Here is a 72,089-nt window from a genome sequence, read left to right on the forward strand (position 1 = left end):
AAAAAGAGCGACAATTTTGAAAAAAACTCATTATTTTTTACTTTTTGCTATAATAAATATCCCCCAAAAATATATAAAAAAAATGTTTCCTCAGTTTAGGCTGATACATTATCTTCTACATATTTTTGGTAAAAAAAATCGCATTAAGCGATTATTGATTGGAAATTAATAGCATTTACAAAATAGGGGTACGTTTTATGGCATTTTTATTAATCTTTTTTTTTTACTAGTAATGGCGACGATCAGTGATTTTCATTGTGACTGGGACATTATGGCGGACACATCGGACATTTTTTACACATTTTTGGGACCATTGTCATTTGTACAGCAATCAATGCTATACAAATGCACTGATTCCTGTGTAAATGATACTGGCAGTGAAGGGGTTAACCAGGGGTGGCAGTGTAGGGGTTAAGTGTGTCCTAGGGGCGTGTTACTAACTATGGGGGGCATGGCTGTGTGTTAGTGAACACTGATCTCTGCTCCAATCACAGGAAGCAGACATCAGTGTCACTTGTTGCTAGGCAGAACGGGGAGATGCTGTTTACAACGGCACCTCCCCGTTCTTCTTCCCCGTGAGACGATCGCGGGTATCCCCGCGGCGATCGAGTCCGCGGGAACCGCGACCGGACTCAAGGGGGTCCCGACTAGCAAGCACGCAATGGCAGGGCGGCAAATTCAACTGAACGTACCTGTACGCCAGTTTGCCTGCCCGTGCCATTCTGCCAACGTACATCATCGCGCGCCGTTCGGGAACTGGTTAACTAAATTTATTGACAAAAACTAAGAAAAACTTATTTTTTTCAAAATTATTGTTTTTTTTTTGGTTTTTTTTGCAAAAAATAAAAAACCCATGGTGACTAAATGCCACTGAAAGAAATCTCCATTTGTGTGAAAAAAATGACAAAAATTTCATTTGGGTACAGTGTTGCATGACCGCACAATTGTCATTCAAAGTGTGAGAGCGCTGAAAGCTGAAAATTGACCTAGGCCGGAAGGGGTAAAAGTAGGCTAAAAGTAAAAGTGGATACGATTTGGGTCCAGTGGTCTACCAATACTTCTAAAAGTAAAAATGTCCCTCATAGGTCACCGTTGGTTTAGGATCCACAAATAAACTTTGGGTTGCATCACAGCACTGCAATGATATTAAGATCACAGAGAATCCTGAGATGGTGTTGAGTGGGAGCATTCTAAGCCCTTGTACACACGGTCGAAGATTCCGACAACCAAATCCGTCGGATTTTGTCCGACGGATCTTGTCCGAAACTGTTGCATACACACGGTCGGACAAAGTTGTCAGAAAATCCGATCTTTCAGAACGTGATGACGTAATTTTGTTACAATGGGACTACGTTCAGGCTAGTAGCCAATAGCATTGATGTAGGAATTTGATCTGAGCATGCGTGGCACTTTATCCGATTGGAATTCTCTACACATGATCGGAGTATGTCCGATCGGAGCAGTTTGTCGGAAAATATTTCCAACAAGTTGGAAAATTTGGTCCGACAGATATTCCGACGGAAACAGTCCGATGCATACCACACACAGTCGGAATATCCGACAAACCGCTCCGATCGGACACATTCCGATGGAATCTCTGACCGTGTGTACAAGGGCTTAGACACCATTGACAACTATTTTTTTCTGGTTCTAGTCCAGCTGTTTTATTTACCAAAAGTACACAGTAGTATAATTAAGGAAAATGTGACATGGGAATTTTCAACAAATGTCTGAAAATGAGAAGCACATGAATGTGCCACTGTATGTTTTATTAATCATAGACAGACATGATTCTGTTGATGGGGCGCATATTTTATGTATGTATGAATGGTACACCAATATGTGTATATTACAATTTTAGTCAGTAGCACATCCCTCCCTATAGCATCAAGCCCTATCTAAATAATGGTATTTATCCCAAATGATCACATCACTCTTTCTGTTAGCTTTTACTACGGTTTCCCAATGTTCCCATTTTTTTTTAGATAAGACCTAAGTGCATGAAATTTTAATCTTACTGAATCTTTTTGGTGTCATGCAATACAATATGAAACAGCAGAAGAAAAATGGTAACTGCCTTTCTAATGCATACACACCTCATTAGGCTTGTGAAACAGTTTTTCTTCTTTCTCTAGGGCAACCATAAGAATATTACTTGTTGTTGCTCTTTCTCGTTATAATTGTGAGCAGATAAGAGCCTTATAATCTTAATTGCAGCTTGGAAACGTACGAATGCAATCTCATTTTCTGTTTAAAGGTCTGGACGTATGAAAAATGTTTGTGCAGTGCATTATGGGAAGTCATGCGAAGTGCAGGGTACTTTATATTAGCTGGGCCTTCTTACATTTATTTCTTACTCAAGCGTAAAATTCCTGGGAACTGAAATATTTTCCTAATGAAGAGACGTGACAGGTTTATTTTACAATGTTTGGATGTGTGTTTCAGAGGGCTCTATATTATGATGTTTACTGTAGTTTACTAAATGCTCCCCGTTCTGCTCTCTGATTGAAAATGATCACAATATTTCTTGTGGTATCATCTCCAAAATTGATTATTTTCCTGTGTTTGACTGTATTATTAACTTCCCAAAGCCCCAAATCTCTGGGATTGGGTGTAATGTTTGTGGCAGTAAGGATGACTGTCATGCAAAGCTGCTACAGGAACTGTGAGTTATCCCCAGCGCAGGGAACAGCGCTCCTTATTTACTTGTTAGGCTAATGTGATCTACCGGTCACATACACGGCCAGTGTGATCCCGGTCAGGGCATTCGCATCTATTGGAGGTAGAGTCTCCTCAAAAATGACTCTGTATAGATTTGCTTCTACCATCCAGGATATGTACGTGTCTATATGTTGAACCTAGACTTTCATAAATGGTCCAACTGAAACATGGCAGATATCCTGATACATTCTATCTACTTTACCGAGTGCACCCAATGATTATAGCAGGTAGACCTGGTTAATATATTTTCATGTCAGTGAGACCCCACAAACTCAATCCCCTACTGTTGAGCTGGTACTACCGGTATCCTGAAATTATGTGGTATTGGAGTGTGTTTGTTTGGAGTGGTCGCATACCCGGGCACGTGTTTTATATATGACCATGTCAATTTTATTATCACTGTCTATTGCCTATTTACTATAATCAATTTCTTCATTCCTATATATTTTTCTATATGCTGATTAGTAATGTTTTTTCACATATTTGAACTCCTTATAGGTCTGACCTATGTTCTTTCTTTATTATATTGACATGTTCATCTGAAATAGGAAGGTGCCCCAACTTCTATACCAGGTGAGAGGTTACTCCTTACCATTAGGCATATTGTAAACTCATAAGTGTAGATCTTGATGTCCTGTTTTATCCAAATTACTAAGAAAGGATGAGACTTGTGCACAGTGCCACCAATAGGGTGTAGAGCTGTCCCTCCTGTATGAACGCAGACTCTGTTAGTACAGGAGGGGGGGCCTGTGAACAGTGAGGTGACTTTTTTTTATTTTCCATGGGGTGTAGGCATTATCATAGACAGTGATTCTCAGCACTTATAGTAAATATCTCTGGGCCCCATAAATTCAGCAGGGGGGCTCAGAAGAGAGAGAGAGACTTTTTTTTTTGGAAGCAGGTGCTGCTATATTAAATGATTCAGCTCCCGACAGTCACTCCAGACCCTTGCAGTCTGTTCATTACATACTCCTAACCCCTGCACTCTGTATTATTATTATTATCATAGAGGATTTATAAAGTGCCAACCATTTTTGCAGCGCTTTACAAAATGAAAACAGGCAATATGTTATATACTCCCAATACCTGCATTCTGTTTGAAGGCTCAAGTTTTAAGCTCCTCCCACTGCTAGCACAATTTTGCCACACCCACAATTTACAACTGAAACTGCCTCATTATGTTAAAGGAGCCTTGTCAGGTAGGCTGTATAGGGCCCCAGAATTTGTAATGGCAGCCCTGCTGTTGCAGCCCATCATTTTAGTGACATGATCTTATGATTTTACAATTGATTTAATAAAATTATTCAATTTGTTTCTGGAATTTATATAATAATATCTAATGTTATTTATAAAGTATACTATATGTATTATAACTGTCCTGTTTGCCCTCATGTAAGTGCTGTGCAAACTGTTGGCACTTTATAAATCCTGTATAATAATAACAATAATAATGTATGTTTCTTGTTCACACTGCTTTCCACTTTTGTTTTTTACTATAAGGTCCCTTTCACACCAGCGGACCAATCAAGTCCCCCTGCCCCTTTTTTCAGGTGGACCTGATCAGACCACCCATTGTTCTCTATGGGGGGCAGATGTCAGTGGACATATGTTAACTATCACCGATCCGGTCCACTAAAAACAGACCAATGGGGATCCATTCCCCATCCATGTGGCGGATCAGATGACAATCAGATGGAAACAGACATGCAGTATGTTTGCCATCCGACCGTCCGCCTCTGAGCAGGTGGATCCACTTGGATGGATTATACTCCATCTGAAAGCGGCCCAAGGTTTAATTACAGGGAGAGTATAGACAAAGACTTATCGGATCTCCAAAATTCAGGGAAAGTTCAAACATTTTACGACAGAGAGGTGTCCATTCAGTTCTCAGTTGTAGAGTAATCTTAAAAATCATCAGAGGTTAGAAAAGTAAGTGTAGTATATACATACATTCATTTCATAAAATATTAAATAAATTAAATGTTTTAAAAGTTGTATAAAACATAACAAAAGAAATAAAGAAAATATACACAAAAATATTATGCATATTCTTTGATATAACTGATCCCGTGAATTAAGCCTATAGAATACATGTGGACCTTATGCAGGAAACTATACAACCCTCTTCTATACCCACCTCTGGGGTACAGGGGTCTGTCTTTCTTAGACTGTCTGCTATATCCCACCATTAGCATTGCATGCATTCCCTTTCTAATGCCAGTCTTAACAAATGTAGTCACACACAATATTTTCCAGTCTCCTCAATAAAATTTCTAGATCCAGGCAGACCAAAAAACTCTACTTGGATTCTCCTGGGAGCAAAACGATCCAAACAGGGTTCTTTTTGTGTTTTTGGATGAATAAGGTTTTTTGAAAATGCTGAATCCCACCATCTGTGGTTGAAGAATATGGTTTGAGTGTAGAGTGGAGGTGAACTCTGCACTGACATTGCCCCCCCAGGGTTAGAGGTGACTGCTGGTTGTGGTTTGGAAGCTGTATTCTTGTGGTTTGCAGCTTTCTAATGTCAACCTTATTTATACATTTTAAAACTGTTTCTGTAATACTCATGTACTATGCAAACAGGCTATTCTTTTATTATGAAAAATTGCTGCAATCTTGACATTTTATTGTTTTTCATTACCTTCTATAATGTGTGTATATTTAATTGCTTTTTTTTCACTTTACAGATTGTTTGCTTTTCATGGTGGTTATTATTATGATTGGAGTTGATTTTCTGCAATATAAATATTTGCAGGGAAAATACATAAACAATGTTTTAATTACAAGTAATTGACTGCTTTCATTTAGTGGGATAAACAAATAAGTCCACATGACCCTGGGAAAAACATCACTGCAAATACCATGCATTTTTTTTTCTAGTGGACGATCTGTGGAATGTATTGATTTCATGTGCATGGCAGGATTTTATGAGTCATAGGTGTACTATAAATTGTTCACATTCACAATATCTTGCAAAGCATTGGCCATATAATTAATTGCTTATCTCTGAGTATCTCTATCCTTGTATAACCTGAGGATGACCTACTCATGAGACTGTAAAATTATTACAGACCTTTTTGTGAAATATATATATTAGAGAGAGAGAGAGAGAGAGCTACAGAATGCATCTACTTTTTTGTGTTAAAAAAATATAAAATCAGCTCAATAATAATAAATAAATAAATACAAAATATACCAGATACCAGTGGCAAAAAACTATAACATGTTAATAAAATTGTCAGTCGTTGTAAATGTAAGCATAGGGTTCTTAGCTCTAAAGACCAGGGCACTATATGGAAATTATATGCTCTTCCATGTTTGAATGGCTAGCTTATACTGACCCTTAGGTTTCAACCCTAAATCAATGACCCAAAGAAGTTTCACAAATAGGATTTATGACTTCAGAATTACATTCTTTTTTTTTTTTTATTTCTATTTTAAAGTAAATGTATAGTCAAAACTTTTTCTCGTTTTGGATAACGTAGGGAAAATTGTTGTTGGTTCTATTCTGATAAGCTGTGATGGGAATCTAGGATTAAACCTCAATCAAGTAGCTGTAAACGGATAACAACTTCAGCATCAGTCCCAAATTAACATAAGAAAATACCACAAGGGCAGGACTGTGGGAAATGGAGGGACTTTTTGATACCCAGGAAAACTGATAACAGTGGTGCCAATAAAATCAAGTATTTATTAAGATAATCCTTAACATGACTTCTGAACAAACATCATGGGAGAAAATAAGAGACATAAAGCATGATAGTATAAAAATATCATATATTATATAATGAAAGGTAGTGAGTTGTCAAACAGAAAAGCATTTATGATCTTGATAACATGTACCTAAAGGCTGACCTGTTTCGACTTATTGAGTCTTATTTAGTGGGATGGTGGTTTGCAGCATATCAGAAGGATCTATGATCATATATAATATACATATCTCACATTATTCTGGAGGCCCACATAGGAGGTGGGGGTATCAGGCATCACAGCACTGTGTCCCAGACACAAGGGACATATAGGAATCAGCCCAATAGGCTAAAAATAAGGCTGGGAACTGTCACCAATATGGCTGAGTCTAAGAGAATATGGCTAAAAACCTCCACGTGGGAAAGAATTATCCCTCTGTGACAACAAAATGGCACAACAGAGGTCACCCCAAAAATCAATCTAGATAGATCACAGGCGAGTATGTATGGCTTGGTGCAGCAGCAGTCTCTTGGCTGTGAGACTGCGGCTGCAACCCTGATTAGGCTTAGCAAATAGTAGCTTAGAATTCCCCATGTCACATTCCATAGGCTCATGTAATGGCATTTGTCATCTATATGTCCCATCCTTTGGCATTAATATATGCCATGTCTCTCTCAAGGAAGGGACTCATTTTGATCTAGGAGGTTGCTCATGTCTGGCACCCATGGGTGTCTTACCCCCTCATTAAGAGCATGTTTACCTCTTTGATAAAAAGAAGCCCTATGTGATTTTGAGATTTTCATGTTTCCAGGAGTTACCAGCTTGGAGGACAGATCCCATTAATAGTCCTTGATAGCAGTATATTGCTTCACAAGGGACACCAGCTCAACTATACTCTTGGGGTCTATGTGCCTAATGAGCTGCAGCACCTTAATAGGCAAGGCTCTCATGTGACAGTTGCAGACCACTCACTTCACAATCTCAGCAGGCTTGAATGTCTCCAATTTCAACCACTTGTTTTTAAGTTTCAACAAATCATACATCTGGGACCTTGCATACTTCCTAGGGCCCTATTCCCATGTGAACATAGGCTACACTCAGATGGCCATGGTAATCCCCAGCATAGCTAGGATTTCTTTTTTGAGTTTAGGATACCCCTTGCCATGTAAGTTTTAAGTCCACATTAAAAAAGGTGCTAGCATATCAGCCCACTGCTTCTTGGTTAGCCTCACATTCAATAGCTCCCTCAAAGATGCCAAGGTAGGCTTTAACATCATCCTCCAGGGACACTTTCCATAAAGCACTACGCATTAGCTGCTAAAGTATAGAGGACAACTCCCTCACCACCATCTACAGTACCTCTCTAAACAGGCCTGTATCTGCTGCTGTAAAGATAAGTTTACTTACTGGAGGCTTGGTGGTCTCCAGCCAGTTGTTGAGTGGTTAAGTGGTTCACCTTTTGCTGGTTAGCATTTGTCAGTATGAGCTGTTTTTTAAGCTCCTTTAGTTTGTTCAACAATAAGGAGGCTTGGTGGTCTCCAGCCAGCTGTTGAGTGGTTAAGTGGTTCACCTTTTGCTGGTTAGCATTTGCCAGTATGAGCTGTTTTTTAAGCTACTTAGTTAGTTTAACAATAGATATCTATATCGCTTTAAGCCACTACTTAAACCTAGTTGTAAAGGGGATAGGGTCAGCTGGTATTGATGGTAACAAACAATCTGTTAATCAGGTACAGCCAGGGACAGTCTAAGCAGGTTTGTCCTGCACTTTTATTGAAGAGGGCAAAAAACAAACACGCCTTCTGCCCTGTTTCATCATGGCCGTTTTTGGGCTTTGCCTGTTTATGGCGTGGTCTTGTGTGCTTTCCATTGTAGCCCAAGTGGGGCGCACTTCCTGCCTGTTCCACCATGGCCATTTTGGGCTTTTCTCAATCATCGCGTGGCATTTCATGTGACGGCCCGGTCTTGGTTCTTTCCCAGTGGGTATTTGGCTCTGAAGGGAGGGAGCCGTAGTGACATACGTCCCTCTGCTGTGTGTCTTTTGGATGGTGCATCTTCTGACAGCAACATTCGTGGTATGTAAGTGCCCAATTTGAGACATTGTGCAAGCATACGGTGACATCACACTCCATAGCATCGGTGTGAGTGGCACCGGGCAGGAGCCCTATGCGTGTGTGCAGATATAAATAGAGGTGCTGAGTCACACAGCCACTCTGCCTGCTACTGATGCAGCACCAGGGGCGGATCCAGGGGGGGCAACAGGGCAATTCCCCTCCCCTGAAAATATCACACTGACATGATTGTCACACCTCCCAGTCACAGTCATTTTCAGGCTGCAGCGCTACACTGCCTGAGTCTCTCTCTCACTCTCATCAGCCGATCAGCGGCACAGAGAGAGAGACTCTAGAGTTTAATTAGGCGGCGCCAGGACCAGGAGGAGCCTGGAGGTGGGTGGAGCTGGGGCACTGGCATGGCAACCCTGCACTCGTTGCTAGCACCGGGGCCGCCTGGCATCTAGCAACGAGTGATGTCATGGAGTCAGTCACAGAGCCGACCTGATAATGAGTGACACTCCAATAGAGGCATGTAGCGCTGGACCTATAACACCACACAGCGCAAAGCAGTAAGGAATTTCCGGGTCCCCTCCGCCCTCTCAGCAGTGTGTGAGGGGAGGGGCGGTGGCGCGAAGGGCTTGGGATGGAGTTTGCTCACCTGCACGCTGGAAGGAGTGCATGTCTGTGAAGGAAAGAGGAGAGTGTTTGTGCTGTCAGGGCTTGGTGGGGGAAAAATGGGGCTGTGACTGAACTCTGTCTCTGAGCTGCTATATAGAAGGGTGTAAGCACCATTCAAGTGAAAATATGAAATGTGTGCTGATTTGCACCACTGAGGCAGTTTTCAGGCATTTACTGCCTCCCCAGTGTGAAAGGTGGCCTGGCAAGTAACAATCCACAAAGTGTGGCAGGTGATGTGACAAGTGACAAACTGCAAGGTGTGGCAGGGGATGTGGCAAGTGACAATCCGCAAGGTATGGCAGGTGACGTGGCAAGTAACAATCTGCAAGGTGTGGCAGGTGATGTGGCAAGTGACAATCTGCAAGGTGTGGCAGGTGACGTGGCAAGTGACAATCTGCAAGGTGTGGCAAGTGACAATCCGCAAGGTGTGGCAGGCGACGATGCAAGTGACAATCTGCATCTGGTGACATGCGACGGTGGCAAGTGACACACTCAGGGCTCCCACTGATTCTGGATTATGGTGAGTTGAACCATTTAATTTTATATGACAATGTAAGAATAGATAAATGCACTTCAATCATCCTGACACCATATCAACCATGGCGCCTTGATGATTGAAGTGCCAACGCCAGCCATTTCCTGATAAATTGCCTGCAAAAAAAAAAAAAAAAATTCTGGCAGTGCCCCTCCCGAAACTAGACTCTGGATCCGCCCCTGTGCTGCACTCTTTTGAGGATCAACTGAATGGTATGTGTAAACGGAGGGGGTGTGTTTCAACCCCGGGATGCACGTATATCTCTACACTTTAAATTTACTGCACACCCCCTGCTTCTATTCTAGGGGTAGATTGTAGGGGATGCCTGTTTCCATTGGCCTAGGATCCCATTATAGGTGTATTCATGTGCATATTACCTTTAAGGTGAGAATTATGTTTTTGATTTGGTTTTACTTCTAATGACAGTGCTGATTCTTCATAATATTATAAAGGTTTTCTATTGTTATCATACTTATTCTTATTTTTAGATACCTTTAATGATATAAAGATTTTGAAGAAATCACTTGCACATCCCATCATACCTCTATGTACAACTTTGTGGTTCATCTATTTTTATAGGTCAAGCTTCCCGCATGACACAATAGCGTTTCTTTGTAAACCCTCCCATGCCTGTATTTGTTTAAAATAACAGCAAACTACTTATCCATTTTTTCACTGTGCTGTGGTCATGCTATTGAGGTTCCCTGAGTAGATCCATACACTGATTACTACGGTATGTCAGATATAAAACTATTATTAAATACTCTTGCTAGCCTAGTTTTACAGCATCATCATGACCTTTTTGATTTACCTTTTGATTAGATCTAAAAGCTGTGCTTTTTGCATATTGGGCCTCCAATGCCCACCAGGACAGACCTCCTCTATGGGTCACGCACATGATCATGTTATGGGTAAGGTGACCTGTGGGAGACATTACTACACAGGATATATATTTATGTTCTATATCACGTTATTACTTGAGGAATGTATGATGTTATGATTAATATGTTCTCTCTCTATTAATAGTTTGACATCACATGGTAATCGCTCTAAAAAATTGTGCATAGATTTGTATAATAAAGCTCCTGAAGAAGCTCTGTTCCCTTCCACGAAACATGTTGAGCAATTAATATACAGATGGCACATTTTTCAGTGTCACCACAACCATTTAGAGCCATTGCACTGTCTTTCTTTTTTAAATTCATGTATTTTAAATTGTGATTGTAATAAAAATTATTATTTATTCTTATTTCTTGTATCCCAAGCTTTTGTACGGTACCATAAAAGTCCACTTTAGCCTCCCTAAAATCCTTCCTTCAAAAAACAAAGTCATAACAGGACATAACTAAGCTTAGGTCAGTTGCTAACTAAGGCCGCGTACACACGGGCGGACTGTTCGCCCAACTTAGTCCGCTGAACAGTGTTTCAGCAGACAATCCGCTCGTGTGTGGGCTTCAGCGGACTGTTTCAGCGGACAGTCTGACGAACAAAGTCTTACGGAACTTGGTTTCAGCGGACAGTCCGTTCGTGTGTAGGCTAGTTCGACAGACTAAGTTTGGCGCATGCTCAGAAAGGATTTACACGGCGAAGGTTGCATTGCAGTGTATTGGACGTCAAATTTCTCGTCCCGTCGTACATGCCGTTCACGTCATCGCGCACGCTTTCAGCGGACTGTCTGCTCATCGTGTGTGGTCAAGTCCGTTCATGCAAATTTTGAATGGACTGTTTGTCGGATTGTTTGACGAACTTAGTTGGGCGAACAGTCCGCCCGTGTGTACGCGGCCTAACACTAAGCATTATTTAGTTTGCATAGCTAAATAGGCCTGTGGACAACTGAGACTAATAATGAGGTTTGGCTACCAGATAAAATATGGACCTAGGAATTGAGGCTTTATCCTTCCTATCCTTAAGCTTTTCAAACCTCTCAGCACCAGGACCCAAAACACAGCTATTATGTTTCTTGTCTTATGTTTTTTCAACATCAGCCATAAACCCCAGAGCCACTCACCATGAGCAGGTGTTAAAAGCCTAGGTGACATATACACAACATGCACAATCCTGCCAGCCAATGCACCGCAATATACAGTATATTTGAACAACATTCTTCCAACAGTGAAAAACCTTTCCTACTTACAATCACAGTGTTATAGCACCAGGTCTTGTTATAACTATATAGTGTATATCTGAGTGTGTTCAGGGGAACACAAATTATAGTAAATTCAAACCTCAAGCCATGCTTTTCAGTAAATGGTATTCAGCCTTTAAAGTAGAACTATAGGCAAAACTTTTTTTTTTCATTTTGGATGGAACAAGGGATGGTTATAATTAATCACTGTCAGATTTTTTTCCCCCATTTGTAACCCATTGCAGAGATTTACCTTCACTTCCTGTCCCATAGTCCAACAGGAAGTGAGAAGAAATCACTGCAAATTTAGGGAATTCTTTGGGGGTCCCCAGGTCACAGGAACTAATATTCCCTTTGGAAAAGTTCCCATCTATTACTTTTCTGGGGACAACCCAAAAAACAGGACAAATAGAGAGGGTGAATCTCCTTAATGGAGTACAGACAACATGTCTGCTGATGTCTGCCAGGACCCGCTGATCGTTCCCAACAGAGGCAGAAGGGCAGTCTGCCTATGTAAATCGCTGTTTTGTGACAAGGGAAGACAGAGATCCTGTGTTTCTGCTAAGCAGGAACACTGATCTCTGTCTTCACTCATTCAGAGCATCCCCCACACAGTTAGCAAGCACTCCTAGGGAACACATTTAACCCTTTGATCGCACCTGATGTTAACTCCTTGTTATTAGTACAATGATAGTGCATATTTTTTAGCACTGATCAATGTATTGGTGTTACTGGTCCCCAAAAAGTGTCACTTAGTGCCCAATTTGTCTGCCACAATGTCTCAGTCCCGCTATAAGTCGCTGATGAATAAATAAATTGAAATCCCATAAAAAAATATCCCATGGATGGCAGATGCTATAACTTTTTTGCAAGCAATCAATATACAGTACGCTAATTGTGTTTTTTTTTACCAAAAATATATAGTAGAATACATATTTGTCTAAATTAATGAAGAAATTCTATATTTTTATATTTTTTTATTGGGTGTGTTTTATAGCAGAAAGTAAAAAAAAGTTTTTTTTTTTTTTTAATCGTTAGTCTTTTTTTTGTTTATAGCGTCAGTTAAAGAAGCACATTACCGTATCACAAAAAATGGCCTGGTCATTAAGGGGTAAACCTTAAGTGCTTAAAGAAACGCACATAATTTTGATTGGCTAAAAGAGAAGGGAAAGTCTATCATAGGTCACCCTAAACTAAAAATACTGCAAACATTTGTTTTCAGATATTTTTAGGATGAGCTGAATGTACCTGCATTCAGTTCAAGGTGGGTGAACTTTACTGAAGTTCTGGTGCTGAATTCTAACCCAATCAAAGTCAATGGCAGAATAAAGTTAAAAACCATGTCACTGGATTTGATTGACAGCAGCAGGTGCCAATGGCTCCCACTGCTATCAATCTATCCAATGAGGACCCAAGACAGAGGCCGGAGCTGCTGGGTTTGTGCTCATCACTGGAATTACCAGGTTCAGGTAAGAAAACGGGGGGCAGTGCAGAATATTTTTTACCTTAATGCATAGAATACATTAAGGTGAAAAATCTTGAGGGTTTACAACTCCTTTAAGGCATGTTCACTGATATTAGTAAATTATTACGACGAGAAGAAAAAGAGATACCCTATTATTAAATACTATTTATAGTGTAACATATGGACACATACACTAAGTATGATTATAAACAGCAAACTTTTGTATTATTTATTGTCCCTCTTGACCTGTGGAAAGTTGAGGAGTATAGAAAAGGGAACAAACTTGATTGATTATGAAGAACATTTCCAATGCATTATTCTGACAATAACTTCTAATGCCTTGTACACAGGGTCGGAAATTCCGACAGAAAAGGTCAGATCGGATTATATTGTCAGAAAATCCGATCGTGTGTGGGCTCTATCAGCCCTTGTACACACTGTCGGACATTCTGACAACCAAATCCATTGGATTTTGTCCGACGGATTTTGTCCGAAACTGTTGCATACACACGGTCGGACAAAGTTGTCAGAAAATTCGATTGTACATAACGTGATGACGTTATTTCCTTATGACGGGACTACATTCAGGCTAGTAGCCAATAGCTTTGGTGTAGGAATTTGATCTGAGCATGCGTGGCACTTTGTCCGTCGGAGTAGGCTACACATGATCGGAGTATGTCCAATCGGAGCATTTTGTCGGAAAATTTTACGGACAAGTTGGAAAACTTGGTCCGTCGGATACTCCGAGGGAAACAGTCCGATGGAGACCACACACAGTCGGATTATCCGACAAAACGGTCCGATAGGACACATTCCGTCGGAATCTCCGACCGTGTGTACAAGGGCTTTTTCTGTTGGAAATTCCGCCGGAAAAAGATTTGAGAGCAGGATCTCAAATTTTCCAACAAAAAAATTAGATCTGACTGAGAGAATTCCGATCGGACAAAGTGCAACGCATGCTCAGATCAAATTACAAGACCAAAGCTATTGGCTACTAGCCTCAACATAGTCTCGTTGTAATGAATGAACGCCATGATGTTCCTAACGATTGGATTTTCTGACAACTTTGTCCAGCCGTGTGTATGCAACACCAGATTAAGACAAAATCCGTCGGAAAAAATCCAACAGATTTTGTTGTCGGACTGTCCGACCGTGTATACAGGGCATAACTGTTTCAAACTAAGTTTAAATCAGTTGTCTTTCTTGCTTTTATTTTGTCATTTACAGCTAACCCAGATGCTTGTTTAGCAATACAATGCAAGAAGCAAAGCTAATGCGCTAAACAAAATCACAACATTTAATCAGAATTCACTTTGTTGAGGCCAGAACAGAACAATATGCCTTCCAATTGGTTGGTATGGTTTATGGACTTAGCACATACACTTTGGTCCATTCGCTCTTTCATTAACTATGCTCTACTATATGTTGTTTTGCTGATAACTCATGGTATGTGCTTGTAATAATCTGTTAAAGCATATTTATTAAACACTAAACATTCTGCAACAGTTGAAATGCCTGAACAATTATTAATTCAAATCAATCGGAGAAAAGAACACATTGCATGACAGTCTTTTTTAATCAGGTAGCGGTAGGAACCAGATTATCTGTCTGTAGGTGATAGATTGCCGCAATAATAAATTTGCTTTAAGACACCAGATCAATTTTTAATTAAGACAAGAATTATTGTTGCAGAAAGATAAAATGACCCATGAGAAGATGCCTTAATTTTCCTCCAATCAAATTATAGCTTTTCTAAGTAAGATGTAATGAGATCTAAGGAATAACCAGGCTTCACATTCAACCTAATTGCCTGTGTTCCTTGTCATGTAGCACTGCTGCACTAGTACAGGGACTCTGAATTTACCCAGAAGAAGATGTAATTAGTTTTTCCACAAGCCTGTACATGAAAAAAAAGCAATGGCATTTGTCGTTTCCATCTATCAAGACTGTCTCAAAGGCATGTGTTCTTACAGCCAACATGAAATATTGTTGTGTGAGAGTGCTGATTTCTCACAAACAGTCCTACAGAAAATAGCCATCTTTTGTAAAACGACAATATATATATATATATATATATATATATATATATATATATATATATATATATTTATATTTATAGATATAGATATATAGTATATAAGCCCAATTTCACAAATCTAATAAGCCCAAAACAGCTCAAAAGACCGGTTGCTGGAGTTTTGGGAAAGGAATATTGTCCCATTCTTGCTTGATATGATTGGTGATTATGAGGATTGGTTTATGTGATTTGCAAATCATTTATTTTGTTTCTATGTATATTTTATACAGCGTCCCAACTTTTTTTTAGGAATTGGAGTTGTATATTCAGTTATAAGAAAAAGAGGGCCCAAAAGAACTAGCAATCAGACCATTTGGTTTCAGAATATTTTTTTTCTTGTTTTTCTCCTCTAAAATCTAGGTGCATCTTATGGTTACGTATGTTTTGCGCCATAAGACGTACCTAGGTTTTAGAGGAGGAAAACAAGAAAAAAAAAATTCTGAAACCAAATGGTATACCAAAATATTTACCAGTGCCCATGAAATGCAGCCTGACCTGTGCTAAATAAATGCAGCCTTGTCAGTCCCATAAAATGCAGCCTGACTTGTGCCCATTAAATGCAGCCTGACTTACGCCCTTTAAATACAGCCTGACTTGTGCCCAGTAAATGCAGCCTGACTTGTGCCCTTTAAATGCAACCTGACTTGTACCCATTAAATGCAGCCTGACTTGTCCCCATTAAATGCAGCCTGACTTGTCCCCATTAAATGCAGCCTGACTTGTCTCCATTAAATGCAGCCTGACTTGCAGCCTTTCCTGTGTCCATTAAATGCAGTATGTTCTGTTCCTGGTGACTGGTGAGGACGTCATCACAGTCACCCGTCCACCTGTCACTCAAAAGACAGAACAGCCCGAGGGACAGTACTCCATTCTGCCACTGGGGCTGCTCTATTTTCTGTCTACTTTGAGTGACAGGAGATCACCCGGTGCTCACAGGAGACGGCCGCCCTGTATTGTGACATAGCAGCGGTGGCAACGGGCGAGGGGGCTGTCCAGCATTTGTTCCATAAGACGCACAGGCATTTTACCCCATTTTTCCATGGAGGGGGGGAAGTACGTCTTATGCAGTGCAAAATACAGTAATTGTAAATTTTTCTTCCAGCTCTTCCTTATTTGTACCACTTACTTTGCCAGCTCAGATTTTTTTGGTGACCCATCCCAACTTTTTTGAGATGTGTTGTTGCCATCAATTTTAAAATGACCTTATTTTTTTTTCTTAAAATGTTACATTTTCTCTTTTTTTTTTTTTTTTTGCATCAGTTTATAGCACGCCATAATCTCTCGTCAACAAATTTGTGGCAAGTTTTACGCCCTTGTGATTTTTGGGTGCCCTTCTTCTTATCGCCACTATTTTGCCTATTGGCAGTGCTGCTTTGACATCACATGCAATCCTTTTTCCTTTTTTCCTTTTTTTAACATCTTCCTCGATTTTATTTTTATTTATTTTAAAGAAATTCGAAAAAGTAGGAATATTACAAAAATATGCTTCCTATTCCATAAACTTATATTTTCCCGTCCCCTCCCCCTCAGATCTCCCTCCCCAACCCCCCCCTCTCTCTCTCCGTCTCTCTCTCCTGCCCTCCCCCTCCTCTCCCCTCGGGACCACTCATTCTGGGACATTCCCTTGTTTCTTATACTCCAACCATTTTCCCCATTTGCTATGATAAATTTCCACTTGATCTCCTCTTTTAAATATTGATTCCTCCATTGATCTTAACCACTCTACTTTAGCTAACCATTCCCTCATGGATGGGGGTTCAACAGAGCCCCATCTCTTTGGGATCAGGCTTTTTGCAGCAATCAATAAGTGAGGTACCAATGAATTTTTATATTTTCCTATTGTTTTATCAGTGTCATGGAATAGACATGTCCAGGGATCCTTCTTTACCTGTTCCCCTGTTATCTGGAAGATGTTTCCTATTATTTTCTCCCAATAAAGGCCAATCTTACCACACTCCCACCAGATATGTGCAAAAGTTCCCACCTTATCACAACCCCTCCAGCAGAGTGCTGATATGTCCGGCCTTCTCTTATGCGCTCTTTGTGGGACAATATACCATCTTGCCATTAATTTAAATGACATTTCCGCTGACATATTGTCCTTAGATATTGTACCTGCTATTCTTAAAATCTTCTTTCTACGTTCCTTATCTCCCAGAGTACCCAACTCTTCTTCCCATTTTTTTAAAAACAGTGGTTCTCCTGGTTCCTTTTCCTCCTCCAGAATTTTATAGATTTTGGACAAACTTTTTTTTTTACAGCCCGGGTCTGAAAGTATTCTCTCCATAGGTCTAAGATCTCCTTCCCCGCGGAGTGGTCGGGGTAGCGCCTGAACAAAATGTTTAATTTGTGCATATCTCCAGCTGTCTAATTTCCTACATCCCCATTTTTGTCTTATTTCTCCTAAAGTACAAACTCTGTCCCCGTTCATCACATCTTTCAAAAAAAAATCATCCCTTTTTGCCCATCTTGTGAAATAAACATATTCTTCCTTCCCTGGTTTAAAAAAACTTGTGTCTAATAAAGAAATTAAAGGTGAATTGTGCTGCCAGTGATTTAATTCGCCCACTTTATCCCATATTCTAAACAAATTAGTAGTTAGTGGGTTAGTGCTTCTCCCCAAGTCACGGTAGTCCCTAGGTATCCAGATCCTTTTTCCTAAATTAACTCCACTTTGTGTTTTCTCTATATTTACCCACCCTTTATCGCCTTTATCATACACCCAATCCACCACCCGTGAGATTACTGCTGCCTGATAATATCTTCTAAAGTTCGGGGCGGCTAATCCCCCTTCTACTTTCCCCCTTTCCAGAGTCGCATATGAGATTCTAGGATTCCTACGTCCCCATATATGTTTTAAAATTAGGGTTTGGAGTTTCCTAAAGAACTCCTGCGGAACTTTTATTGGGATCATTTGAAACACATATATCAGTTTTGGTAAAATAAACATTTTCAACGCGTTTACTCTTCCTATTAGCGACAGGGGCTTATATCTCATGCGTTTAATACATTCTTTCACCCTATTCAATATATCTGTATAATTAGCTGCGTATGCGGATGACAATGTGGGTGTGATTTTTACTCCCAGGTACCTCAAATCTTCCCTACACCAGATGAAGGGGAAGAACCTCTGGAGTTCCTCTTGTTCTTTTTTTGGTACCGTTATGTTCAGAATCTCAGTTTTTGACATATTAATCTTGAAATTTGTCAGCTTCCCATATCTATGGATCTCCCTGATTATATTTGGCAAAGTCACCCTGAGGTCCGATACATAAAATAATATGTCATCCGCATACGCAGAGATCTTATACTCTTCTCCGCCCATTCTCACCCCCCTTATGTCTCCATTCTTCCTAATTGAAGCCAACAAGGGTTCCAAGGCGAGTATAAACAGCATTGGAGACAGGGGGCATCCCTGTCTAGTTCCATTGTATAGCTTCACTACCGGGGAGAGGTTACCGTTAATTTTAATTTTTGCCGACGGGCGGGAATAAAATGCTTTTATCCATCGTAATATTTTTTCTTTTAACCCCAAATATCTTAAAGTCTCAAACATGAAGCCCCAGTCTACCCTGTCGAATGCTTTTTCAGCATCCACCGATAACAGGGCGACTGGGGGTCCACTGCTCTCCGCCCCATGAATCAACATTAGGGTTTTAAGACAGTTATCCCTCCCCTCCCTGCCCATAACAAACCCCGTTTGGTCCTTATGGACCCATTGGGGGAGCAACGGTTTCAATCTCTCTGCTATCACTTTTGAGAATATCTTCACATCCGTGTTCAGAAGAGAGATTGGTCTATAACTCCCAGGGGTTGTTGGCTCCTTCCCCTCCTTTAATATCAAAGTTATGTAAGCCATCAATGCCTCTTCCCTCAGATCTTCCCCTTCTGCAACTGCATTCATATACTCGCATAATTTGGGGGCCAATATCTTTTCAAACTTTTTATAATATAAAATTGGAAACCCATCCGGGCCTGGACTTTTCCCTATTGCCATCCCTCTTATTGCCCTCGCCACCTCGTCTACCGTGACCGGGGTCTCCAACATTTCCAGCTCTTCCTCTGGGACTTTAGGAAGATCTATCCCTTTTAAATACTCAGTAGCTCTGTTTTTCTCCATTCCCTGTCCTACCTTATATAACAGACTATAATATTTATGGAAGACCGTCGCTATTTCAGGGGTGGAGTGCTTCATTTCCCCCTTTTCATTTTTAATTTTGGGTATGAAAGACGCATTCCTTCTCTCCCGCACTACTCTCGCTAACCATTTCCCAGGTTTGTTCCCCTCCTGGTATCTTATGCTCTCTACCCAGTGGTTAACTCGCACCCTTTCCTCCTCCATAAGTTCTTCTAGTTGTAGCTTCTTCTCTTTTAGCTCTACTTTCTCTGGGATCCCCTTTGATCTAGTTTGTTGCTCCAGTTCCCAAATCTCCTTATTTAGATCTTGTAACCTTTTCCCTAATTCCTTTTTTTTCCCTGTCCCGATGCTTATTAGGATACCTCGTATATATGCTTTGTGGGTCTCCCATATCGTACTCCTCGTAACCCCAGGGGAATCATTTCTTATAAAAAACTCTTCTAGTTCTGTTTCAATTCTGCTTCTAGTTTCTGGGTCCTGGATCAAAGCTTCATTTAATCTCCATGTCTCTCTTTTAGCCTGATCCATTACAAGCTCCAGCTGCACCATGACTGGAGCGTGGTCAGATAAGGAGATAGATTTTATTACTGTATCTTTGAGAGCTGGGAGCATTTGATGTTCAATCAGAACATAATCAATTCGGGTAAATGTCCCATGCACCGAAGAGTAGAAAGTATAGTCTCTGCTGTTCGGATGTTTAATCCTCCAAGCGTCAACCAACTGAAATTCTAAGAGCAGGGCCTTTATTTTTTTATATCTAAGCTCCGGCCATCGCGGGGACCCGGCTGAGGAGTCCACTCGAGGGTCGATGCTCATATTCAGATCTCCCGCTACTATCAGTTTACCTTTTTTAAACTCCGCTAATAGTTCCAAAACCTTCCTTAAAAATGTATCTGGGTCCCTGTTTGGGGAGTATATATTCGCAAAGGTGTATATTCCATCCGATAGTTTCCCTCTTATAAACAAGAATCTCCCTTCCGGGTCGGCCATCTGTTTCTCGACTTCAAACCTAACACTTCTCTCAAAGCCTATTGCTACCCCCCTGGCGTTACATGTTGTAGAGTCACCGTAGAACCATGTTGGGAACCCCCGGGACGTCAATCTCCCTGTAGCCTCGTGTGATAAATGTGTTTCCTGCAAGCAGACCACATTCGCTCCATACAATTCCAACTCCCTATTAACTCTGAACTTTTTTTGGGGAGTACTTATACCCCTTACATTATATGTTATCAATTTCAGTCTTGTCATGTCTCACTGATCCCCTCCCCCTCCTCTCCTCCCCCGCCCCTCCGGGAGGGAAACATCCCCCCCCACCGGAGGTCGACGCGGGGGAAGAGAGAAGGGGGGGGCGAGAGAGCGGGAGAGAGAGCACCTAAACCCTGTTTGAGAGAGAGATTACCCCCTAACCCACCCCCCCCTCCACCCCCCTCCCATCCCCCCTCCCCCCTTCCCCCTCCTCCATTCGGAGGAGTGAACAATTTCCACATTTGTTCCTCGCTTAGGTGTCCCGGTGACCCACAGGTCACCTTTTGCCCACCTAGCCTTCTTGGGGAGGACCGCCTCATTCACGGCCTATCCACGTGCCCTCGCCTCCCCCCCCAACTCCCCCCCTCACCCACCAATGATGGTAATTATACCCCCTCCCTCCCCCCCCATCCTGAACCCGAGACCATTGCGCCCCCCTACTAATTCCTTCGTTCCCCAACACCTCCTCCCATCCTGGTAGTGCTGGTGGGGGGATTCCTAACTTATTACAAAAGTCCGTTAAGTCCTCTGGGAACCTTAGTACTGCGGAGCGGCCGTCTCTCCTTCCCCTAAGGCATGCTGGGAACCCCCATTGATAGGGGACATTTAGTGACCTCATCAGATCTGTCAGAGGTTTAAGGAGCCTTCTTCTCCTCAATGTTTCCCCTGCTAGGTCCGAGAATATCTGTATCTCCGCCTCCTGAAACAAAATTTTGTCCAACCTTCGGATATTCTCCAACACTAACGCTTTATCCTCAAAAAAATGGAATCTAATTATTACGTCTCTTGGTTTTTCTGTGGCTTGGGCGCGGTATCCCATGACTCGATGTACTCTGTCTATTTTTAATTTGTCCGTCTCCGCCCTACCTAGAATGGGATTGAACAAGTCCTGCATCACCCTGGGGAGCTCTTCATTCCTAAATTTTTCTTCTAGGCCTTTTATCCTTAAATTTTTCCTTCTTCCGCGATTTTCTTGGTCCTCGATTTTATATAGGATCGATCTGTTTGTTTTTTGGGCTAATTTCACTTGTTCTTTTAGATCCCTCATATTTTGTTCGTATCCATTCATTCTTTCCTCCAACTCTTCCACCCTTCCTAGCACTCGGCCAATATCTGTCTTAATCCCGGCTATATCAGATTTAAGTGATGTTTCAACCTTGGTCAATGCCTCTGTAAATACCTCTCTCAGCATGCTCAGGCTCACTTGTGGGTCTGCCAGCACTAGGGCTCCTTCTAATTCGGGTTGGATTTCAGGTTGAATTTCGGGTAGGGGGGTAGCCTCTCCTTTTCTCCCCAGTTCTTCCCTTTTTTTCCCTTTATCTTCATCTCGGGAGCTTAACCCCCCCGTCCTGGTACGAGTTGGGCCTACGTCCTTAGGCTTTCCTGCTCCCCGCACTTCTCCCGTGTCTATAGTTTTACTCGTGCCTGCACCTGATTTTCTTGATGTCTTCTGGCTAGGGGTTTCCTGGCTGCTTTCCAACACACTTATCTCCCCCACTAAGTATCGTTGTATCCCCCCCGGGCTAACGGGTCCCGTACCCCCCCTTTTATTCATCTTCCCCGGCATTCTCCTTTGTTGCAGGTTGACACCCAGATCCAGGCCCTGTCCCTTTCCCTATGACTCTTATGGGGTCCGGGTTGCTCAGATCACTTTCTGGAGGCGGGATACCTCACTCCCTTGTACCTGTATGCCTGCAGGCAGCTACAAGACAAGATTGCTGTCAGGGAGTGCTGGGTGCACAATGGGCGAAGGACCGACAATTTGTGAAATGAGCCCCCAACCCGACCGCTATTTTATGTCTCTATCTAAAATTGTAAATAGAGGAAAAAGAAAAAAAAAAAAAACTCTGCATAGCATTACTGATTATTAATCCTTCAAATGTCCATCTGTTCACCTCTCATCATTCCTCCCCCTGCAGGGTTTATATCCAGCTAATCAAGCAGTGTTGGTAACAATCTGATAGTCCCAGAGAAGGAGTCACATTAAGAGCAGTTGTTAGCGTGCTTATATATATATCCGCCTTACCACTTTCCAGGAGAAGTTATTACCATAACAGCTTCTAGTCAATGATGATGACAAGATATGCAGCCGACCATCACCCCTCCTTTCATTCACACAGATTGCTCAGCTATCATTGCTCCTCCACTCTGTCGCTGATTATCTCATTCATAACCTTGTCGGCCTGTGCAGGGGTGGAAAGGTCCGTGTCCAGCTAATCAGGCGATATTGGTAGTACACTGATAGACAGGTAGTAGATGTCACATTAGCAGCGATCGTTAACCCGCTTATACATGTATGTACCTTACCGCTTTCAAAGAGAGGTCTTTAGAATGATAACTTCTGATCACTGATGATGACCAAATCTCCAGCGGGCCATCTCCCCTCCACTCATCCATACGGTTGCTCACCTCTCACTGCTCCTCCACTCTGTCAATGACCCTCTAATTCTTGCCTTACCGACCTATGGAGGGTAGAGAAGGTCCGTGCCATCAAGCCTGCTCCGCTGAAAGGAGGGGGGGGCGTAAGGCTTCCTACAGAGCCACCTTCCCACCGATGTGTCTCCGCTTCACAGGAAGCATTCTCCGCTCGCTCTCTCTCCTGGCTTGATCCGGGGCGTCCGCTCGCCTCGTGGAAGCGAACAGCTGACGACGGGTGGGCGGGGCGGGTGGATCAGGAGGCATGGGCGGGGGCGGCGGGGGGAAAGGATGCGAGCCGACGGCCGCTACGTGTCCACGGCTCCTCCCATCCCCGGGCCCACATTTTCTCTTTTTAAACATGTTATATGTATTCTATTTTCTATTGTGAATAAAATATGGGTTTATAAGATTTGCAAATCGTTGCATTCTGTTTTTATGTATATTTTACACAGCGTCATATTACACAGTGACAGTTAAACTTGGGGTTGATTTACTAAAGGAAAAACGATTTTTCACTTTGCAGGGGAAGTTGCATTCCGCAAGGGATTTTGTCCTAGAGCTTAGTGTAAAGAAGTTTCTATTTGCAAAGAATATCCAATCATGTACAAGTAAAATTAAAAAAAGTATTTTTGCTTGCACATGATTGAATGATGTAAGTCAACAAAGCTTCACCTCGTTTACTAAGCTTTGGGGCGAATACCGTTGCAAAGGGAACAGCTTATTTATCTTTGGTAATTCAATCCCATTGTGGTCCTCAGAGTCCAGGACCACAAAAATGACCTTTAGGGTGGCAATCAGTGTGTACAGATGAGAAATAATATATCGAATCTCTCCTTCATACTGCCAACCTAGAAGCACTCTATTCTGAGCACTTCTGGGTTTGCCAGCTGCTGCAGTGTCAGAGGCTGATCAGAGACAATGCAGGGTAGAATTTATGAGTCTAAAAAGATCTCTGTCTCCATAAAAATGCCTGTCACTGCTCAATAATATCACATTAGGGGTTTATCAGCCCCCTTGTGAAAGTAATAAATTATGTAAAAAAAATTCAAGTAAAATTAAAAATAATAAAATTACACAATATAAATCTTAAAAGCAGAAAAAAATTTAAGGAGCCCTTTGCCTATGCCCTTTCACACATATGATGTGTGGAATAATTCAAGTGACCCCCCCCCCCCCCCCCCCCATGGCTGCTTGCTTGCCTGCCTTTTATGCTGTTTACATACTGGCCAGAAAAAAATCTACAGGCTTTCACAAATTTTGTGGCACTGTCCATGGAGAGCAAATAGCATTTCACGATTTCTCTTCCTTTCTCCTTCTCTCTTTTTCTCTCCCCCTCTCTCTCTCTCTCCCCCTTTGATCCTCTTCTTCATCTCTCTCCCCCCTCTTCTCTCGCTCTACCCCCTCCTCCTGCACCTCCCTCTCCCTCACACTCCCTCCCTCTATCCATCCCCTTCTCTCTCTACCTCTTTCCCCTTCTCCCCTCTCCCTCTCATCTCTCCCCTCCTGTTCGTTTTCTTCCTTCTTATCTCTCCCTCTTGCCCCCCCACCCGATTGTCTGGACTGGTTCACTCTATAAACTGTGTTCTATGTTACTACTGATCCCTGCATGCTATACACCATGTTATATATTATGTAGTCCTAATCAAAGTTTTTGTTATTAAAAACGTTTAACAATTAAAAGTTGCTGGTTTTAAAGAAATAATTTTTTGGTATCTTCAGACAAATTTATACCTTTTTTATGTGTAGAAAAACATAATTAAAGGAAACTTTTTTCATATATTTTTTTTAATGATCCTTTGTCCTGAGGTTTATGTCTGTATCTGTGCGACTGCCACTTGTAGCACAGTTACAAGGACTCTTCCACTGCAAGCAGCAATTTGGTTATGTCCACCATTATATGACACATGGCCCAGATCTTGTTTACAAATTCTATTCTATGATGCCCCAGGTCTTTCATAATCCAAGTCTTGTTTGGTCTATCTACTAGTGGGAAGGATGCAGGATGGGTCACACTGCTGGAGCTGATGGTGTTGCCATGTGACTTGTCCGATGGGGCCAGTGTAGTCATGTGTATGAACTTCTCACTGTGCTCCCTCTCTCCATCTTATATTGTCATCAATCAAGCTGCTTATATTATGTCCAGCCACTGATAAATATTTGTGGCCATTATCTCCCAGACTAATAAACTCAAATTTTTATTGCAAGCTAAAACCTGCCTTGTCACTTTCTATTTGCTGCCTATCCAATGGCTCATGCACTGTCCTGATGCTAAACAAGTTCTACCAAATACATGCCTGAATTCTATATTTTGAATATTTTGTGAATAATTGGGGATACAGGGATAGGAATTGGTTTCGGAAATGTAGGGTTGTGGTTTTCAAGTGTTATGGTGCAATCTGTTTTGACATTTTATTACCTGTTTAACCACTTGCCGACATATATATGTTAGCAAAGTGGCTTGTTATCGCAAATCGCTGTATGGGTACGTCTGTAAGGGCAAAAGCTGGCGCACATGCTTGTTGCATGGCGGGGACCCCGATGCGTGTGGCCGACGGGCACGATCGCCGCCAGCCGCCTGCAATCGTTTGCATGAGAGCAGGAACAGGGATTTGTATGTGTAAACACACAAATCCCTTTTCTGTCAGTCCTATCCCCATCCAGTTAGAAACACTAACTAGGGAACACATTAAACCCCTTGATCACCCCCTGGTGTAAATGTGTTCCCTAGTTCCTAACTAGGAAACACACTTATCCCCTTGATCGCCCCCTGCCAGTGAAATTTACACAGTAATCAGTGCGTTTTTATAGCACTGATCGCTGTATAAATGAGAAAAAAGAAGCCTAGAAGTGCTAACTAGAAAAAAGAGAAGGGATTTTGGTGCTATATATGAAATATAGTGAAATATAGTGAATAAAACAAGCTGCCAGCACTAAAAAGACTAATACAAGCACTCAAGCAAGTAGATAAATATACACAAAGTGAGTGCAGCACTAGTAAAATAACAGCATGACAAATTTTCAAATTTTCAAGTGAAAAAATATGTAAAGGAAAAACTAAACTAGAGTCCCAGTGAAGATTTCAGTCCATGAACAAAGAATGAAACAACATCCATCCATGCAAGATATCGGTGGCAAATTATAAAAGTTTGAAATCGTGAAAGATCCTCCAAGGAATGTGCATCCAATTCCACACCCAAATAAGTAAGTAGCCTGTTTACCAGAGATCTGCGACTACTAAAAAGCAGTCTCATCCAGCATAGGGAAATCGGTCTCCCCAAAACCCTTATAGATGTTTGGAATCACAGTGGGGACAATATCACTCAGAAAAAGATATTCAGTTAAAACCAGCTCTGTATAGTCCTTCTCACCATTGTGGTTGCTTGACCTCACGGGCTCTGCTCTTCCCCTCTACATGCATATTGCCTTCTGATTGGACTTTCTCAATTGATGAATAATGCTTAATTATAATGCGTAATGCTTAAACGCTGTATAAATGTCAATGGTCCCAAAAATGTGTCAAAAGTGTCCGATCTGTCCGCTGCAATGTCGTGGTACCGCTAAAAAATCGCAGATCACCACCATTACTAGTAAAAAAAAAAAAAGAATAATAAAAATGCCATAAATATTTCCCATAGTTTGTAGTTTGTAGATGCCTTTAGATAACTTTTGCGCAAACAAATAAATATACGCCTATTGTTTTTTTTTTAACAAAAATATGTAGAAGAATATATTTTGGCATAAACTGAGGAAGACATTTGTTTTTAAAACCATTTTGGGGATATTTATTACAGCAAAAAGTAAAAAATATATATATTTTTTTCAAAATTGTCACTTTTTTTTTGTTTATAGCGCAAAAATTAAAAACCACAGAGGTGATCAAATACCACCAAAATAGATCTCTGTGAGAAAAAAAGGATGTAAATTTCGTATGGGTACAGCGTTCCACGACCGTGCAATTGTCAGTTAAAGTGACACAGTGCCGTATTGTAAAAAATGGCCTGGTCATTAAGCAACCAAATCTTCCGGTCTGTAAGTGGTTAAGATGATGCCGGATGATGGCGTGTGATACTGCAAAAAAGAAGCTTTCAAGTCATGCTATTAAACTGTTGTGCTACTGGCCCATTTATATAAAGCTAAGGGTTTTAGCTTTATTTTATTTCTTTTAAAGTAAACTTTCCTATATCTTGTAGCTTTGTTGTGGCAGCTGCTTCCACTGGCAGATTTAGGCCTATTACCACTTGATAAATAAACAAGCGCTGCAGCTAAAACTACCTAAAAAAGCTATTTTTTCCAAGTTATAATAAATCAGATTTGAGTGCTGCTACTGTATTTAAGCCAAACTAAATGTAAACGTTAAAGAATCATTTATACATCCAAAATATGTGATGCCATAAGATGGCACCTCCCAAGTATTTGTTGTGGCAGCTTTTTTGCACTGGTCAAATTAGGCATATTACCACTTGATAAACAAACAGGTGCTGCAGCCAAAACGACCTAAAAAAAAACAAATACATTTTCCCAAGTTATAATAAATCTGATTTGGGTGCTGCTACTGTATTTAAGCCAAACTAAATGTAAAGTTAAAGAATAATCTACACATCCAAAATATGCAATGCCATAAATATGGCACCTCCCAAGCATTTAATTTAAGGAATGGTGTTTTTTCTATTGTTGCACTTATAGTATCATTAAAGAAACCCCTCCCAGCTCTACAGTCTTTTTCTTTAAATGTCCCCCATGGGAGTGCCCTGCTCCCCATGCCATTTTTTGACAATAGCTTGACTGTTAGTCTTGAAAATGTCCAGAATTTAATATCAGGATTTGTACCCTACAGACATCATTTTTAGTGAGTTTAGGGGGTTTCAGGCAGAATGTGACAAATCCCTAGCAGTAACTATTTCACAGTAAACTATTTGCTTTGAACTCCACAATAATTGACCATTAACATTTTCTAAAAGCTGGTAATCAAGTGGAATGCCAATTTTGCTTTTATTTGAAGCTACTGTGATAAACACATTTTCCTCTGAGAATTTTTTTTCAGTTTGTTGACTTCTGCACACACTTGACCTGCACTTTAGTATTCATGGGGTAGTTTCAAGCAGAATGTCTAAAGAAAACTACAGGAGGGTTGATAAAAGACCATTCATCCTGCACAAGGACAAAGAGCAAGGTCTTTATTACAGGAAACTCCTGCAAAGCAGCTTGTTGCAGGAACTGCTTCATGCTGAAATATTGCACTGCTCTTGAAGAAAATCATAAAGACACAAAACTCAAAGAAGAATAAACATGCTTCTTGCATTTAGGTAATATTTATGCCCAAAGCCCAAATTTCTGCTTCATGGTAGGACATTGTGTTTTTCTAAACTAACCAACAGAATCCAAGCCAAACAAGCTTCAGATCACAGAGCAATGAACAAGAGCATAATTCTTTGTAGGAGACAAAACGATTGACCGTACTCCAAGGATAAGGAAAATGCATTTATTGGTATAAAAACATCCAACATGAAAAGACATCTGGGTTACAGCATCATGACAGCCTAGAGGGGAGCATGGTTGACGCGTTTCACAAATTTCTTTGCTTAGTCATAACTCATAAGCAAAAGCATTCACATGCTTTAAATAGTAATGAAACAGCTTGAATGACATGAAAGTGCTTAACTGGCTCTGCTCCAAACAAACATCACAGAAAAAACACAACACAAGTAAAATCAAAATGTGAACAAATGTGTATATTTTTAATAAAAAAAGAGAATATAATGAAAAAAGTGCATATCTTGTGTGTTTGTCATAAAATCGCATTGTATCCGTTACCAGTTCCACTTGAGGTATATATATGTGTTTCTGCAGCGGATGTAGTATGGATAATAAATAGACCAAACACATCCACCTAAAATAGAAAATTGCCTCAAGAGACATGTAGAAAGCAGATAAAGCAACAAAGATACATAATATATTTTATCAAAAAACAAGGGAAGAAAGATGAGGGAATGATATCCATTACAGAGGTATATATAGCACACAATAATATCTGTAAAGACAGAGAACTGATGAAAAAGTTGCATGAATATATGTGAAAAAAAAAAAAAAAAAAATATATATATATATATATATATATATATATATATATATATATATAAACCAGGATTTAATTTCTTTTAAGATAAATTTATGCTGCTGGCTTGGTAGCCTCTTTCTGGAGTTTCTTCATTTCATGACGGATTATCTTGTTCCTCATTTTCTTTGCTTTCATGACTTTGTAACGGTCAAAATCTGTCATCTTTGCTTTCCTCTCTCTAGCATCGATCCTCTTTGCCCAGTTAGTAGCAGTCCATTTCTCATCGATCTTCTCCTTCTCCCAGGCTTTACGGACATATTTCTGACAGGCACTGTGAGGGAACTTCAGAACAAAGTCAGTAAGCTGCATGCACTTGAATGGCATGGCTTGCCTTCTTACACCACTGCAGGGACCATCGATAAGAGCTCTATTTTGGTCAATGACATCGACAATTGCCACAAGTTTACCAGCATGGGGACCAAAAGAGACATAAGCAACACGGCCTATCTGCACATAGGGTTTGAACACCTAGAGCCTTCCAGCACAGCCCGGGCTCTGCCCGCTCTCCGGGGCTCATTCACCAATCTTCCCTGCCCCCCAGGGAGCACACGGCGGCCTTGGCCTCTCAGAGCACAAGCACTATATATATATAGTGGGGGAACAAGCTCCAGCACTAAACCCTGTCCTGCATCCTTCCCAGCTGCCAGCAGAGTTACACAGTGTGCCGTGAAGGAAATGTAACGTCCCTGACCATGCCTGCTGGACCATGAGTCAGCAGTAATGTGAACCTTGCTGCTGACCTCCCCGGCCAATGAGGCCAAAACATTGCCTTCCACAAGTTGGTACAGAGCAGGAATGGCTTTACGTGAAAAAAATGATTTTTTTGGAACCTGCCACTGTGGTACAGCAGAATTCCGCAGATTCACAAATGGCGGCAGAGTCTACCAGATGAAAAGGCAGCAGTCTAAGGCCAAGCTAGCATTTAGATGCTGAGCATGTGGATGGCTGGGACAGTTTTTTTTTTTTACGGTTCAGCAACTGGGGTAGCAAAATTTGTCTGGTGAAACAAGCAGGTGGTGTACTGCTAGAAGATCAGGTGCAAGTACTTGTAGCACCCATTGCTATACCATCATTCCTCTCAGTGCAGGTTTTTGAGAAAACATGAGGTGTAGCAGTGGTAGAGATCCCAGATGAGGAGCAAGGAGAAGTCTGCATTTTTTTTCTTTTTAATACGTTTATACTTTTTTCAAGAAGACAAATAATAATGGTAACAGTAGGAACAGTCTACAAGGCTTTATAAAATTGTTGTATAAGAGCAAAGAACATGTAAATTGTAACTTAGGCTTAATAAACATAATAATCACACTCGAGTAATAGACATCCATATGCTATTCACTAGGTTCAATCAAGAATCCACACTTGTGGGAGTTATTCTGAGAGTGGTTAATGACAAAGCGCATTTATATAAGGAAACAATTAGGGCCCAAATATCTTGGCACGGGTCATCTATGCCACCCATATGGGTTCACGCTGTGGACTAGAAGACTCCGCCAAGAATAGTCTGAGCTCGTCTCAGCAGAACCTTGTGTTTTTTTTGTCTCAAGAGCTTACTATCAGACCAGGGGGTTTTACCAATTTAGAGCAAATTCTATCTTTTTGTGAATAGAATTTTGCACCTGTACATCTAAGGTGTTTTTCTTCTGCTGTGGTTAAAGAGGAAGTAAACCCTGATGGGTTTACTTCCTCTTTCATTCCCTGCAAGGGCAAAGCATAATGGACTACTATGCATCGCATAGTAGCCCATTATGTGTCACTTACCTGACACAGGAGCCAGCGATGTCACCGATGTCCCCTGTAGTCCGGCGCATCCATCTTTTCGGTGGGGTCTCGCAGCTCCGCCACTGTCATTCGGCGGAGCCGCGATGACGTCACTCCCGCGCATGCGCACGGGAGCCGACACACGCGGCAGCTCCGTTCTTGGAAATGTCTTCAGGCAAATATCTCCTAAACCGTATAGGTTTAGGAGATATTTCTTGGACCTACAGGTAAGCCTTAATCTAGGCTTACCTGTAGTTCAAAGTGGTTTGTAAGGGTTTACAACCACTTTAAGGCCAGATTAAGTTGTACTTATACATCATCTAACTGGGCCAATGTGTCATAAGATGCACAGGGGTAAAGCGCTCTGGCGCACAGTTGTGCACAATAGGAATGTGCTAAAGCACACAAGCACACACACACACACAGGGTGTGACCCCTCACTGACCTATAAAGGAAGTGAGGTCATCCAAACACACTGCTGGTTTGTCTTCAGCTTCCTGTGATTCCCACATCTGCTCTTGTGATCTGTATTACCCGTTGTGACCCGGATTGCCTCATCGACCTCGTTGATCTTCTCCTGACCCGACCTCTGGCTTGACCTTGGACTCCTGCTTTCTGAACATGTTTGACCCTCAGCCTGCATCTGGACTTACCTGCTATCTCCTGTTTTCGACCCCTGGCTTGCCTTTGGGTTACCCTTCTGTCTCAGCGTTCCTGGTACTTGTTTTGAATCGTTATTATTGTTTGCGTAGTACTCTCTGAGGGCTTTATCTAGTAAGTACAACGTACTGGTTTACTCAGAAGGCCTTCATTAAGATGGCATCTAAACAGACCATCTATCCCTTGGGGGCATCAAAGAATTAATGACATTATTGAGTGATCTGAGAGGGGTGTGTCTTGAATTATAGAGGCAGTAGCTAGGGGAATAGCAGTGGCTTGAAGAAATATATGGTCTATCCTCACATGGGGGTGGTGTGGCATTAAGTAATGCGTATAATCCTTGACATGGGGATTTAATTCCCTCCAGATATCTTTCAGTGAGTTCAGCAGTCGTGTTATTTTTAAACTCTGTCTGGGGGGATGTCTAGATTTTGAGGTCCCCTGGTTAGTGATGGATGAACTTCCGACGGGACGTTTTGCGAACGCGGACCGCGAACGCGGCCGATAGTTCGCGAACCGGAACGTTCGCGGCGGGCCCCATTGACTTCAATGGGAGGCGAACTTCGCAAACCTACAGGTCAAATTTACAGCCACAAAATAATTAATAGCTGTGCAAACATAGTCCCACCACATAGCCAATGACATAACACATGTATGAGGTGAATCTGGGATCGACAACTACAAGCATTCTTTTTTTATATGGGAAATTGTTGGGACAATTCAGGACTGTGGAGCACATGAAGGCAATGGAGGAGATATACGGGCATATAGTATGGTGCTTTTTTGGACAAGGAAGTGAGCCAAATGAAGAAAGAAGGTCTGTGTCCTCGATTAAAAAAATTGTTTATAGACATATACATGGTCTACTGGTCACATGTGTTGAATTCCTCCGAGATCCATGCCTCATTCATTTTTAGAAATGTGAGGTAGTTAACACTGTCGTGAGCTAGGCGAGTACTCTTATCGGTCACGATCCCCCCTGCTGCGCTGAACGTCCTTTCGGACAGGACACTGGATGAGGGGCAAGCCAACAGTTCCATTGCAAATTGGGTAAGCTCTGGCCAGAGGTCAAGCCTGCCCACCCAGTAGTCCAGGGGTTCATCACTCCTCAGAGTGTCCACATCGGCCGTTAACCCGATGTAGTCGGACACCTGACGGTCTAGGCATTCCCTGATGCTGGATCCGGATGACACCTGTCGATGGGTCGGCTGAAAGAATGACCTCATATCCGAAGTCACCAACACATCTTCAAACCGGCCTCTTCTTGCAGGCGCTGTTGGATTGGTACCCGCAACTCCTTCTCTGGGAGTGAGAATTGCTCCTCTGCCTGCGCACGCAAAAGCAAAATGCAGCATTTCTCGAAGCAAGGCCTGGAAGTGTTGCATTCTGACAGCCCTCTGTGACGGCGGTAACATTTCCGCCATTTTGTGTTTGTACCGGGGGTCTAAGTACGTTGCCACCCAGTACTGGTCCTTGACTCTTATGCTTTTTATACGGGGGTCCCTATTAAAACACTGAAGCATGAAGGCCCCCATTTGCACTAAAGTGGAAGCAGTGTGGTGGCCTGGCTCCTGCTCATCATCCAGGATAATGTCGTCCTCTTCATTCTCCTCTCCCAATCCACGCACAACAGGGATCCCAGAAAGGTTTAAAGCATGCTCTTCTTGCTCCTCCTCATCCACCCCGGCACCATCCTCCTCTGACTCCTCTTCAGACTCCTGTTGTTGACTTGTCTCAGATAGAGTAGCCCCCCCTGGGAATTCATCCAGCATTGCGACTTCCTCATCTTCCCGCTCCTGCTCCTTCACAGCTTGATCAATGACACGACGCAATGCATGCTCCATAAAGAAGGCATAAGGTACCATGTCACTGATGGCGCCATGGCTGCGACTGACCAGTTTGGTGATCTCCTCAAATGGCCGCAGAAGTCTGCATGCGTCGCGCATGAGCAGCCACTGGCGCGGTGAAAAAAACCCCAGCTCCCCAGAACCAGTTCTGCCGCAGAGTTCATACAGGTAGACGTTAACTGCACGTTTCTGCTGGAGCACCCTATCAAGCATATAGAAGGTTGAGTTCCATCACGTCAGGCAATCGCAAATAAGACGTCTGACCGGAAGATTGTGTCACCGCTGAATGTCAGCAAGGCGAGCCATGGCCATGTAAGATCTTCTGAAATGGGCCGAGATTTTCCTTGCCTGCCGCAAGATGTCCTGAACCCCAGGGTATTTGACAACGAATCGCTGCACGACCAAGTTTAAGATGTGTGCCATGCATGGCACGTGCGTGATTTTGCCCTGTTTCAATGCGCTAAGCAGATTGGCACCGTTGTCACACACCACTTTACCAACTGTCAAATTGAGCGGTGTTAGCCACTGATCTGCCTGTGAATGCAAAGCTGAAAGGAGTGCCGGGCCAGTGTGGCTCTTGGCTTCCAGGCACAACAGACGCAGCACGGCATGGCAACGTCTCACCTGGCATGTCGAATAGGTTCTGGGGAGCTTGGGCGGCGCAGCGGAAGAGACGCTAGCAGCGGAAAAGGAGGAGTCAGCTGAGGAGAAGAGGGAGGAGGATGGAGTAGGAGGAGGAGGAGAAGAAGAGTCAGGCCTGCATGCAATCCGTGGCGGTAAAACCAAATCTACAGGGGTGCCACGGGTTACATGCTTGACGGCCGTCAGAAGGTTCACCCAGTGGGCAGTAAAAGTGATATACCTTCCCTGCCCGTGTTTGCTAGACCACGTGTCTGTGGTCAGATGTATCTTGGCACCGACACTGTGTGCCAGAGATACATTCACTTGCCGCTGAACATGGCCATATAGCTCTGGGATGCCCTTCTCTAAGAAATACTTCCTTCCTGGGACCTTCCATTGTGGTATTCCAATGGCCACAAATTTGCGAAAGGCCTCCGAGTCCACCAGTTTATATGGCAGTAGTTGGCGGGCTATGAGTTCTGACAAGCCAGCCGTCAACCGTTGGGCAAGAGGGTTATCCGGTGTCATCATTTTTTTACGCTCGAACATTAGGCCCGCGGAAGCCTGCCTTTTTGCAGAAAGCAAGCTGAGCTTGGCGTGATGGAAGGTGGAGTGGAGGACAATTGTGAGGAGAGAGGAGAAGGAGAAGTAGAAGATGAGGCTGGACGGTGAGAGCCTGCAGTGTGGCTTTGTGTGTTCCGTTGCTCCCACTCGGCTCGGTGATGGCTGCTCATGTGCCTTCTTAAGTCATCCCTAGGTGAGTGTTGGGCTTACCGCGACTAATGCGTTGACTGCAAAGATTGCAGATGGCAACGCTATTGTCAGCAGCGGACACGTTAAAAAAAGCCCACACTGCGGAGCCATGTGCCGGTGTCCTGGGAGAGCGCCAGATGTGACCGTACATGGTCGATGACTCGCTCCTGATACATTTGCAGTCTGCTTTGTCCCTCCTGTGCAATGTAAGTTATTCCTGCTTCTCCTCCCTATCTGCTGGTCCATATCTCCCTCTGAACTCCCCTCCTCTTCCTCTCTTGTGGGCACCCACGTGACATCACTAGACACGTCATCATCAACGTCACCTTCCCCACCGCTATAAGTAGAGATCTCGGAGTAGGCAGCAACACCGGGGACCAACCTCCTCCTTGGGCTGATCTGGGTACTGTCATCAGACTGCTGAGTAGCGGTAGTTGCTGCCTCCTCTTCCTGATCCAATACCAAGAGTGGCTGCGCATCAGAAATGTCTTTTTGATATGGATCGGAAAATAATTCCTGTGACTCAAGCGGAAGGTATGTGGTGGTGGTGGTGGTGTTGTTGGTGGTAGTGTCTTTGGGGGTGCACATATCAGAGAGTGAAGAAGAGGGTGCAGATCGAGAGGATGAGGAGGGTGCAGAAGAGTAAGGCTGAGCGAGCCACTCAACCAAATCTGGTGTGTCCTTTAAAGTAATTGAACGCACCTTCTGCAACTTCCCACTTTGGCTCAAGCCTGTTGCTCCTGCCCTACCCCTACCACCCCTGCGGAAGGGCCTGCCTCTTCCTCTACCTGTCATTTTTTAAATGACCCTGTGACAAAACTCTCATTCCCTATACCGATGAAGGACTGCTGCAGTATAGGGCAGCGGTCAGCAGTGGTGCACCTCAACCCTATGTATTGTGGACCGATACCAGTCCTTATAGAATGGCAGACTGTACCTCACTCAACCCTATGTACTGTAGCACCCTAGACAGACCAAGTTACCAGTCCTTATAAGGACTTTTGTGGACCAATTAGGTTGTGTGTGAGTGATTAGCAGGCTGTACGTCAGTCCCTATACCAATGAAGGACTGCTGCAGTATAGGGCAGTGGTCAGCAGTAGTGCACCTCAACCCTATGTATTGTGGACCGATACCAGTCCTTATAGAATGGCAGGCTGTACCTCACTCAACCCTATGTACTATAGCACCCTACACCAGGTTATTACCAGTCCTTATAAGGAACTTTCTGGAACAATTAGGTTGTGTGTGAGTGATTAGCAGACTGTAAGTCAGTCCCTATACCAATGAAGGACTGCTGCAGTATAGGGCAGCGGTCAGCAGTAGTGCACCTCAACCCTATGTATTGTGGACCGATACCAGTCCTTATAGAATGGCAGACTGTACCTCACTTAACCCTATGTACTATAGCACCCTACACCAGTTTATTACCGGTCCTTATAAGGAACTTTCTGGAACAATTAGGTTGTGTGTGAGTGATTAGCAGACTGTGCGTCAGTCCCTACACCAATGAAGAACTGCTGCAGTATAGGGCAGCGGTCAGCAGTAGTGCACCTCAACCCTATGTATTGTGGACCGATACCAGTCCTTATAGAATGGCAGACTGTACCTCACTCAACCCTATGTACTATAGCACCCTACACCAGGTTATTAGCAGTCCTTATTAGGAACTTTGTGGAACAATTAGGTTGTATGTGAGTGATTAGTAGACTGTACGTCACTCCCTATACCGATGAAGGACTGCTGCAGTATAGGGCAGCGGTCAGCAGTAGTGCACCTCAACCCTATGTATTGTGGACCTATACCAGTCCTTATAGAATAGCAGACTGTACCTCACTCAACTCTATGTACTATAGAACCCTACACCAGGTTATTACCAGTCCTTATTAATAACTTTGTGGAACAATTAGGTTGTGTGTGAGTGATTAGCAGACTGTACGTCAGTCCCTATACCGATGAAGGACTGCTGCAGTATAGGGCAGCGGTCAGCAGTAGTGCACCTCAACCCTATGTATTCTGGACTGATACCAGTCCTTATAGAATGGCAGACTGTACCTCACTCAACCCTATGTACTATAGCACCCTACACAAGGTTATTACCAGTCCTTATTAGGACCTTTGTGGAACAATTAGGTTGTGGGCGAGTGATTAGCAGACTGCAGCAGAAGGGCAGCAGTCAAGTATAATATTCTTTCTATATTTGGAAGAAAGAATATTATACGTGTACAAGCCTATTACCATACCAGTCCTGAAAAGAACCTTTGTGGATCTAATAGTAACAGCTACTGATTAAACTGACCCTCACTGCCTCACACACTGCTTCCTGCCTGTCCCTATATAAACTGACAAAACAGAGGCTACTGGAACAATAGCTGGAATAGCACTTTTGTGGACCTGATAGTAACAGCTAATGATGATGATTAAACTGACTGTCCCTACAGCAGACACACCGTCCTGTCCCTTTCTCTAAACTGACAAAAGACACTCAGGCTGCTGCAACAATCAGTAGCACAGCAAACCTATATACACCTAACACCTATACCAGTCCTGAAAAGAACTTTTGTGTACCAAATAGCTAGCGATTTGGGTCACTGCAATCTCTCCCTGCTCCACACAGCAACCTCTCCCTATAGTAATGGCCACCGGATCAGGTGTAGTTATAAGTTAGGGGGAATGTCCAAGTGTCCATGTGCTGTAATGTCTCAATTGGCTGTCCTGTACCCCATGATGGAGGTGTCATCAGGTCAAAGTTCTTTTACACAGTAAAAACACGGAAGTCTGCCGGGCGAAAGGCGACAATAGTCCGCCGATAGGGCGGACCGCGAACAGCCGAAATTCACTGCGAAACGTTCGGCCATCACTACCCCTGGTTTGATTTGAGAGGTCAAATGGTATGTTCAAATCACCTCCTATGATAACAGTACCCTTGAAGTGGGACCTTAAGACGTATCATAGATTAAAAAAACTTCCTTTGGTCCTTGTTTGGGGTATAGTATAGAACAAATGTATAAGTTCCTCCATCTATAGTGCCTACGATCAATAAATAACAACCTTCAGGGTCTTTAAGGATTTCTGATTGGGAAAAATTGGGAAAAATGTTTGGACAAGCATATTGCTACACCCCTTGTTTTTTTTCTGCATTAGCTAGGAAGAATTGTGGATAACTTTGGTAGATGAATGAAAGATTGTAAGAACTAGGGAAGTGGGTCTCTTGTAGTAATATTACATCTGGCTTTAAGGACTGATAGTGTTGGAATTGTTTTTGTTGTTTTACTGGGGAATTAAGTCCCTGCATGTTATGAGATACAATCTGTAGTTTCAGATTGTTAAAAGTGGATTTAGACATGGATTAGACATGGATCAGGTAGGCAACTCAGAAGAGGCATATATCTCACCCCATTAACGAGAGTCCCCTGGCAGATCCTTCGTATCTTGGTTAGGGTCCTGTGTGTTGCTGAGGGATGAGCTCCCGGAAGACATTAAGTAGAAGGGGAGTTGTAAGGAGGGGGAAGGGGTAGACAGAAAAAAGAAAGGAGGGGATCAATTGAGATAATCATTTAATAAACAAATCTGACTGAAAATTCTAAAACCCACCTGGCACAAGAAGGGTCCAGCCACTTCCTCTCCCATGGCCTGAGAAGGGCGACATCCCCGAAGTTGGGAGTCATCAATCTGACCCTGAGAGGTAAACATGGTCCTCCAGTGGCAGATGGAGGCGCACTGCAACCACTACAGTCACCTCGCCTTGTGTAAATTTAACAAATACCAGCATAAATATACAGAGCCCTGTCCCTAAGTGTTAAATATAGATGGAGCTTGGGCAGCAGTCCTCAAGCTTCTCCCGGAACACCAACGGGCAACCCCATAATAGGGCACTCCGTTGTTGCCTGGGGTGAACTGTGAGGGCCCATCCAGAATTATTTGTTTATCGTAGAGATTAGCTCTAGCTTTAGGTAATTATCCTTCCTTTAAAAGGGTATTTGATGTTCCCGCATGCTCCGCTTCTGCTGCCAAGTGCCTCATGTCCATCAGAGTACGAGAACTGTTGCCGATTACACTATTGAAATACATACTCTGACAGCAGAGGTTGCTTAGAAAAATTAATCCCTCGTAAATGCTTTTTCTCATAGTCTCTCGGATACCTTTAAGGATAAGATAGCAGCCTAAGATATACCCACTGAGCTGGAGAAGTTGGTCACGTTTGCCATTCTCATTGATTACAGACTCAGAGAGACTCTATTAAGGAGTGCTTGCAGAAGCCTCCTGTATATTTTTGCTTCCGAGCTTTGCCTCCCTCACCTCCCATGCCTCCTGGTACCCTGTCGGTCAGTGAAGATGAACCCATGCACTTGGGCTTCTCGTGTCTCTCTGCAGATGAGAGAACCCTTAGGAGGAGGGAGAGATTGTGCATTTATTGTGGCCAGGCAGGTCGCTATTTGAAGTCTTGTCCTACCCATCCAGGGAACGCCCGAACCTTGAGATCCTGTCATAGACAGACCTTAGGTCGCATTGCTTTGTTCCAGTTATCCAGAGGGATAAGCCCCTGGTTTAAGTTACCCTTTCTTGGGCTGAGTCGTCCGTTGAGATATAGGCTCTAATCGACTTTGGGGCTGTAGGCCTGTTCATTGATGCTGCCTTTGTATCAAAGCACTCAATTCCACTGCAGCTGCATGACACTCCACTTGCCATTGAGGCTCTTGATGGGAGACCTCTACAGCCTGCCCATGTGACTCATGAGACTCCCATGGGCGCATACAGTACCTGGTGCATTGGAAAGGGTACAGTCTGGAGGAATGATGTTTTCCCCTCAAGCATGGTGGTCCTCTGAGGGGGAGGAGTCATTAAGGGGGGGGGGGGTACTGTCAGGGCTGGGCTCAGCACTTCCTTCTCTGAACTGGCCGCTCAGCTATCAGCTAATTGCCAGCTCCTATCTCTCCACCTGTTGATGATATCCTGCTTGTCAATCCGGCCTACTTAAGCCGTCCAGCCCAGATGATCTCTGCCTTCACCTTGGTCACATCTCTTTTTTTTTTTTTTTTTTTAACCAATTTCTCTTTATTAAATTTTTTAATCACAAGTTTACAATGACTTTCACAAATCAGAAAGACCCATCGTCTTCATATATATGTAATAAAAACAAAGCCATATACAGTATTCAAATTACTACAGGCTTTCCTACTTAACTATCCCTCAGCCCCCCTCCCCAGCCCTCCCCCCCACCTCGAGCACGCGCTGTTTGTCCCAGCCACCTCAATCATGGTTGGCTGGTTGGGAGGTCCTGGCCGCCATGAGGAGAATAGAACCAGAAAAAAAAAAAAAAAAGGTAGAAGAGTAGCACCCACAGAGAAGTCCACCACAAGGGGCTGGAGAGGTGTAAAGCCCCCCCCCCCCGCGGCCACGAACCAAACTAGCAGGTTCTGGGTCTATCCTTCGGCAGCCCCACTCAAGGGGTAACCCATATCACTCAACCAGGGGTTCCATAGTGCCCTGAATTTCTTTAAATTGTTTTGCTTTATGAACATCGCTCGTTCACACCAGATTGTGGAGTTGATTGCATTTGCCCATGCTTCCAATACAGGAGGGTTTTTGGCTTGCCAGTTTATTGCTATTAACCGCCTAGCCTGGTACAGGCACCTTAGTATAGACGTCCATGTTGGAGAATGAATTCTACCCTCCTCTAGGATGCCCAATAAGCAAACCTTGGCCTCTGGTTTCAGGGTGGTCTTAAAAGTCCTATTTATTCTCTGTACAATTTCCATCCAATACCTGTACAATTGTGGGCATTTCCACACCATGTGAAGAAGGTCCCCTGGTGCCCCACATCTGGGGCATTCATCCCTGGGTTTCCTACCCATTTTCCACATCTTATGGGGGGTATGGTATACTCTATGTATGAGAAACAAGTGAGACATTCGCTGTGATGGAGATATGGAAACCAAACTTCCTTGTTCAAGTGTCCTGTACCATTGCTTCTGGGTTATCGGCCCCATATCCCCTTCCCATCCACGCCTGCTCTTATCGGGTCCCTCCCCCTTCAAGGTTCTATCCCTAAGTTTTATGTAAAGCCTAGAGATCTGGCCCTTTGCCTGCCTTCGGTCAATAAGGCCCTGGAACATGGGAGTTTCGGTCCTTTCAATAACTAGTGACCCGTACTGTGCTAGAATTCCATGCCTCAGTTGCAGGTATTTATAGAACGTCTTGTTGGAGATACTAAATTCTTGCCTAAGGTCTTCAAAGGATTTCATAAGATTCCCTTCATATAGTTGCACTAGCTTACTAATCCCCTGCCTCTCCCATTCCGAGGATCTATCTATGCTGCTTAATTCAGCCAGGTTTCTATTGTACCATAGAGGGGTATAATCGGTCACTCCCACATAACCCATAAGTTGCTTTACTGTCCGCCACACCTTCCCCACTAGTACATTAGTAGGGCACCTATGAGCAAATGAGTCAGCTTCCAGAACTTCAACCAATGATTTATGCGGGGCATTATCAGTCATCAATTTATGATTTGGGCACTCTCCACTTTGAAGCCCAGCCCCAGCTAGATGCTGGAGTTGAGCTGACAAGAAATATGATCTCAGATGTGGTATCGCCATTCCTCCTCTCTTGACCGGGAGCTGCAGCGTCTGTAGCCTAATCCGAGCTTGCCCTTTCTTCCAAGCTAGATCACGAAACAGCGATTCCAATTTCTTGAACCACTCTTGGTTGATCCAAATTGGAGAGTTGTGCAAGATATATAAAATTTGTGGCTGCCAGATCATTTTAATTAAGTTGCAGCGCCCCGCCACAGAGAGAGGGAGACAACACCAGTTGTTAACCTTCTGTTTCAGTTTTATCAACAGTGGTACTAAATTCTCCTTGACATACTGATTTACTTCTCCAGTAATCCAGACACCCAAGTACTTCAGCTTAGACACCACCTCCAGACACATAATTGTAGGTGGGGATGGGTCCCCAGGTCTGGTCAACGGCAGGAGTGCTGATTTATTCCAGTTGATTACCAGACCCGACTGTTGCCCAAACTCCCCCATCATCTGTACCACATTATTCAAGGTAGAATTCATATCCCCGATAAAGAACAAAACATCATCCGCAAACAAAGCGATTTTATCTTCCCCCCATCCACGTCGGAATCCCTGGATGTCCGGACGCGATCTCGTCAGGACAGCCAGGGGTTCCATAGCCAATACAAACAGGAGGGGGGACAACGGACATCCTTGTCTCGTCCCCCTTTCAAGCTGGAATGCTTCAGAAAATACATTTCCCATTTTAATTTTTGCCCTAGGTCTATTATACAGCAACTTTACCCATTGTATAAATAGAGGGCCAAAACCAAAGCGCTCCAACACTCCCCATAGGTAGCCCCATTCCAAGCTATCAAAGGCCTTAGTGGCGTCTAGAGCTAATATAGCTCCAGGTCCATCGTTGTCCCTAGGTATCTGTATATTAAGAAAAACTCTCCTTATATTGGTGCTGGTTGACCTGCCCGGGATGAATCCAGACTGGTCTGGGTGTATCAATTTATGGATACAGTTGTTTAGGCGGGTCGCTAGGGCCTTGGCTAGTATTTTTACATCGGAACATAGCAAAGATATTGGCCGATATGACGAGACTTCTTGATGATCCTTCCCCTCCTTAAGTATTAAAGTGATGTTTGCCTCCAGCATGGAAGTGGGAAGTTCACCCCTCTCCAATGCCTGGTTTAGCGTTGCCAGGAGTTCCGGCAACAGCACTTCGCCATAGCGTTTATAAATTTCTATTGGGAGCCCGTCAGGGCCTGGGGATTTATGATTGGGCATTTCCGCCACTGCGTTTTTTAATTCTTCTAGCGTGAGTGGTAGTTCAAGACTCATTTTATCATGTTCTGATAGAGTTGGAATTGCTGTTTGGTATAAAAAATCAACAGGATAGCCCTGTATAGTGGATTTGTATAAGTTTTTATAATAGTCGCTGAGTACCTTCATGATCACAGAGGGATTGGAGACAAGGTCGCCATTCGGCGTTTTAATCGTTTGTATCGTTGTCGAAGAGTTATTAGTTTGAACTAAAAGGGAGAGGGCACGACCCACCCTCTCCCCCTCGCCAAAGTAATGTTGGCGTTGAAATATACGCCTGTTCTCCGCCTTCTTCAAGAGTGCCATTTTATATACCTGTTGGCTTTCCTGCCATGCTTTCTGCCTGTCTAGCGATGGATCCTCTATGTACGCTTGCTCCGCCTGGATAACATCGTTTCTTATTAAGCTCTCCTGATCTCGAGTTTGCCTCTTAATTGTCGCAATTTGCTGTATTAATATACCTCTAATATAGGCCTTTAAGGAGTCCCAAACTATTCCAGGTATCGCTGAGCCCCTATTGTTTTGGAGGAATTCCCCCATCCTGTCCATTATATGACTAGATCTTCCAATGAGTTCCAGCCAGCCTGGATTCACCCTCCACTCCCCAGGACCCAGTCTTTCTCCCGCACTCATAGTGATAGACAAGGGAGAATGATCTGAAATCCCCCTTACACCGTACTCTATATCCTGTACTGACCCCGATGCCTCCTTATTCCCAAGGACCATATCTATCCTTGATAGGGTATGATGAGTGTTAGAGAGGCAGGAGTACTGCCTCTCCTGGGGGTGTCGTATTCGCCAAAGATCACTCAGTCCTATTTCTAATAAGAACCCCTGCAATCGACCTATTTTATTCCCATCCGGGCAAGGGAATCTATCCAGGCTACTATCCAGTGTTTCATTAAAGTCCCCTAGTATTACCCACGGGATACCTAGTTTATCCAGGCTGAACGCAAGTAATTTATGCATAACCTCCAGCTTGAAAGGAGGAGGTATGTAAATATTAGCTAAAATATAATGTTGCCCATCAATCAGACAGTACAGAAAGACAAACCTACCCTCCCCGTCGATTAAGGACTCCTTACATAAGAAATCCGTACCCCTCCTTACTAAGACACTCACTCCCCTAGAGTAGGAGGAGTGGAAGGAATGGTAGTATGCCTGAAACTTCCGATTGTTTAATTGCCAAGCTGTATTTGGGGTTAGATGCGTCTCCTGTAAAAAGAGCAGACCAGGTCCCCTGCCCTCTGTTTCTAGCATAACCGCCGCTCTCTTATTTGGGTCTCCCAGGCCTCTCACGTTCCATGAGGTAATGCTCACTCTACTCATTGGTGTCAGTGTTTATAAGAAAAAATAATGAAGGGCGAGGGGAAGAGGGCAGCCCCCCCTCCCCAAAACACCCCCCACCCCACGCCCACCATTCCCCCAGTACAAACAGCGCGTGCTCGAAGACCCACCCATCCCCCTCCCGCCCCCCCACCCCTCCCCACCCACCCCTCCCCCTCACCCACCCACCCCACCCACCTCCCCACCCTCCCAACCCCCCCAACCCCCCCAACCTTCCCCTCCCTCACAGCCCTACCCGCTTGGGTCTCCCCTAGGGGTCCCTGCCGTGGCCCTCTCATTCTCTATACACCCTAATACCAGAGCACCGTCCCATCCCTCCACCCTCCCCCTCTTTTATAAGCCCCACCTTCCCGATATCAATCAGACTGTTAAACATCAAATTCCCACCCCCTTTAGTTCTAGTCCCTCATCCCCCCCCAAAACAAAAAAAAAAAAAAAAAAAGGGAGGCTAAAATTTACAATAAGAGGGGGGGGTAAGAAGCAAGCTCATCCCCCCCATTCACCCTATGTATTAGTATACCTTAATTATGCATATTTTAAGTTTCCACTTATCTCAAAACCCCCCCCCCACTCCCTACCCCTATCCCCTTTGTGATACATTCCCAGTTCGTACCATGGCATGGCGTAATACCCCTTATACCGACACTTCCAATGCTGTGCGTTTCAATACCAAAATAAAACCAAGGATAAAAGTAAGAAAAAAGAGAAAAAAAAAAAAAAAAAAAGGAAGATTTCCAATGGAGGGGAGGGGGATAAGACACTAGCTCATCCCCCCATTCACCGTGCATATTAATATACCATAATTATACCTATTTAAAGTTTCCACCTATCTCAAAACCCCCCCCACCCCTCTCCCCTTTGTGATACATTCCTGGTTCGTAACATGGCTTAGCGTGGCACCCCTTATACCAACATTCAAACAATCAAACGCACGTTGTTCCTGCGATTTCTATTGTCCATTTCGTCCAACTTATATGCCTGCTTAGCAATTTGATTCTGTAATGCCAAAACTTTTTGTTGTAGTGGTGGTAGCTCGTCTTCAACTGAGCTTAGTCTACCTTCAAGCGCAGCAGTTCTTTCAATGGTGTTGCTCAGCAATTGGCTCATTGATTGTAATTCACTTTTTATACCACTCAATTGGTTATTAAGGCCAGAGATAGAGTCCTTACATTCATTTACCGCTAGGAGTATGTCCCGCAGTGTAGGTTCACCATCCTCAGTTTCTGGGAGTTCTACTGGGTTGCTTACCCCATAGGTAGCCCTACCATCCCCTGGGCCTAGGTTGCTCACATTTTCCCTGGTACTTGGGGTAGCGGAGCCTGGTACAGGATGACCTGCACTTCTCCTATCTGCACCTGCGACCTGCACCTTTGTTTGCCCCGCCAACTGGTGATGGCCTCCTTTTGGTGGTGAGCCTGCATGGGCAAAGCGTTCAAGTTTTGCGGCTGCTGTCACTGCAGAAGCCTGATTCGCTTTCTCCTTTGCTGCCCGCGTTTTATGGCCCCCCTCACTATGCACTATGTCTTCGGTAGACCTCTTGCTTAGCATAGTTGTAGATTTATATTGCAAAACAATCAGATCAAGCAAAGGGGAAGGTCAGTCAGGGCAGGAATCCGGCCAACATAAGGAAAGGGAAGGAGTTTTGGAAAAGGGAGCGCCGGGGGGGGGGGGTTTGGGGAGCAACGCCTTATCCCCACTTAGACAGCCCCCAGTCCGTCCTCTCTGGTGTCAGTATGAGAATGCAATGTCCAAGCTATAGTGCCCCCAGTAGCCCAGGGGCTCCCCCACTCGCTCCCCCACAGGTACCTCCAATAAGCAGGTCCAGTCCTCCACAACGCAGCCCTTCTCCTCTCTGTGATAAACCTCTACGAATGTCACTCCGAAGTCCCGCCATAGCTCTTTCAGCGATGAGGCTGCTCTCCTCACACTTCCGTACGCTGCGCTCCACGCTGCGTTCCACCACTCCGGAAGTCTCGCGGGAGCCCGAGCGGAATCTTCCCCCAGCTCCTCCGAGTCCCCGCTCGGTTCTCGGTCTCAGCTCCTCTTCGGCACATGGTTCGGGGGCTGGGCAAACACAAAGCGGCTCAGGCGGCAGGGCTCATCGGGTGGATCAGCACTCACACCCAGTTCCCATCAGGGAGAGCGATGGGACGGTGGACGGTGCATCTGCAACAACTCACACACACTCACACCCCCATCCGGCCACGCCCCCCCTTGGTCACATCTCTAGAGACGCTCTCCTGTGTTCCTCTTAAAGACTTGCTTGGCTGACATTCCTTCTGGCTCCAGATCCTACTTGCTGTTCTACTATGCTCATCTCTGGCTCCCTGACGTTTTTGCTTGTCTGACTATCCATTCCGGTTCCTGAACTCTGGCTATGTTTTGACTACGTTTACTCTGTTTACCATTCCTTCTTATTATTAAACAAATGAGATTAAACTGTACTTCTGTCTCAGTCTGAATCATGGTTTCTTTTTATAAATTCTTTATTTTTTCATCTTTTCTTTCCATAGATTTCACATTACATTTCGTTATATATCTACAACTTCTTTAACAGCTATGTCTTATAATATTTCAATCCATACCTCAATTCCACATCATCTTCCCCCATCCCTCACCCTTCCCTCCCCAAAAAAATAAATAGATAAATAATAGAAAAACAAAAAACAAAAAAAAAACAGAGTTTTCATTATAATCCCCCCCCCCCCCAAAACCCACCTGCTCTACCATATTTCAAATGTTTTACATCATGCTTTCTCTATAATTTAGATATGGAGCCCAAATCTTCTGATATTTCTCATCTTGATCTCTCATTGTCATTGTTAAATTTTCCATTTGTTGGATTTCTGCAATTCTTTGAAACCACTGTGCTGGAGGGCTGCTTTTTTTCCACAGAACCGGAATACATGCCCTTGCTGCTATCAATAAGTGTCTCAGCAAAGAATTTTTGAATCTTTCTATTGCCACTGGAATATCCAGCAACAGAAAAGTTGCCGGTTTGTCTCCCAGGTCAGTTCCTGTAATCCTTACAATAGTTTCGGCTACCATCTCCCAGAACACTCTAATTTTTGGACATTCCCAAAAAATATGTAATAGTATTCCCTCTGCTCCACGACATCTCCAACATGTCTCTGATATCGGGGGGTAGATTTGATGTAACACTTTTGGTGTTCTATACCACCTAGTGAGGATCTTGTATCCCCCTTCTTGATATCTGCTTGCCATCGAGGCCTTTTGATTAAACAGCAACATCTTATCCTTTTGTTCTGGGGAAAACGTAGTCCCTAAGTCTCTTTCCCAAGCCTGCAGAAAGGGCAATTCTTGTGGAGTCTCCTGCTCTATTAACATACTATAAAAATAAGACATCAAATGTCTCAGTTCCTCTCCTTTTAAACAGATCTCTTCAAACTCAGTCAATGCCCTTATTTCTACATATACTTTTGATTTAGATCTAATAAAGGCTTCTAATTGCCTCATTCTGAAGGGATCTAACCCTAATGTCATTCCTTTTTCAATATCTTTTTTTGTCATTAACCGATTGCCTACCGAGAAATGACAAATTCTGCTGATGCCTCTGTCTCGTATTGTTTTAAATTTTGGATCTGTTATTCCCGGTAGAAATGCTGGGGTACCCAGAATGGGAAGGAGCGGGCTGGGAATTCTTGAAATAGATGTTTTTTCTAAATACTCTTTTAGTTATTCGTAATGTCTCCCCTAGTATTGGATGTTTTCTCATTCCTACTGGTATTTCTGTATCTGGAATCCACACTAATCCTTCCAATGGGATATCTATCGCTGCTTGTTCTGTCTGTATCCACGGTTTTTCATTTTTAAGCCTACACCATTCCACTACTCTGGCTAAATGTGAAGCTTCCTGGTATTTTATTGGGTCTGGGAGTCCTATCCCTCCTTTTCCTTTGGGACTAAAATATCTCGACGTACTCTTGCTGGTTTCCCAGCCCAGATGAACTTCATAAATCTTGATCTAAGATCCTTGAGAGAGCTTGGAGGGATCTTAATCAGTATAGTTTGTATTATGTATAAAAGTCTAGGCATAACATTCATCTTAATAATATTGGTTCTCCCGAACCATGTAAAAATCTCTTTGTCCCATTTTTGAAGATCACTTTTGATCTGTCTTACCAGTGGGATATAGTTAAGTTCGAACAGCTAATTTAGATTTTTTGACATTTTGTTCCTAAATAACTTATACCGTATATACTCGAGTATAGGCCGACCCGAATATAAGCCGAGGTCCCCAATTTACCCCCAAAAAACTGGAAAAAATTATTGACTCGTGTATAAGCCGAGGGTGAGACATGCCTGTCCATCCCTGTGTGTCGTCCATCCCTGTGTGTGTCCATGCATCCGTGTGTGTGTGTGTCCATGCATCCGTGTGTGTGTGTGTGTGTCCATGCATCCGTGTGTGTGTGTGTGTGTCCATGCATCCGTGTGTGTGTGTGTCCATCCATCCCTGTGTGTGTGCATGCATCCGTGTGTGTGTGTGTGTGTGTGTGTGTGTGTGTGTGTGTGTGTGTCCATGCATCCGTGTGTGTCCATCCATCCCTGTGTGTGCATGCATCCGTGTGTGTGTGTGTGTGTGTGTGTGTGTGTGTGTGTGTGTGTGTGTGTGTGTGTGTGTGTGTGTCCGTGCAGCCTACCTGTGTCCAGCCTGCCTGTGTCCGTCCAGCCTGTGTCCGTCCAGCCTGTGTCCGTCCCGGCCTGCGTCCCGTCCCGGCCTGCGTCCCGTCCCGGCCTGCGTCCCGTCCCGGCCTGCGTCCCGGCCTGCGTCCCGTCCCGGCCTGCGTCCCGGCCCGTCCCGCAGCTCTTCGTCGGTGGCCATTCTAGGATTCAAAAGCCGCGCCTCCGTCGGTGATAGGCGGAACACTCAATTTCCCACTGACTGCTGGGAAATTGAGTGTTCCGCCTATCGGATGTCCGTGATAGGCGGAACACTCAATTTCCCAGCAGTCAGTGGTCCGCCTATCATGGACGTCCGCTCATCCTCATACTACGGACGAGGATGAGAGGACGTCCGTGATAGGCGGAACACAGACTGCTGGGAAATTCAGTGTTCCGCCTATCACAGGCGAAGGCGGAGACGGAGGCGCGGCCTTTGAATCCTAGAATGGCCGCTGTCTGTCTGCTCGACACGCTGATCGGGCAGACAGACAGCGATGACTCGAGTATAAGCCGAGGGGGGCACTTTCAGCCTCAAAAAAGAGGCTGAAAATCTCGGCTTATACTCGAGTATATACGGTATATGAATTCGTCCATCTAAAATCAAATTGCGTGGATATTGCTTGTAGCTGAGGTGAATCTATTTCTACCCCCATTGCTTCTGATTTTCCATAATTTATTCTAAAGTTAGATATTTTCCCATATTCTCGTAGCTCCATTAGTAAAGACGGGAGAGATGTAATTGGGAACGTTACAAAAAAGATCAAATCATCTGCATAAGCTGCCAACTTCTGATCTTCATTTTTTATTTTTACCCCCCTGATATCCACATTGGCACGTATTTTCCTTAAAAAAGATTCTATTGTCAAAATGAATATCAGGGGTGAGAGGGGACATCCCTGGCGTGTTCCATTTAAAATGGAGAATGGCTCTGATAATCTGTCATTCACTTTCACCCTAGCACTTGGTTTTGAATATAAGTTAAGGATCCATCTCAGCATCCCCTCCCCCAGGCCTGTATGTTGTAATACCGCTTTTAAGAATATCCAATCTACCCGATCAAACGCTTTTTCTGCATCCGCAGATACTATCACCGTTGACTTATGCAGTTTTTGTACCAGGTGATTCATGGTTTATGACAGCTCTAGGTTGTCAGGGATCAGTTCTTTATGGTAGACATCTTTCACCAACTCTGAAAGGCCCTGAATTTAAAAGTTATAGCGTCTAGATCTATTTACCAGATCATTCATTTTGGACATGGCACTCTCTAGATGGTTCTGGAGTTCCTGTATTCTGGCTGAGTTTTGGTTAATTTTTGCAACCGATTGGTCAGTTTTCTTTTTCATTCCATGGCCATCCGCACCCCTATTAGTTGGAGATCAGCATATATAGAAGATGTGATCTGAGCTGTTGTTTGGGCTAAGGCTTCTGGATAGAATTTTGGAGAAGGCTGGAGGGGAAGTCAGCAGGCATTGGAGGGTAATTATGTATCTGGGCTGGCCAGCAGATCACTCATATGAGTAAGGTTGAGACCCTCTAATGTCCTCCCGACTCAGGATTCAGTGGATGCAGGGGATAAAGCAACCTGCTCTGGGGTACTCACTGTGGCTTTCCTCTGTAGAAGTGCTGGAGTTTTTGCCTCATTCTGATCAGCTATGGACTCATCTGGCTCAGTGCATGGACCACGTGGTGTTGCAGCCACCATTTTGGATAGGCCCGGGCTGCAGCAGAGTGCAGTCCAGCTGACGGGAAAGATTTCTCTGCACAGAGCCCATGGACATCTGGTGACTACTGGGATGTTCCCCAAACATTCAGCAGTGGAGCAGGGTCAGAACAAGGGCTCTGATGGCTGTGGTGGTGATCAAGGGACCAGAGCAGTGTGGAGCTCCAAGGCTAAGTGGCCATCTTAGACATGTCCACGCATGTACTCCGTTTGCATTTTTTTATGATGTGGGTCTTTCAGGTGCTGTTGCCAATAGACTGCATGGCAGGTCATAATGTGTCTTGTCAAGCATGTGGTGCCTAGGCAGCTGGTGTTCTGGCCACACTTGATCTGCTTCAGACAGAGATTGCAAACAGCAATGCTGCTGTCTGCTGCACATGTGTTGAAAAAAGCCCACACCAATGAAATTTTGGAAGTCAGTGGGGAGTCAGCAGTGTCCTGCACCTGTGGAGCTCAATGGTGCAATTTAATAGGGAGACTGCCCTTAAGCCGGCCCTTGGAGGACATCCTGCCTCATTGGAGTTGTGCCTCCTCCTCACTTTCCTCCTCTGTTCTTTTAGGTGCCCAAGTACAGTCAGTGACCTCATCATCCCCTCCCTTCTCATCACTGGAGTATGCTGCAGCTGGGGGAACGAGACTGCTAGTTTCTTGTCCGTCATTTGCTACCCCTCTCTCTGGACTCACATTACTCTCTTTCTCAACCTGGGAACCAACAATGGAGCATTCCAATTGCTGTGCATCTTTCAGCAGCATGTAACCAACACTGTGATCGAATAATTCTGGTGACTCAACTGTGCATTTTGGTGGGGCTAAAGAAGGAGTAGCTGTGGCCAAGAAGCTGGCAGAATAGGCCACTTTGGCAGCTGCAGTGGAAGGTAAACTAGTATGAGCCTGGGTGACAGAGGATGAGGAGGATGAGGATGGCTTAGCTATCCACTCCACCAACTCCTCTGTATGTTGTGGCTCAATAACATGGCAGTAGAAAAAAGGGGTAAGAGTGCCTCGCCTGCAGAGCATCACTTTTCACTTTAGACACAGAGGCTGCTTGCCCTCTTTTGGTGACCCTGTCTACCTCTCCTTGGTGGCCTTCCAGACAAGATGGGGATTTTTTGGGGGGGATTTTTTATTTATTTTTTGCTTGGTACACTATAAACCGTTTTAATTATTGTTTTTTTATTTTTTGGGGTGATTTATATAACTTATTATGATAGAGCGTGGGAAGGGAATATGGTGCTTGGGTGCAATACTTTTGTGCTTGGAGCACTATAAAATTATTTACTATATATTTTTTCCTGTTTCAAAATTTTTATTATCAATAAACAGAATAATTACACAGTACAATGTAGTCATAAGCTAAATAGAGCATTTGGTAAACAACATATGAGCAGTAGTACTGGGACATAGTCCTTGTGTAATAGTAATTATATATTAAAACAATCAAGTACCAAAAAGCCCGGAGTCACCGGGGATGGAGAAATAAGTTACTCCCAGGAGTAAGGCTTATGGTTTACAGGGGAGTACAGGTACTGCGAGGGCAGTGTTTTTCGGGTATAGAGAGAAAAAGAGAAGACAGCAGTTAAACTGGAAACAAATATAAGAGTAGAAAGGGGAAACGGGGGGAGAAAAAAGCGAGGAAGAGAGAGAGGGGGAGATCGGTCGGTCCGTCCGCACAGACCCAGGCCGCCACGCCTTGAGGAGGATCCCATCATAAGGGGTAATTCAGGGTTCTAAAAGGTTGGGATCTAAGTCAGGAGGTAAGAAGTGTTTTATCCAGGGCTGCCAAACTTTGTGAAACCGGGGCATGCGGTCTAGAATTTTCGCTTTGATCCTGCAATGGATCATAGCCTGTGTGACCCTGTTTTTAAGTTCAGCTACGGGGAGTGTCGGTGTCTTCTAGCTATTGTTTGTTTTGCCGCCGTGGTTAGCTGGAGGAATAGGGACAACTGACTTCGAGTGCAATTACGGGGTGATAGATTAAGCAAGGCTAGAGATGGGTCGGGTGGCAGGGAGTCCCCCAAGAGTACTGATGCCATCTGGAATGTTGCTGCCCAAAAGCGTTGGGCAATCGGGCACGTCCACCAGATATGGATATGGGTGCCTGCTTCGGTACAGCCTCTAAAGCATGCAGCGGGGTAGCCGGGGACAAACTTAGCTATTCTAGCGGGGACTAGATACCACCGCATAAGGACTTTAAAGTTTGCCTCTGAGGCAACGACATTTTGGGAGGCTTTACTAGTGTTGGCCCAGATCGTCGTCCATGTATCAGAGCCAAGTTCTATATTGAGGTCTGTGGACCATCTAGTGGCATAGAGCGGGAGGGGAGCGGGGGGAAGTGAATTGAGAGTATAGTAGGGAAATGATGCCAGGAGCATGCAGGTTAGAGTCACATATTTTCTCATAGGTTGACATGTATTCATGTTCATTATTAGGTTTGGGTAGCGAATTTACAAAGTGGGAGATTTGTAGATAGCGGAAGCATTCCCTATTAGGAATTCAAAATTGGGCTTGTAGAATGGGGAATGGTTTGATCTGTCCATTTTTTGTTAGAGTACAAATTTGGTCCAGGCCTGCCCGAGACCAAGCCGCAAATAGGCCTGGCTCGGAGAAGGCTGGGTCGAATAGTGGATGCCCAAAGATGGAGAGTAGGGATGAGCCGAACACCCCCCGGTTCGGTTCGCACCAGAACTTTCGAACGGACCCCAAATTCGTATGAACGTTAGAACTCCATTGAAGTCTATGGGACTCGAACGTTCAAAATTAAAAGTGCTAATTTTAATGGCTAATGCAAGATACTGTCCTAAAAAGGGTTTGGGGACCTGGCTCCTGCCCCAGGGGACATGGGTCAATGCCTAAAATGTTTTAAAAAATTGCCGTTTTGGTGGGAGCACTGATTTTAATGACGATTAAAGTGGAAAAAAAGTGAAATATTCCTTTAAATATGGTGCCTGGGGGGTGTCTGTAGTATGCCTGTGAAGTGCCACGTGTTTCCCGTGTTTAGAACAGTCCCTGCACAAAATGACATTTAACGGAAATAACATCATTTAAAGCTGCTTGCGGTTTTAATGTTATATCTGGTTCCTGCAATATGGTTGAAAATCATTGAGAAAAATGGCATGGGTAGCCCTCCCTGCCCATTACCAGCCCCTTTGGGTCTTGTATGCATATTAAGGGGAACTCCGTACCCATATTAAAAAAAAGGAAATGCGTGTGGCCCCCAGGCCCTATATACTCAGAACAGCAGTATACAGGCGGTGCAAACAAGACAGGGACTGTGTAGGTTTGTTGTGTTAAGTTGAATCTGTTTGTAATTTTCAACTGGTACATTTTTAAAGTGTAGCTCCAGTCAAAAAAACTTTTTTTAAGCTTTTTGGAAAACATAGGGAAGGGTTATCACCCCTGTATAATTTGTTTTGTCGTCCATCTTTTTTCATCTCACTTGCTGTTGTCTCCTTCCGTTTGCAAGTAGGAGATGTTTGTAAGTTGGATGTTTGAAAGTAGGGGCCTGCCCTATATGCTCTGCAGAAATGGCAGAACAAGGTGTTGGTTTTGCCACAACATTGTAAGCCCTGAAAGTGACTCTTGGTGGGCGCTGGAGCGCCCTGCTGTGAACGATTATATCAAGAATTGTAATTACATGCCATTGTTGAACAGTGGTAGAAAAATTTACCTTTGGTGGTTGTGGTGCTGGTGCCACAACACTATAAGTCCTCACAGTTACTCTGGGTGGGCACAGGAACGGGCCCTCCTGTGAAATATTATATCAAGAATTGTAATTACATGTCCCTGTTAAACAGGGGCAGAAAAATTGGGCCTTAGGCACTGGTGCTGGTGCCACCACACTGCAACCTCTCCCATATACTCTTGTTTTATTGCAGGAATTAGCCCTGCTGCAAAGCATTGCATCAAAAATTGTACTTAAACGCCCCTGTTAAACAGGGGCAGAAAAATTGGGCCTTAGGCACTGGTGCTGGTGCCACGACACTGCAACCTCTCCCATATACTCTTGTTTTATTGCAGGAATTAGCCCTGCTGCAAAGCATTGCATCAAAAATTGTACTTAAACGCCCCTGTTAAACAGGGGCAGAAAAATTGGGCTGATGGCATCACCCAGAACAAGAAATGTTCTTCCAACATATCATCAGAGGAGGAAGAGGATAGACAATCAACATAACAGGACAGTCACTCAGCATCAGCATAGGCAGTCTTGAAGGGATGTGATATTTCAAAAAAAATTATTCTGTTACATCAGCTTCAGGTGCTTGGTAGCTGTGGGTGATCCAAGACTGATTCATCTTGATGAAGGTCAGTCGATCAACTGATTCGGTAGACCGCTGCACCCTGTGATCGGTAACAAAGCCACCAGCAGCACTGAAGGTGCGTTCCGAAAGAACGCTGGATGCAGGACAGGCCAGTAGCTCAATTGCATACTGTGCAAGCTCTGGCCAGTGATCCATCCTCAAGACCCAGTAAGCCAGAGGATTTTCGGTGGGAAAGGTGTCCAAGTCTGACCTTGCCCCTAGGTATTCCTGCACCATGTAAATCAGACGCTGGCGATGGTTGCTTGAACCGATCATACCTTGGGGCTGCGGACTAAAAAATTGTCTGAAAGCATCAGTCAGACGGCCACCTTCTCCACCGCTCCTTCTGACCAATGCCTCAGCAACACGTTGTCCAGGACCAGGAGTTTGTAACCTCCCAGTCTCTGGGAACGCGTTGCACAGACCTTTCTGCAAGGCCTCCCGCAGATGTCTCATCCTCTGCTCCCTCTGCGATGGCAAGATAAGGTCGGCAACCTTACCCTTGTACCGTGGATCAAGGAGAGTGGCCAGCCAGTAATGGTCCCTCTCCTTGATCTGAAGAATGCGAGGATCCTTCCGCAGGCTTTGCAGGATCAGGGAGGCCATGCAGCGTAGGTTAGCTGAGGCATTCGGTCCGGAGTCCTCTGGGTCACTAAGGACAACATGATCCGCAGCTACCTCCTCCCAGCTTCGTACAAGTCCACGTGTTTCTTGGGACTGTAAATCATCCCTACAAGACTGCTGCTGCTGCTGCTGAGTGCCAGCCTCCACCTCCATGCTGACACAATCATCCTCCTCCTCCTCCTCTTCCTCCTCCTCATCCTCTTCCTGTGTGATGGGTGGCACAGCAGGAAGACTGTCTGGATAAAGGGGGCCTTGAGAGGCAAGGAAGTCCTCCTCTTCCTGCCTCTGTTCTTCCTCAAGTGCCCTGTCCATTATTTCACGCAGCGTATGCTCCAAGAGGTGGACAAGAGGTACAGTGTCACTGATGCATGCACTGTCACTGCTCACCATCCTTGTGGCCTCCTCAAATGGTGACAGGACAGTGCATGCATCCCTGATTATGCCCCACTGGCGTGGTGAGAAAAAACCGAGCTCCCCTGACCCTGTCCTGGTGCTGTAGTCGCACAGGTACTCATTGATGGCCCTCTGCTGCGTGTGCAGCCGCTGCAGCATGGCCAACGTTGAGTTCCACCTGGTGGGCATGTCACATATAAGGCGGTTCTTGGGCAGGTTCAACTCCTTTTGGAGCTCAGCCAGCCGAGCACAGGCATTAAATGATCGGCGGAAATGCACACAGACTTTCCTGGCCTGCTTCAGTACATCCTGTAAGCCGGGGTACCTGCCCAAGAACCGCTGCACCACCAGGTTAAGGATGTGAGCTACGCAGGGCACATGGGTCAGTTGTCCCTGTCGGAGGGCGGAGAGGAGGTTGGTGCCATTGTCACAAACCACCATTCCTGGCTTAAGCTGGCGTGGCGTGAACCACCTCTCGGCCTGCCCCTGCAAAGCTGACAAAATATCCGCACGGCATGTCATCGTTTTGCCTGCGTACTTGCGTAGCCCCTGGAACGCCTACGGAGCACCGCTGGTTCTGAGGACAGAGCACTGAAGGAGGCCATGGAGGAAGAAGAAAAGGAGGGGGTGGAGGAGAGAGGTGTGTCACAACCAATAGTAGCATTTTGGAGGCGTGGTGGCGGAACAACCTCCAACACTACTCCACCTTGTCCTGCATCCTTCCTAGCTGCCAGAAGAGTGACCCAATGGGCCGTGAAAGACAGGTAACGTCCCTGTCCATGCCTGCTGGACCATGAGTCAGCGGTAATATGCACCTAACCGCTGACCGCCCTGTCCAGCCAGGCAAGGACATTGCCTTCCACATGCCGGTAGAGAGCCGGAATCGCCTTCCGTGAGAAAAAGTGGCGTTTGGGGACCTGCCACTGAGGAACTGCACATTGTACAAACTCACGGAAGGGGGCCGAGTCTACCAACTGAAAAGGCAGCAGTTGAAGTGCTAGCAATTTAGCCAAGCTAGCATTCAACCGCTGGGCATGTGGATAGCTGGGAGTGAACTTCTTTCGCCGGTCCAGCAGCTGGGGCAGGGACATTTGCCTGCTATAATCGGACGTGGGTGTACTGCTAGGAGAGTGCCCGGAAACACTTGGCTGTGACACACCTAATTCTACACCTTCATTCCTCTCAGAGCAGGTTTCAGAGAGGACTGAAGGTCTAGTGGGGTTGGAGATGCCAGCTGATGAGGAGCAAGGAGAGGGCCGCTTTGTTCTTTGGTGTGGGTCTTTGAGGTACGCTTGCCAACGAGCTGCATGGCAGGTCAACATATGTCTGGTCAAGTGGTGCCCAAGCGGCTGATGTTTTGGCCACGCGAGATACGCTTGAGACATATGTTGCAAATAGCAGCGGTGCGATCTGATGCACTCGTCTCAAAAAAGGCCCACACCAAAGAACTTTTAGAATAACGTGCAGAGGCAGCGCCCTGCACAGGCGGGGCTCTAAGGTGTGATTCAGTCGGTGTTCTGCCCTTAAGCTGGCCCCCGGAGGGCATCCTGCCTCGTTGGACATGTGCCTCCTCCTCCTCCTCCTCCTCCTCCTCCTCTCTCCTACCAGGCACCCACGTGGAGTCAGTGCCTTCATCATCCCCTCCCTCTTCATCGCTGTAGCAAACCTGGCAGTATGCTGCAGCTTGTGGAACATGACTGCCAGATTGCTGTCCTTCTTGAGCATCCCCTCTCTCTGCATTCACGCTACTGCCTTCCTCTAGCTGAGTGTCATCATCAGAGGCTACAAAACACTGGGCATCCTCCTGGAGCATGTACCCAACACTGTGCTCAAAGAGTTCAGGAGACTCCTCAGGAGGACGTGGTGGGTCTAGGGAAGGAGTCACTGATGATGACATTGAGAGGAGGGAAGACGATGCGTTGGCAGCTGCTTTGCTAGTACCCTGAGACTGGGTGAGAGAGGATGAGGAGGATGAAGAGGGCTTGGTCATCCACTCTACCAAGTCGTTGGCATGTTGCGGCTCAACATGTCTAGCTGCCGAAAAGAAGGACAAGCGTGTCCCATGGCCACGTGCTGATGACAATGCACCGCGTCCACGACCAGCACTGTTGCTTCTAGACACAGAGCCTGCTTGCCCTCTTTTATCGGCTCGCGCCTGTCTGCCTCTCCTTGCTGGCCTTCCAGACATGGTAATGGCCTGAAGGGAGTTGGGTAAAAAAGCAGTTGGGTAGTGTATATTGTGCTAGAGGCACAGAACACCCACTAACTCCTGCAGATGCCTTTATTATAGAACACCAGAGATAAAGAGGTATATACAGATGTATACTGTGCTGTGCTGGAGGCACACACAACTTCCAATAACTCCTGCAGATGGCAAGTGGGCTCAAATAGAGAAGAGCTATGTAGGTGGATATAGCGGTATGTACTTGGTACAGAGCACGCAGACAGCACGCACAAGCTCCTAACACTGACTGCAAGCTCTATTATAAAAGATATATATATCGCTAGCTATATAGGTGAGGTGAATATAGCGGTGTATACTGCGGTCAGGGCACGCAGACAACAACCACTACACAACAGCAAGATCGAAAATCGGCCGAAAACGATCGGTGTGTACTGTGTTGAAGGTACACAGAACACCCACTAACTCCTGCAGATGCCTTTATTATAGAACACCAGAGATAAAGCGGTATATACAGATGTATACTGTGCTGTGCTGGAGGCACACACAACTTCCAATAACTCCTGCAGATGGCAAGTGGGCTCAAATAGAGAAGAGCTATGTAGGTGGATATAGCGGTATGTACTGGGTACAGAGCACGCAGACAGCACGCACAAGCTACTAACACTACTGACTGCAAGCTCTATTATAAAAGATAGATCCCTAGCTATATAGGTGAGGTGAATATAGCGGTGTATACTGCGGTCAGGGCACGCAGACAACAACCACTACACAACAGCAAGATCGAAAATCGGCCGAAAAAGATCGGTGTGTACTGTGTTGAAGGTACACAGAACACCCACTGCTTCAGACGCCAACACACTACACAAGGCCGCCGCGCTGGCGGCCTTATATAGTGTGGGGCGTGCACTACACAGCCTGAGCTATGATTGGCCACAGGCATCCTGCCTGTGGCCAATCATGGCTCTCCTCGCTGCGATTGGCCAAGCATGCGGGGTCACAGTGCATGCTTGGCCAATCATGAGCCAGCAATGCACTGCGCCATCGCAGTGCATTGTGGGCCGTGAGCGCCACACGAATTTGGCGCGAACGGACCAAAACGTTTGGACTTCGCCGAACGGGCGAACAGCCGATGTTCGAGTCGAACGTATGTTCGAGTCGAATGTATGTTCGAGTCGAACACGAAGCTCATCCCTAATGGAGAGTAAAGGCAAATGCTGGGATTTGAGGCGAAAAGGCTTGTGGATCGTGTCCCAGATTTTAAGGGAGTGTTGCGTAACCGGATTAGCAGGTTTGCCTCTCTGTGAGGGAAGAAGCCATAGGAGATTGGATATAGTTATAGGGTGAGTGTCTATGGCCTCGAGGCTAACCCATATCGGTATTTCAGTTTTCGTATGATATAGGGTGATTTGAGCTAGCTGGGCTGCATAATAATAGTAACGAAAGTTTGGTACACCTAGGCCGCCCCGTGTTTTGTGTCGATAAAGCGTAGATTTAGAAATCCTGGGTCTGGTAGTCCCCCAAATGTATTTGAATACTTTGCTCTGCACAAGGCGGTGATAATAAAGTGGGATTTGGATTGGAAGGACCCGGTATAAATAGAGCAGTTTGGGTAGCATCGTCATTTTGACTGCCACGATTCGACCCAGCCACGAAACACATAGCGGTTGCCAGGCGGCCAAAAGATTAGTTAGCTTTCGTAACAAGGGGAGATAGTTATGCTGAAATAGGTGCGAAGGGTCTTTTGTCAGGTGAATACCTAGGTAGGGAATAGAGGTTGTGGACCATTGGAATGAGAAGTTGCTACGCAGACGGTCAAGCTCATCTCTTGGCAGAGACACGTCAAGGGCCCTAGATTTGGCTTGGTTGACTTCCAAACCCGATATCCCAGTGAATTTTTTCAACAGCTTGCATAAGTTGGGCAGGGTGATATGGGGGGCCGTAATAAACAGGAGGGCGTCATCTGCAAACACGCAGATTTTATGGGTTGTTGCTGCTATTTCCAATCCCCTAATGTTTGGATCTGCTCGAATTAGTGCTGCCAAGGGCTCGATAGCTAGCGCAAACAATAGGGGGGTGAGGGGGCAACCCTGCCTTGTCCCCCGTTGGATGGGGAAATATTCTGACCGAAAACCTGCATACCTCACATACGCTCAAGGTTGGGTATATAGGGCCTCTATCCAGCTAAGGAAGTGAGGACCAAATCCCCAGCGACGCAAGATATATTGTAGGTAAGGCCAGGATACCATATCAAACGATTTGCGTATGTCCAACGAGAGCAAATGCATGGGGATTTTCCGGGTTCTAGCAATATGTTGCAGTAGAATGACCCTCCTAACATTATCACTGGCTTGTCTCTGGGGGATGAACCCCACCTGATCTTTATGTATCAACTTCCCTATTAGAAGATGCAGACGGAGTGCCAGAACTTGGCTAAGATCTTAACGTCAATGTTAAGCAATGATATTGGCCTAAAATTGGACCATAAGGTGTTGTCTGTGTTCGGTTTAGGGATCATCGATATAATGGCCATTAGAGCATCTCTGCCAAGGGAATGTTGTTGAAGAAGAGAGTTAAAGGAGCTGGTAAGGAGGGGGGAGAGTGTGTGTGCAAATTTCTTATAATAAGTCGCCGGCAGCCCATCAGGGCCGGGTCTTTTATGGGGCTTCAGGGATTTGATGGCCGCAAGAACTTCCGTATTGGAAATGGGAGCATCTATCGACTCGCGGTTAGTGGCTGATAGGTGAGGAAGAGTATATTTTTTTATATAAAGAAAATAAGGATGCAGCAATTGTGGAGATTTTTTTTTTCACTGCCACTGTAAAAAATAAATAAATAAATGTAAAAACAAATAGGAAGGGCCAAATAAAAAACAGTGGTGAACAGAAGGAAGACCACCTGTGACTCAGAAGCAATTATGGAGAAAAAGGAAAATTTATATCAAATACTTACCGTAATTTTCCTTTCCTGATGGGCTCCATGGCAGCATACGTGTGGGGTTAGCCCCGCCTCCATAATTACCCAATAGGACCTCTACTCCCATAAATCTTTGCTCCAGGCTGCTATCCGTGTTCCGTAACTAGCCTACTCCAACATTTGGGAGGGAACTCCTGCTGCCATGGAGCCCATCAGGAAAGGAAAATTACGGTAAGTATTTGATATAAATTTTCCTTTTTCCTGACAGGCTCCATGGCAGCATACGTGTGGGAAATAACTCGCCAAACACACCCGGGTGGGCTAAAAATGTTGAGCAAAGAAACTAGAATTTTATTTTTCATTGTCCACTGACAATACTTGTAAACCAAAATTAACAGAAGAAAGCGCAGCTGGCTCTACACAATAATGGGAAAAAAAGGTATTAATTGAAGACCAGGAAGCTGCTCTACAGATAACTTCTGGTGCGACATGTCGAACTGCTGCCCAAGGGATCGAGATGCCCCGAGTTGAATGAGCTGTCACTGCCTCAGGAGGAACCATGCCCTTTGCCTTGTATGCCCTTTGAATCGTTTGGACCACCCAAGATGAGATTGATCTTACTGATGCTCGCATCCCTTTATTTTTGCCATGAAGAAGGACAAAAAGAAAGTCTGTTCGTCTGAACGAGGCTGTAGCGTCCAGATATTGTTTCAAGGTGCGACCAACATCCAGGGGATGAATCTCTTGGTTGTCTGACATTCTAAACGTAGGTAGCACGATCTCCTGATTTTCGAGAAATACTGATGTGACTTTTGGATTTGATCCAAGCATAGGGATCAGGACCACTCTGTCCGGAAAGAAAGATAGAAATGGTTCAACTGACCCAAGATTCCTAATTTCCGACACTCTTTTGGCTGAAGTTATTGCTACCAGAAAAACCGTCTTGATAGTGAGATCTCCTAAAGACAGGGGAGCATCCAAACCTTTCCCAAGATCAGAAAGAAAGTCCAATACTAACGGAAGGTCCCATTTGGGAAACCTGGGCCTCTTTTGAGGCCTAAGCCTGATGGCTCCTTTAAAGAATTGTTGTATTAATGTATGATTCGCCCACGAGACTCCTGTAAAGGCTGAAATGGCTGAAACTTGTACTCTAAGAGAACTATTGCCAGAGACAAGTCTAACCCTGACTGAAGGAAAGACAAGATATCTTGAACTGCCGGAGAATTATATGAATTTGATCTAGAAGACATGTGGCCCATAAACCTGGCCCATATACGTTCGTATACTTTATTGGTACTCTTCCGTCTAGCACTAAGAAGGGTTGGAATCGCTTCTTCTGGGAAACCTAGAGCTTCTAGCCTTCCCCTCTCAAGAACCATGCCCTGAGGTGTAGACAGGATGGGTATGGGTGTAACAGTGTGCCTTGAGACAGTAGATCTGGCCTGAGAGGCAGGGGAACTGGGTCCTGATAGCTGAGGAGCAACAGCAGAGGAAACCAAGGCCTGTTGGGCCAGAATGGTATTATCGCAATGATTTCCACCTTCTCCCCTCTGAGCCTCCGAAGGAACTGTAGGATTACAGGAACTGGAGGGAAGGCGTAGGCTCTCTGGAACTTCCAACAATCCGTGAGAGCATCTATCCTGAACGCCTGAGGATCCCTGAACCTCGAGTAGTATCTGTGCATCTTGCGATTGTACGGCGAAGCGAACAGATCGACCTCTGGAGATACTCCCAGAGTCAGAAGCCACTCGAAGACATCCCTGTGAAGGGACCACTCGTTGTTGTCGATTTTGACCCTTGACAGAAAATCTGCTTGAACATTCTGGACCCCCGGGATGTATACAGCAGAAATGTTGACCACATTCTTCTGAGCCCAGTTCATTATCGGTTCTACTTCTCATAGTAGAGACCAACTGCGAGTCCCTCCTTGTTTCTTTATATAGGCCACCGCAGTTGTGTTGTCCAGTCTCAGCATTACTGAAGACCCTGCCACCAGATGGCGAAATGCTATTAGTGCTTGAAAGGCTGCTCTCAACTCCAGGATGTTGGAGACTACACACAGCGCCGGGAACGACCACCTTCCTTGAGCTACTTCCGTAAGGCAATGAGCGCCCCAACCTTTGTTGCTGGCATCTGAGGTTATTATCACCCAGGAAATGGGGATTATCGAATGATGGTTGCGTAGATTCTTCCCTTGAAGCCACTAGAGGAGAGACATCCTCATCGCTGGTGTAAGGAGTATGCGCTGTGATTGATTGGACGAGTCCCACTGTTGCAGAAACCCTTTCTGGAAGGGACGAGTGTGCCACTGGGCCCACTTCACCATAGGGATGGTGGCCGTCATTGGGCCGATCACTTTCAAGCATTGAAGAGCCGAAAGATGAGATGATTCCCAAGCCTTGTGAATCCTGTCCCGGATAACATAGATTTTTTCCTCTGGCAGAGAGATAGTGCCTTTTAATGTGTCAAACTGAGCCCCTAGAAACACGATCACTTGAGTTGGAACCAGATGGCTCTTCTCTAGGTTCAGGAGCCAACCAAACGTCTGTAGAGTGGAGATGACTAAATTCTTGTGAACCAGAATTTGATCTCTGTCCTGAGATAATAAGAGCAAATCGTCCAGATAATGATGGAGACGAACTCCTTTGACTCGTAAAAGAGCTACTATCGCTAGGAGTACCTTGGAGAAGACCCGAGGAGATGTTGTCAACCCGAATGGGAGACAGGTAAACTGGAGGTGTTGATTGCCAACTGCGAAATGGAGAAATTGCTGGAAATCCCTTGCTACTGGCACGTGAAAGTATGCGTCCTTCAAGTCGATTGAGATTAACCAATCCCCTAGCTGCACCGACTGTTGGATTGTAAGAAGAGACTCCATTTGAACTTTTCCTTGCGAATGAGGAAATTGAGGAAGGTCAAATCTATCACCGGCCTCCATGCGCCATTTCTTTTCTGAACCATAAACAGAGGGGAATACATGCCTTCGCCACGTTCGTCTTCTGGCACGGGCACGGCTGCGCCTTGATCCAGCAAACAACTTACGTAGGTCAATAGGACCTGTTTCTTTTTCCTCTGAGCCTGGAATTGTTGTGGGAATGAACCTTAATCTCGGAGTGTTGATGAAAGTCCACTTGTGACCCGAGGAAACCGTCATGACGGTCCAATAATCTTGAATTGAGGCCGCCCAAATTCAAAAGATTTGGTAGAATCTTGATTACCTGCGGAAGCCCCCTTTGAGGTTTTCTTAAGGGAGGATTGTCTGGACCTCCAAGATCTAGAGAACTCCCTGCCGGGTCTATAACTGCGCGCTTCTCTAGCACGATCCGAGGTCTGCCTTCTTGGAAAGATACGTTTTTGGTTTTGAAGGCGTCTGTCTTGAGGGAGGAACCCAGACCTCCTACCTGTGGCCCGGGATATGGCGCTATCTAGTTTATTACCAAACAAGGAGGTTCCCTCAAATGGTATACGACACCATGCCTGCTTAGATGTTGGATCCGCCAACCAGGGACGGAGCCACAAAGCACGGCGTGCCGAGACTGCTGCCAACATAGCCCGAGACAGAAGGCGGGTAATGTCAATAGATGCCTCCCCCAAAAAGGCTGATGCCATTCTGATCTCCTGAATGGGAGAGTCTTTAGCCGTATTCACTGAGATACCTCTCAAGAACTCTTCAACATTGTCGGCCCATGTTTCAATAGCCTTTGAGACTGCGGCTAAAGCCAAAGTTGGTTTACAAGCCATCCCTGAAGTTAGATAAATTCTTTTCAGATCTGAGTCAATTCTTCTCTCTAACGGATCTTTGAAAGATACTGTGTCTTCCAAAGGGAGAGTCACGTATTTGACTAAACGCATAAGTGCTGCGTCTACCAGAGGAGCTGATTCAAGGTACTTCACATCATCCTCCTTAAAGGGGTACAATTTAGACACCTTTGATTGCATGGAGCTCTTCCTATCAATCTTGCTCCACTCTTCAGTAATGATTTCTCCCAATTCAGATAGGAAAGGAAAATGTTGCCGTTCCTTTTTGAGTTGTTTGAAAAACTTTCTTTGTTTGGGGAGAAGTAGTGGGTTCTTCCCATTTTAAAGCTTCTTTCACTGCCTTGACAAGAGCAGGTACTAAAGCATAATCAAATCCTACTCCTGGATCCTCTGGATCCGATTCGCTGTCAGACAAGAGCACAGAGTGGTGGCTTGGTTGAGAAGATTCCCCAGTCTCTTGTAAGAGCCCTTCACCTCCTGAAGGACATAATGGGTCTGAGGGGAATTCCATAGCGTGATGAGCTTCCCTCTGCTGCAGGGATTCTTTTACCACTCTTCTCACCATAGATTCCAAGCGTTGATCCGCACCATCTCTTTCATCTGCGACTTTAGAGAAGCAATGATCACAGAGCGATTTGTCTGATGAAATGGGCATCTTACAGCCCCAACATGAATTATCTGGTCCTCTGCTTGAATGCGAGTGACCACTGCGTTGTTCAGATCTGGAAGACCTGCGGTAACCAGACTTTGACGATGATTTACGGTGGTGCGATTTTGACGATCCACTGCGACTATGCGCACTGTAATGCGGTTCAGACCTAGAAGGGCTATAAGGAAATATACAAGAAAAGAGAGAGATACAGACCAGGCTGGTATCAAATGCTAAGGAATACTCCACAAATACACAGCAATCCAGCCATGCACATACCTGTTACAAGCGGGCAGGTCACTAGTAGGCAGTGAGGCATCCATGACTAAGAACGCTGACTGTAACAACAATAGACCCTCATAAGCAGCCATACAAAACACAGGAGCAACAATACATCAGAGCAGATCATAACCCTACCTTACACCAACCAGAGAATAGCCCCGGGAAGTCGCTGAATCTCCTGCAATCATTCCCACATTCTGACATCTCTCACTGTGTTTTAAATATGGCGCCCATGACGTCATCAGCGGCGTCAGACGCGAGATGCCCGCGCGCATGCGCGGGAACCAAGCCTCGCTTTGGATTTGGGTCCGCGCATGCGCAGAACGCAGCGCTGGACCCGGAAACAGGGGGAGAAAGGCTGCTGGAACGCGGAAGCGTCAGCGCCTATACACAAGAACCAGCTGGCATATGAAAAGACACAGGTAGAAAAGAAAACACATAAACACTGCTGCCATGAAAAACGGAATTTTTACAGCTCACCACTCCACCAACGATCGTCTGGCCGAACAGGTTCAAGCACACACCACCGATCCATCGGGCAGATAATGGCCACCTTACATAGCAGGTAATAAGCCGTGCGCACTTATCTTCGGATAAACAAAGTCTTCAGCGCTACTCTGCCATACACTCCATACCCATGCTTAACAGACAGGGCCTATCGGAGGAACAAAAGCTTGATAGCCGGCCAACTTGATCGTAGTGAAGATCTCTTCAGATAGGAAACACCTGTCCTATGGAGGAGGACAAAAAAGGAACACGGATAGCAGCCTGGAGCAAAGATTTATGGGAGTAGAGGTCCTATTGTGTAATTATGGAGGCGGGGCTAACCCCACACGTATGCTGCCATGGAGCCTGTCAGGAAATGTATTTTGCTTCTGCTGGAATTTTTTTTTTCCAAAAACCCAAAAAAGAAAAGAAGGGAACCACTGCTGATGGTGATACAATAAGAGAAACACCTGCGATGCAGAAGGGGGTCAACAATTGTGCCCTAAATATTTGTAGTGCTGCTGCGCCGCTGAAAAAAATAACTGAAAAGTATACCACTGCTGTAGTGACAATGTAAACATCCCTTGTAATAGGAATATGGCATGACAGGTCCTCTTTACAGTGAGATGTGGGGTCAATAAGACCCCGCATCTCACCTCTAAGCTGGGAAGCCTGAAAAAAAAAAAAAGATTCTGGCTTTGAATGAATGAATGAATGAAATACTTATATAGCGCACAATGCGAACTGAATCGCCTCTAGGCGCTGTGGCGAGCCTTGATCATCTGCTAAAAGAGGAAGGTCTTGAGTTTTTTCCTAAAAGCCAGGTGATTTTCTTCCAGGCGGATGTTGATTGGTAGAGCATTCCATAGCAGAGGCCCTTGGACAGCGAATCTCCGATCCCCCTTGGATTTATACCGGGCTTTGGGCACGAGGAGGAGGTTTTTGTTGGCTGATCGAAGACTGCGGTTTGGTGTGTAATGATTTATTTTCTCCATTAGGTATTGCGGAGCTTCTCTATGCACGCATTTGTGGGTGAGGCAAAGGGTCTTGAACGTGATCCGATTTTTTACGGTTAGCCAATGTAAGCTCCTCAGTGAAGGAGAAATGGATTCCCAGGGTTTTTTCCCTGTTATCAGCCTTGCCGCCGTGTTTTGGATCAGTTGTAATCGCGCAAGTTGATATTGTGGTAATCCTATGTAAAGCGAGTTTGCGTAGTCCAGTCCTGAATTAATGATTGTTCCAACTACCACTGCTTTGTCATTCTTTGGGATAAAAGGGATGAGTCTGCGAAGCATGCGCAGTAGATGGTGAGATCGACTGACTACAGATCCTATTTGCGCATCCATTGACATTTGTGCGTCTAAAATAACCCCGAGACTCTTCGCTTTGGTCTTTGGGGAGATAGTCTGCCCAAAGACGGTTGGTGGAGACCAGGAGGTTTTGGTTGCGGGCTTATGATTTGGGTGTAAGATAAGAAGCTCTGTCTTTGATTGGTTCAGCTGGAGGGAGTTGGTGGTCATCCAGTCCTCTATTGATTTGAGGCAGTTTTCAAGTTGTTGTTGGTGATCTTTTTTTCCATTGATCCGGAAATAAAGTTGCGTGTCGTCAGCGTAAGAGTGGAAGCAGAGATCTGAGCATCTGATGATTTGAAGGAGTGGGCGAATGTAAATGTTGAAGAGAACGGGTGACAATGGAGAGCCTTGAGGGACTCCGCAGGTGACTGCCCGAGTTTCGGAGAGGAATTTTCCTAGTTTCACTGTCTGTGACCGATTTCCTAGGAAGGACGCGAACCAATGGAGATCTATGTCTTGGACTCCGGCTACTTCTGTGAGGCGGACGAGTAGAGTATTGTGATCTACTGTATCAAACGCTGCACTTAGGTCTAGCAGTACGAGGAGACACGGCTCTCCGTCATCTGCTGCTTCGAGGGCGTCATCCCAAATCTTGAGGAGAGCTGTTTCTGTTCCATGACCCGGGCGGAAACCTGATTGCAGCGGGTCCAGGAGTTTGTGAGTATCCAGGTGAAGTTGTAGCTGATGTACTACAGCTTTCTCCATGATCTTAGAAATGGTGTTGAGGCTTGTAATCGGCCTACGGTTGTTTGGATCCTGAGGGTCCAGGTTTGGTTTCTTGAGTAGAGGTTTGACAATGCCTTGTTTGAGGATGCTGGGAACAATCCCTTCGTGGAATGATCGGTTTATGAGGTGGGTTATGGTTGGAGCCACGATGTCGGAGCATTCTTTCAGTAGTTTTGTGGGGATGATGTCAATAGGTGAGGTACTGTCACGCAGTTTACTAATGATGTTTTTTGCGGTGTCTACGGTAATTGGGGATAGTGAAAATTTTGGCGGTTGCGGTATGTTGGTGCGTACATCCTCTTTATGTATTTGCTGGCTGAGGTTGGATGTTTTCTTCTGACAAATTGTTTCCCTGATGGTTTTGACTTTATCGATGAAAAAATCCGACAGTTTGTCACAGTAATCCTGGGATTCGCTTTCTGGGGGTTCTAGGCACACCGGATTCATTGATTGATTAACCAGTTTAAACAGTTCCCGTGGTTGGTTTGCGGCCGTTGAGATTGTATATGAGAAGTGGTCCTTTTTGGCTTTGAAGATTGCTTTCCGATAATTCTCTGTCAGACCTTTGTAGTTAAATAGGTTTTCCTCGGTGGGATTTCTTCTCCATGTTCTTTCCGCTCTTCTGCGTTCTTGCTTTAGTACGGAGAGGGAGCTATTAAACCATCCAGCATTTTTCTTCCTGATGAGAGCCCTGCGTTTTGGTGCTACCGAGTCTGCTGATTGCAGTAATGCCTTGTTCAGGGAGTTGAGTGTTTCCTCCGTAGAGTGGTTTAAGGTTATTGTAGATATTTTTTTGGACAGAGTGGTTTTGAAGGCTTCGGAGTACAGTTTTTTATGCGATCTGGTCCAGTGCGTTGTTACAGGTTTCCGTTTTGCATTGGTGATGTTGGTAGCGATTTTGAATTTGATGGCGTGGTGATCCGTCCATGGCAGAGTTATGTTGTCGAGTATGGCTTTGATCGTATTAGCGATTCGGTAGAAGCACCGGAGGGCGGCGGGAGGGGGGGGGGGGATGTCTATGGCTGGGTATTGCAGGGTATCACCGACTATGGCTGGGTATCTCAGAGTATGGCTGGGTATCTCAGAGTATGGCGTTGCAGAGTACTGCGTTGCAGAGCATTGCAGGGTATTGGCGGGTGTTGCAGAGCATTGCAGAGTGTTGCAGGGTATTGGCGGGTGTTGCAGAGCATTGCAGAGTGTTGCAGGGTATTGGCGGGTGTTGCAGAGTGTTGCAGAGTGTTGCGGAGTGTTGCGGCGTGTTGCAGGGTGTTGCGGCGTGTTGCAGGGTGTTGCAGGGTGTTGCAGAGTATTGCAGAGTATTGCAGGGTATTGCGGAGTGTTGCAGTGTTGCAGAGTGTTGCAGAGTGTTGCAGAGTGTTGCAGGGTGTTGCAGAGTGTTGCAGGGTGTTGCAGGGCGTTGCGGAGTGTTGCAGGGCATTGCGGAGTGTTGCAGGGCATTGCGGAGTGTTGCAGGGCATTGCAGAGTGTTGCAGGGCATTGCAGAGTAATGCAGAGTAATGGCAGGGTATTGCAGAGTAATGCAGGGAATCGAGGGGTTAATTTTCGGTGAGCAGCGATGTGGGCACTGCAGATGCAGCCCACATCGCTGCTGACACCGATCTCTTCCCCCTCCGCTGTACCGATCGGTACAGAGAGGGGGAAGGAGGAACCGGCGTCATAACATGACGCCGGCTTGTTTACAAGTGATCACTCCGTCATTTGACGGAGCGATCACGTGGTAAACGGCCGCGATGAGCGGCCGTTTACCGTGATTCATGATGCGCCGGGTCCACTGGACCCAGCGGTCACGGATGCTCTCGTGTGCGCGCCCCAGGGGGCGCGCGAGAGCAGAATTCTGGGAGGCCGTTAATTAACGGCCTCTCAGAGTTAAACAACCGCCCTGAAGCCGTTAATCGGCAATGGGCGGTTGTTAAGTGGTTAAATCTCAATTGTTTAATAATAATAAAAAGGTAAACAGAGTAAACGTAGTCAAAACATAGCCAGAGTTCAGGAATCGGATGGATAGCCAGACAAGCCAAAACATCAGGGAGCCAGAGATGAGCGAAGTAAAACAGCAAGCAGGATCTGGAGCCAGAAGGAATGTCAGCCAAGCAAGTCTTTAACAGGAACACAGCAGAGCATCTCTAAAGATGTGACCAAGGCAAAGGCAGAGATCATCTGGACTGGTCAGCTTAAGTAGGCAGGACTGACATGCAAGATCATCAACAGTTGAGTCACTGTGAAGGATAGGAGCTGGCAATTAGCAACAGCTGAACGGCCAGTTTAGAGAAGGAAGGGCTGAGCCCAGCCCTTACAGTAGCATATACTTTGCACTGTGTTATATGCACTACACTGACTGCACTGTATTATATATTCTATACTGTCTGCACTGTATTATATAGTCTATGCTGACTGCACTGTATTATATATTCTACACTGCCTGCACTGTATTATATATTCTACACTGCCTACACACGCTATCCACTAACTAACCTGCCTACTCTATCTGCACTACAACACACTACATGCGGCCGCCGTTTAAGCAGCCTTATATAGTATGGGGTGTGGACTTAGGCCCTGAGCCATGATTGGCCAAAGGCACCCTCTCTTTGGTCAATCATGGCTCTCGATGATTGGTAAAATCATACAGTTCAGGTGCATGCTTTGGCCAATCAGCAGCCTTCAATGCACTGCGATCTCACAGCACATTATGGGGCGCATCATGGAGGGTGAATGTCCCGCAAGAGCCCCATATGTTTTTCTGTTCTATGAACAAACGAACACCCGATGTATTGAATCATGTATATAGAGGTTGTTTATTTGAGTGTGTTGGGCTTTTTTTTTTTTTTTCCTTTGTTGGTTGAACTGGATGAACTTTTTTCAACCAGATTACCTATGTTGCTTAACTATATATACCAAATATTTTGTCAAAATAAAATATATCTAATATATATATAATATTTTATACAAAACAGTGATTCTTGCCTTATTACCTCACAGTCTTGTTTACTTTCAATGTATTCAATGGTTTGAAGATGAAAAAAAATCAAACAGTTCTGTGACTGAAAAGTACGCTTTGACTTAAAACACATGCATGCAGCTAATTTGCTCTATTTAAATTGACAAAGTGGGATATTAGAAAAATTAGATGGTGAGAGCATTAATATTTAAGTATCAGCTGATTTCAGCCTCTACCAAAGGAACATGTTATTTAACTAATACTTGAGAGTATAAAACCATTACTTAGATTAATTGCTCCTTTAGCAGCAATCAGAAGAAGCCACTAATCAAAAATTAATGCCTGCTCTTTTGGCCAGTACTAATTATCGCACTTTTGAATCTAAGATTATAAATTCAGTTGCGTCTCCCCACAAATGGACAGAGCAGAATTTACCATTAGGCACAGTAGGTATGTGGCTATAGATGATAGTGGCAAAAAGGCCCCAGACTGCATGATTTCCCAGTATTAATAATGACCACACTTTTATTTTCTTTCTCAGTAGGAATAGACATTTCATAAGGTTATTTACACATTGTGCCTGTTTTACTAAAGAAGTTGAGAATATTCACTCTATAAATTGTGTGAATATTCACTTCAGTTATCCAATCATGTAAAAAGCAAACTTCTGTGTACTTATTTTGTCTGAACAAGATTGGTTACTTTCTCTTTTGGTTGCTTTCTCTATATTCTAGGACAGGCTTAACCCCTTCACGCCTAAGGGTAAAACAAATGTGGATGCCTAAGCATAATTTTGCAATTTTGACATGTGTTAGTAAAACTGTATACAAATAGGCAGGCTCGTGTAGTGCATGGGCCTGCCTGTTTGGATACAGAGTGATTGGATAGATAGGTGTGCCCTCCTACTATTGTTTTGATAAATCTAAAGGAGATTGTACAGAGGTTGTACATTTGGAATGTATATTGTATGACCACCTTTA

This window comes from Lithobates pipiens, unplaced genomic scaffold (genome assembly GCF_037356315.1).
Source record: "Lithobates pipiens isolate NorthernLeopardFrog02 unplaced genomic scaffold, aLitPip1_a1.2 Scaffold_18, whole genome shotgun sequence".
Lineage (NCBI taxonomy): Eukaryota > Metazoa > Chordata > Amphibia > Anura > Ranidae > Lithobates > Lithobates pipiens.